Source organism: Cricetulus griseus, chromosome 5 (assembly GCF_003668045.3).
Source record: "Cricetulus griseus strain 17A/GY chromosome 5, alternate assembly CriGri-PICRH-1.0, whole genome shotgun sequence".
Classification (NCBI taxonomy): domain Eukaryota; kingdom Metazoa; phylum Chordata; class Mammalia; order Rodentia; family Cricetidae; genus Cricetulus; species Cricetulus griseus.
In genome coordinates this window covers 100,464,864-100,526,158 of record NC_048598.1, presented here as the reverse complement: position 1 = coordinate 100,526,158, position 61,295 = coordinate 100,464,864, and the positions used below count along the sequence as shown (strand labels likewise).

At 52.9% G+C, this 61,295-nt stretch overlaps 5 protein-coding genes across 10 annotated transcripts; all 5 read right to left on the bottom strand.

Annotated features, from left to right (window-relative positions):
• Positions 1-3,663: 3,663 nt before the first annotated feature.
• On the bottom strand, positions 3,664-11,020 carry Bsg (basigin (Ok blood group)). Its single transcript, XM_027419456.2, has 7 exons — positions 10,865-11,020; positions 5,806-5,962; positions 5,633-5,715; positions 5,409-5,548; positions 4,860-5,136; positions 4,421-4,445; positions 3,664-4,176 (listed from the first exon to the last, which is right to left on the bottom strand). Exons 1-7 carry the CDS (start codon positions 10,998-11,000, stop codon positions 4,113-4,115), a joined length of 882 nt encoding a protein of 293 aa, XP_027275257.2. The 5' UTR covers positions 11,001-11,020; the 3' UTR covers positions 3,664-4,112.
• An 8,548-nt stretch (positions 11,021-19,568) lies between these two features.
• Gzmm (granzyme M) lies at positions 19,569-26,145 on the bottom strand. 4 transcript variants are annotated; one of them, XM_027419458.2, is made up of 5 exons: positions 24,515-26,145; positions 21,680-21,839; positions 20,526-20,664; positions 20,183-20,449; positions 19,569-19,836 (listed from the first exon to the last, which is right to left on the bottom strand). In XM_027419458.2, the coding sequence occupies exons 1-5, from the start codon at positions 24,567-24,569 to the stop codon at positions 19,684-19,686; spliced, it is 774 nt and encodes a 257-aa protein (XP_027275259.1). In that variant the 5' UTR covers positions 24,570-26,145; the 3' UTR covers positions 19,569-19,683. The 4 variants fall into 4 exon arrangements, with proteins under 4 accessions (XP_027275259.1, XP_027275260.1, XP_027275261.1 ...); XM_027419459.2 differs by having other exon boundaries at positions 21,680-21,836; XM_027419460.2 differs by lacking the exon at positions 24,515-26,145 and adding an exon at positions 22,041-22,158.
• A 142-nt stretch (positions 26,146-26,287) lies between these two features.
• Positions 26,288-32,731, bottom strand: Cdc34 (cell division cycle 34, ubiqiutin conjugating enzyme). 3 transcript variants are annotated; one of them, XM_035445451.1, is made up of 5 exons: positions 32,346-32,731; positions 29,951-30,037; positions 29,736-29,833; positions 29,473-29,646; positions 26,288-26,797 (listed from the first exon to the last, which is right to left on the bottom strand). In XM_035445451.1, exons 1-5 carry the CDS (start codon positions 32,520-32,522, stop codon positions 26,587-26,589), a joined length of 747 nt encoding a protein of 248 aa, XP_035301342.1. In that variant the 5' UTR covers positions 32,523-32,731; the 3' UTR covers positions 26,288-26,586. The 3 variants fall into 3 exon arrangements, with proteins under 3 accessions (XP_035301342.1, XP_027275263.1, XP_027275264.1); XM_027419462.2 differs by having other exon boundaries at positions 29,473-29,607; positions 32,346-32,721; XM_027419463.2 differs by having other exon boundaries at positions 26,608-26,793; positions 29,473-29,607; positions 32,346-32,724.
• Positions 32,732-42,577: 9,846 nt separating this feature from the next.
• On the bottom strand, positions 42,578-50,116 carry Tpgs1 (tubulin polyglutamylase complex subunit 1). The gene is made up of 2 exons (XM_027419465.2): positions 49,243-50,116; positions 42,578-43,321 (listed from the first exon to the last, which is right to left on the bottom strand). The coding sequence occupies exons 1-2, from the start codon at positions 49,614-49,616 to the stop codon at positions 42,784-42,786; spliced, it is 912 nt and encodes a 303-aa protein (XP_027275266.1). The 5' UTR covers positions 49,617-50,116; the 3' UTR covers positions 42,578-42,783.
• Positions 50,117-50,585: 469 nt separating this feature from the next.
• On the bottom strand, positions 50,586-54,101 carry Madcam1 (mucosal vascular addressin cell adhesion molecule 1). The gene is made up of 5 exons (XM_027419464.2): positions 53,814-54,101; positions 53,297-53,563; positions 52,733-53,059; positions 51,496-51,933; positions 50,586-50,789 (listed from the first exon to the last, which is right to left on the bottom strand). Exons 1-5 carry the CDS (start codon positions 53,872-53,874, stop codon positions 50,659-50,661), a joined length of 1,224 nt encoding a protein of 407 aa, XP_027275265.1. The 5' UTR covers positions 53,875-54,101; the 3' UTR covers positions 50,586-50,658.
• Between the last annotated feature and the right edge of the window lie 7,194 nt (positions 54,102-61,295).

The window sequence follows — 61,295 nt, the reverse complement described above, 5'->3', positions numbered from 1 at the left end:
CTAAGCTGTTGCTTGAGCCTATGGGCCAGGTGACAGGAGATCTGGCTGTAGATGCCCACCCATCTTCACAGAGTTGGAAGGATTTTTATGACAGGAGGGTGAGGGAGAGGCGGCAACACAGGGAAAGCTCAGCTGGGAATTGGTGGGAAGACAGTTCTTAGCTGCAGACTCTTCTGGACACTGTAGATCCCTCTGCCTTGCCCCCATTCCGTTTCCCTTGACCCACCTAAGTTCACCTTTAAGCCCCCTGGCCCCTCTTAGGCTCTCCTGATGCTTCTGCCCCCACCCCCACTCCCCTAGGTCTTCCTATGTTCTCCTGAACCCTCTGGCCCTTCATGGGTCCTCAAGGTGCCTCCAGCCTTCACCATTTCTGGCCTAAATGTCACAGGATGAAGATACTGCTTGTGGCTGCTCCCAGTATGTGTTGTGTGGTGTCAGGAGTGCGCCCTGCCAGCTGTGTGCTCTCATCTGACACAGATGGGCTGCCCTGACCCTGGGGACTCCAGAGACACCCCTGCCACCCCTCTGGTCTCCACTTTTGAACATCAGAGTTGACAGTGCCAGGCTGTGGCCCGCCTCAGGGCACATGCCTGTTCCAGATGAAGGGGGATCTTTTATCTTCACCCTGGGAAGATGTCAGTCAGGCAGGTCGCCAGAGCCCCAGGGCTTGTGGCTGAATGCAGGGGAGGACAAAGCCCAGCTGCAGGCTGTTAGAGAACCTGACATGCTAGCAGACTGCTCTGCCAGCCCAGGGGTCAGAGCATGCTAGGACTCAGGGATCTTGGCTTGTATCTGCCCTTGCAAGGTTGTCTTGATGCTCTACTGTGGGTTAGGTGTCTGCAATGAATATGAACTGGATCCGGCTGCTGGCTCTCCCCACACATAGTCTCATGCCAGCCCCAGTGTTTTTGCAATATTTGATACGTATCTGGCTTAGGGGCTGCAGTCTCAGATGGGGCTGTGTGTGTGTGTGCGTGTGTAAACAGGAGGTCAGTCTTGGGTGCCATTCCTCAGGAGCTGACCACCTTATTTAGTTTTTTGTTTTAAAATATATTTATCTTATTTTATGTGCATCATGGCCCTGAATGAAGCCAGAGGAGGATGTTGGATCCCCTGGAGCTGGAGTTACTTGGAACTATGGATTGTTTGCCACCATGTGGGTACTGGGAACCAAATCCAGGGTCCCTGCAAGAGCAATAAATGCTGTTAAAACACTCAGCCCTCTTCACTCTAGTTTTTTTTTTTCTTCCAGTTTTATGCCAGGTATAGTGGCCCCTGCTTTTAATCCCAGCCCTTGAGAGGCAAAGGCGAGCAGGTCTCTCAATTTGAGGCCAGCCTGATCTACATAGTGAATTGCAGACCAACTGGAGCTACTTAGTGAGACGCTGCCAATCAATGGCTGAGTGCAGTAGGGCACACCTTTAATTTCAGGTCAGCCCTGTAAACCGCCCCCCCCCACACACACAGAATCTCATCATTTTTAGAAAAACAAACCAATGACCCTAGGGACCAAATTGCTTGCTCCAAGGGTCTCCTTTAGTCTTCTCTGATCTTTCTCACCCCCAATCCCTCTGCCCACCCTCCAAGCACTAACCAGTCATTTCATATCCAGGATTCCGGGTGTTTTGAATGGAGGCAGAAACTAGGCCAGGAAAGGGGTGGACCAGTAGGGAAGCTGGCCCAACAGCATCCAGCAAATGGAAGTTGAATTCCTTGGCTGACAGGATCTGAACTGTGGGTTTCCTGGCCTGAAGGGCAAGACTTAGGAAGGGGGTTGACTCCTCAGGTTCTGAGCCCCACACAGCCTACGTGTCCACTGCACATCTCTCTGGGGTCTCAATTTCGCTAGAATCTGCACATTAAGCAGGGAGTGTGTGTGTGTGGCCTCTGTGTTTTACTTTTGTCTACATACTTTGCTCAGTAGGAAGTTGAGGGTGACCTTGAACTCCTGATCCTGCTGAGATGATAGGTGTGCATAACACCAGCCTGTTGACCGAAGGCTTGCCAAGGTGCTCCTCCTGCAGGCCCCAGTGGGGATATGGAGCATCTGATTCATAGTGAGCACTCTTTCTCTGGGGGACTGTAATAGCCTTTACAAACCTCAGCTCTGCTACCTTCATTGGCTTTCCTGGCTGTTCCTTCCCAGGCCCTTGGCATCCTCCATAGCTGCAGGATGGAGGGGTCCAGGCAAGACAGCCTGGCCCTCCTGCTCACCAGCATACCATTCTTATGGGCTAGGATAGGGCAGAGGTGGACCAGGAACTAGAGGAAAGACTTGGCAGCCTTGTCTGCCTGGAGCAGAAGTAATCAGCCAGCTACTGGATCCCCATGGGGTCCAGCTCCATCAATGAGCCTTTGTTTTACCAAGGCCCTGTCTCTGCCTGCCAGCTGTGGGCTGGGATTCCTGAAATCCTATGGTTCCCAGGGAGGACCCCATAGGCTGTTTGTTCTAAATGTTTTGACAAAGATGAGCCTGAGCCCATCTCATCTCTAGAACTGAGCAAGCTACAGGACAGGGTGAACATTAACTCCTGTACTGTCCTGAGGCAGCCAATACTGCTAAGCTTTGGTTGGTTGGACAAGAACCTTCCCCCTGCCCTGTCCTTTCTGGATGTAACACCCACAGGCTTAGAGCCTCGGTGAGCACTTTGGAGCCCCAGAGGAAGAGCCTGAGGACTGGGGCTGGACCTGAAGTTGTGTGTGCATGGGGGTTGCTTCATGACCAGAAGTCCAGGTACACCATAGGCAGAAACGCCGGGAGAGGACATTTGTATAGGCAGGACTTGCTCTGCCTCAGGGAAGCTGTATCCTGCTCTCCTAAGGGTGGAGTGCCCAGGCATGCCCAATTGCAGGTGTGCCGCCTGATATCCTAGCCATTTGCTTGGTTCTGCGGGACTCAAGTACACCACCATCTGGTGGCCAGAAGGCAGAGCTTCCTTTTCCCTTTGGCCCTCCAAAACCTCCCCTGATCATCTCTGAGATGTACTCTGATGGAACCAAAGCTGGCTGCAGGGTCCCATCCATCTGGAGCCACAAACTGTAATAACACCCCACATGCACACCTGTTCCAACTCCTGCTCAAAACTTAAGCATGAAAACCAGCTCGGCTTGAAGCTGTCAATCCTGTGGCCCCCAGGTGGCGTCCATTTCCCACAACCGAGCACACTAGGCCAGAGGGCAGCACAGGACACCAGCGGTGGTCAACAGTGCCCTCAAGAGGCCAACTTTGCTCAGACATACTCGGCCAGTGTGGCTCTCAGCTCCTTTGCGTGTCAAAGGATACTTTCACAGGGTTGCATTCGTATATCTACATTATGATTCCTTAACAGTAGTAAAATCAGTTATGAAGTGGCAGTGAATATAACTTTATGGTGGGGTGGTAGCATTCACCTTTAATCCCAGCACTCAGGAGGTAGTGGCAGTGGCAGTGGCAGTGGCAGGCCAGCCTAGTCTACAAGTTCCAGGACAGCCAGGGCTACACAGAGAAACCCTATCTTGAAAAACCAACCAACAAACAAATAAATCTTAATGAATTATGGTTGGTTGGAAGGGTCATTGCATCAGGAAGGTTGAGAACTACTGCCCACATCTCAAGCCGTCCCTGATCTCAACGCTCACTATCCCATAAAGATGGGCTTTGGGAAACCACAGTGAACACACACATGGTGGGGTAGGTCTTTATTTGTGGAGTCCCAGCAGACCCAGCCCATGTTGCCCATGGTGGGGATGGGCAGTCCCATACAGAGGAGTAGGTGGTGGAGCCGGGAGGTTGGCCTGGCCTCATGGACAAGGACAAGGCCCCACTCCCCCACTCTACAGGGCAGTAGTGACACTACTAAAAAGGGAGGGAAAAATCGAAAACAACAGAAACCCCTAATGAACGAATTCTCTGTATAGAAACCTCGTTTAAACTAGAAACGGGTGTTGCGGGTGGCTTGCTTCTTCCAGGTGGGCTTACTCTGCAAGGCGAGGCTCTGTCTTCACCCAGGTTGGGATAGGAGGTTGGGGTGGATAGATACGGGTTAGGACAGGATAGGACAGTATGGGAGTGGAGGTAGATGCTGGGCTGGGGTTAGGCGCCCAGATTACCCCCACCCCGCCTACTCTGCCACTCAAGTGGCGTTCCTCTGGCGTACATTCTTGTCCTTGTCGTTCATGTGATGACCACTGCCCTTCCTGAGGATACAGAAAAGGGTTCAGCACTCTGAGGCTCAGGGCTGGCCTCAACCACCACCACCAACGCCCCCCCCCCCCCCCCCAGCCAGAGTCTGCAAGCTGCCTTTTGTTCCAATAGGAGCCATCTACCTTCCCTGAATCCACTGAGGCCATGAAAGATGGATGCACTCTATTGGACACCCCCTCCCCCGTTCCTACAGGACAATAGCAGCTCCCCCGAGGGCTCGCAGTGAGCTGGACTTACAGTGGGGCGGCACCAGGGTCATCCTCTGCGATGATGAGCAACCACATGAGAGAGGGGGGGGGAGGGAGACAGGTGTCAGTACCCACTAAGGTTCTTCCAGCAGCGGTCCCTCCCTCAGTCGGGCTTGCTTGAACCTTGCCCTGCATTGCCACCCTCAAGGTGATGCACAGGTGTCATGCATTTGGTGATCAGCACATGGCGGGGCCAACACATCCCAAACCCCACGCTCGCTGTGCAGCCCACCGCTGGAGGCACCCATAGCTCGAAGCCCCACACAGCTGCTGTCTGAGCCACTGGGGAGAGCTCACCACAGAGGAGACTAGCTTGTGGCCAAGTGGAGGAGGAGAAAGGACGATGAGCCAGGAGCAGATCACGTTTCTCCCCCAGGTGGACACAATGAGGGTGTCCCACCCACTCACCCAGACCCAGGGATGCTCACCGTCCAGGGTCTGGTCCGGCTTCCGTCGCTTCTCATAAATGAAGATGATAGTGACCAACACCAGGACCTCAGCCACGATGCCCAGGAAGGGCCAGAGGGCTGCTAGGCGGCTTCGCACACGCAGTGTCATTATCTCCTGGACACTGCCCTGGGTGTTGGTGGCGTTACACATGTAGGTACCAGGGTCACTATTTATGTCAAGGTTGCTGATGGTCAGCTCTGATCTGTCAGCTGTGGATATCACGACGTACTTGCTCTCAGAGCTGTTGGTGATCAGCTGGGGAAGAGGGGCTCGTCATGTTCTACCATAGCCCTTCCTTCACTCTTCCAAGAGCCCCACAATACCCCTCCATGAACCCTTTTTGTCAGTCATCCCTGAAGCCTCATGTCCCATAACAGCCCCGCGTCTCCCCACCCCCTTTCATCCCTAAGTACTGTGTCCACCACAGCCCTCCACTGTCTCTCATTACAACTCTCCCTTTCCTAGAGCCCTGGACCCCCTTCTGCTGCGCCACTGCCAGAACCCCATGTTCCCACCACAGCTCTCACCTGGTCCCCAGAGTCAGAGGTCTTAAACCAGGACCACTCAGTGACAGGGGGGTGAGATGACTCAGACTTGCAGATCAGCCTCACATTTTCTCCCTCACTGGAATGTTCTGACTTCTTCCCGACCTTGATCCTGGGTGGCCCTGGGATGAGGGGAGAGCCTGGTGCCCAAGCCTGCAAATTGCTTCGGCCCCGCGCCCCAACCACACCCTAGCTACCCAGGTTACCCTCCACAACGATGTTGCTCCTGCCCACGGGCTCAGGAAGGAAGATGCAGGCATAGTCCCCAGAGCGGTCATCTATGTCCACCCTGCAGGGAACAGAGTGGTAAAGGTTGCAAGTCCTGGTGGCCACCTCCCCATGCAGGTGTGGGATGGCACCCTAAGAAGCATTGACTCACGTGTACTGCGTCTGCAGGTCAGGCAGTGTGTCCTCCTGCAGTATCTTGCCACCTCTCATCCAGCGGTGGCCAATGATGTCGACACCACTGCTGTTCAAAGAGCAGGTAAGGTGTGTCTTGGAGCCGACGTCATTGATGGAGGTTACGACGGTGCCCGCTGAGAGGCCACAGGGACAGAGTCAGCTCAGGGTCTAAGGGGCTCAGCCCTCCAGTGCCCCACACCCCCAACAAAGGCTGATTTTGGAATCAGAGTGGCTGACAGTCTGCAGCCCCAGACTTCTAAGGCAAGCTGATATCCCACTAGAAGTCCATTTCTAAGGTAAGACACTCAGCTGCCCAAGCCCTGTCTGCTACTCCCACAGCCATCGTTTCAAGGGGAGTACCAGGCCCAACTCCCCACATAACAAAACCATGTGGGCGGGTGCCTTGCATTTCCTTCGCTCAGAACTGGAAACTAAGCCGCAGATCTGCGGAGCCTGCCACCTGGCTGGGCCTCTTAGGCTTGCAGTAGACAGTCAGAGCAGAGGCTTGGGCAGCAGACCCCAACCAGACACACACACACAGGGGAGGCCGAGAGCCAGGAGGGCAGATGCAGAGAGATCAGGATGGGAGGTCAGGGTGGAATACAGGATATGAGCCAAGGACCCACCTGGGCTGGCCTGTATCCAGCAAGATAACACGGAGGAGTGTCTAGCCTACCCATATCCCCAGGTAGGCAATGGGTGGTAGGGCACAGCAGCATCTGGTTCTACCAAGTGGGAGCCAGGGTTGGGTGGCACAAGAGGTGAACAGAGAACAGGTGGTCTGGCCACTCACGTTCAAGGACCACCACGCTTGCTTGGGCACGGACCCACTTGACCCTGGGTGGCCTGGTCAGGTGGTTTCGGTCCGGGTCACTGCTGGCCCGGCACTCGTAGGTGCCTGTGTCCTCTACGGTGAGCCCATCCACAGAGAGTGTGCTGGCCGCATGCTGGCGGTAGGTGGCGTGGATGTGCACTCGGTCCAGCCAGGCACCATCCCAGAGCTGGGAGCAACTGTCGTTTGGACTGTTCCCTTCAAACCACCACTGGATCTCAGGGATGGGGCTGCCCACGGCCTCACAGTGCAGGACCACACTGCCACCCGCCCACTGCTCCTGTGACAGTGGTGCCTTGAGGAAGCCGGCTATGGGAGAGGGTTAGTGCCCGTTACTTCGAGAGAGGGAAGATTGGTAGGACGAATAACCACCAGGGCCTGCCACATGGCCCCATCTGGAGCAAACGCAACAAAATCCATTTCTTTTGTGCTCATGGGAGAAGCAGGAAGTGGAAAAAAAACAAAACACAAAGGGCCAGGAAAAGGTTGCCACCAAGACTAAAGTCCTGAGTTCTATCCTAAAGACCCACACAGTAGAAGGACCTGTGTGCCACACACACACAATGTACTTTAAAAAAGAAAGAAAAACAGAACAGGACTCAGGTGCTACTCGGGAGGTGTAAGCAGGGGTACCGTGTGGTCAAAGTCATCTCCAAAATGAAAAAGACAGGGACTTTCAGGATACTCAGACGTGTATGCTCTCCTCAAACACATGTCCCAGGGGAAGGCAGGTCCTTGCATGACTACAAGATGTGTCTGTGTCTGAAGGTACAAGTATATGGGTTTGGGCCCTGAGGCCCTGTATTGGGGGTAGGGACCACACAGCAGCTTTGGTGGATATGTCTTCCTAATAACCTACATTCCAGAGTTGAGATCTCCCAGACTGGCCAACCTGCAGCTCTGGGCGGGTGTGACTAGTCAGGGCAGGAGAGGTCACAGTCTGGCCCTTACCCTTTCCCTGTCAACTGCTCCAGAATGTCAGTATCAACACCACTTTACCTAGGCCTGTCAGTCAGGAAAGGCAGGTGCCCCCAGGACCCCAGCCAGGTATCCAAAGAGACACCATGGGTATCATCCATCTGGGGCATGGATGCCACATGCCAGGCTGTTAGGACCCGCTAGGTGGACCCTGACCTATTCTCAGGCATGCAGGGTGCACTGTGGTACTCCTTGGCATCTGTCACCGACATCCCCACACAGTGCCTAGATACTACTGGGGTGTAGCCCTCTGGAAAGGTACTGTCTACCATTCTAGGTAGGGTGACCAGGGTGACCAATAACCCTGACCCCAACCTCAGGAGCCTCCACAAGGGCCTTTGAGAAATCAAGCTGGGAGTCTGGCCACGTGACCTGCAGCCCACAGCTTCCAGCCATCACCTCGGTCTAAAAACAGCGCCCTCCTCCCTGCCCACTCACAGCCGGGTGGGAACAGGGCCAGACTGGGCTATGGGTAAACAAGCCAGTACCACAGGGTGCAGGGTGGGGGCACCGATCTGGAGGGCAGTCCACAGCCAGCCTCCTGTTACCCGGCACCTGACCCAGGCTGTAGGCTTACCACCTCTCCTACCATGTAATTCTGTCAGACTTGGATGGCCACTGGGAAAGCAACTGCACTCTAGGCTGTGAGAAACCGGGTGTGGAATGCTCACACCAGCCTGTAAGAGACCCTAGTGTTAAACCCCAGCCTCACACACCAGGAAAACAAAACAGAAATGTCCGCGCCACACAGGCCCTCTGAGCAGAGCACCCCGCCACTGTGCAGCGGACAGTGAAAATGGAACATTGCAGGCTGACCTGAGCCCTGCCCAGGCTGTTTGGCTCTTGGGCTGTTCCCAGGAAGGGCTGGGACCTGCCTGCAAGCTACACTTTGTGCTTGGCTCCCGGGCACGGCAAAGTTCTACTTAACCCCAGGCAGGAAGCCACTGGGCCTGTGCCCAGGCAGGGTGGGGAACTGTAGCCTGTACAGGGAGTTTATCAGTGGCATCCACCTTGCCGGAGGGGGCAGTTATCTGCACCCAAGAGCCAGTCACATGGGGGCACCTCAAGATGTTTGGATGAGGAAGAGGGACTAGGGAAAAGTGGGTCAGGATTAACCCGGACACTGCTGCCAGGCACAGCCCCCTCCCAAATCCACTGCTGATGGGGGTGGCAGCCATGTGCCCTGCTTCTTCAGTAGAGCTCAGGTTCTGCCCTTTGCCTGCTCTGTCTGGAGTAGGCAAGAGGGCAGCCATGTGTTCAGGCCTGCTACACTGCCTTCTAAACTCAACCTTGCCATGACCTTGAACACCAGCCTTCCCCACCTTGGCCTCAGTTTCTCTTTTGAGCCCCAATCAGGCAAAAACCCAAAGCTAGAATGGGCCAGACTCCAGGGTGGGGACAAGCTGAGAGTGTTGGGCCTCAGCCACTAGAAATCTCATCAAGAATGATAATCCAACAAGTCCCTGGGACTGTGACCCAGGGCCATTCGCAGGCACTCACTCCAGGGGAGTCCTAAATCAGAGGAGCAACCTAGAGCTTTGATTCCAGCCCAGAGGGGACATCTATCTCCTTCTCCCAGGAGCAAGGACACTGGCCATTGCCAAGGACCAGGGATGACCAATATAGCCCCTGTGGACTATGGCAAGCCCGGGATGTCACTCCAACGAGGACAGGGACAGCTGGGGACATCTGATGATCTAATTGGGACTCTTCCAAACTTAGGGATGGGAAGGAACTGCCACTCTCAGAACTCCCCACCCGACCTCCAGGTAACACCATCAGGACAACAGACTCAATTCAACCCCAGTCCCTCAAGCCTGGGATACATCATCCCCGGGAACCTCTGAACTCCATATCCTCCAGACTCGAGGACATTACTTACAGGCAATGCTGCCCCATCCCATGGCCAACTTACTCTCATTCTTCCAGGCTCCCCAAACAGTGCTGTAGTCCTCCACTCACTAAGTAGAAACATCAATGTGGCACCTTTCCCCACCCCATCCCCTACAGCAGGGCCACCCCCCTCAAGTTGTCTCTCAATGTTTTCCTCTGAGTGGACATACCAAATTATTGGTGGTTTGTTTTTCATTATCACAACCTCAAGGTAGATCCTTACACTCTAGTCTCCCAGTTCCCCCAAACGTTTCAGGAAAGGCTGCCTCTCATCCATCCATAGCCTCCCCAAATTAGGGATTGTCACTCTCTCTCTCTCTTTTTTTTTTTTTGGTTTTTCAAGACAGGGTTTCTCTGTGGCTTTGGAGTCTGTCCTGGAACTCGCTCTTGTAGACCAGGCTGGTCTCGAACTCACATAGATCCGCTTGCCTCTGCCTCCCGAGTGCTGGGATTAAAGGCAAGTGTCACCACGGCCCGGCAGGGATTGTCACTCTTATCCTGTTCCTTGAGCAGGGACACCTTGGGGTTATTTCCTGACATGTTCCCTAGGCTGGGAATCTTCCCACAATGGCAGCTTCCTCAGCCCCTAGGTCTCCCCAAATCTGAAGGAAGCCACCTGCAGCACTGCTGTCCCGCACCCGAAAATGCTACAAATCTCTCCCAGATGTCCTGGGATTCCCTCCTGGCCATGATCCTCCGGCCCCCACCCCACGCCCCGTGCCGTCCCTAAACCAGGAGGCGGTCAATCTCCAGGGTCACCTCCCAGTCCTGACATCCAGGTGTTAACGACATAGTAGCTCCGTCCATGACCACTCAACCTTAGGAGTGTTGTCCCAGCCTCAGGGTCACCTCCACCCACACCCTCTCCAACTCCCCCAAACCGAGGCCAAATATAGTCGCTACTGTACCCCAAACCCCAGGGTCACTTCCCAGCCCTGTTCCGGGAGTGGGGACAGTAAGGCAGCGAGTCCCTCCAATCCGCAGCTGTCCCAAGTCTGGGGTCATTTCCGCTCGTTCTCTCTGGACTGCTTTCCAGCCCATGCCCAGGTGGGGACTACCGCAGGTGATGGCTTCCTCCATCCCGGCCCCCCAACCTTGGAGTATCTCCCCAGAGCCCCGCGGACCCCTAACCTTTTATTTGTCTCTCCAGGGCCGCATCCCCAGGATCACCTCCCTCCACCCTGTCGCCTAGCCCAGGTCGGGGGTCAACTCGAGGGTCACTCGCAGCCAGTTATTCCTCCCCGAGTAGGGAACCAAAGCTGTGGCTCCCTCTACCTGTGGGTCCCCCAGATCTGGATTCAACCTAGGTCCATGCCCCAGCCCCAGGTCTTACCCGCCGCGCAGGCGCCTTGGCCGCACAGGAGCGCGAAGCCGAGGGCCAGCAGCAGCGCCGCCGCCATGTCGCCTCGTCCAAGCGCGGCCCCGCTGCGGCGCTCTATAAGGAGGGAGGGAGGGAGGGGCGCACGCATGCGCGCAAGCACGCACGCACGTACGCGGCGTCGCGGGGCGGGGCGGGGCGTACGGCGCACAACGAATAGGCACGTACTCAGCATCCGCCGCTCGGGTTCGTCCGGTGGATGCCGAAAGCGCGGGGGTGGGGGTGGGGGGGGGAAGCGCTGGCACGTGACCACACAGGCCACACCCACAGCGCGCTGGGATCTGGATCCTCCACCTCCCCTGGTGGTTTCAAGTTTTTTTTATTTCTTTCTTTCTTTTTTTTTTCTTTTGGTTATTGGTGGTGTTTTGGAGACAGGGTTTCTCTGTGTAGCTTTGGAGCCTATCCTGGCACTCACGCTGTAGACCAGGCTGGTCTCGAACTCACAGAGATCCACCTGCCTCTGCAGGTGGATTAAAGGCGAGTGCATCACCACGCTAGACTCTCCTTTTCGTTAAGAGAAAACAAAAATCGGCGGGTGGTGGTGGCGCACTTCTTTAATCCCAGCACTTGGAGGCAGAGGCAGGCTGATCTACAGAGACAAGCTCCAAGACAGCCAGGGACGTCTGGCAGAAAACCGATCTCAAAGAAACCTCCAAAACAAAACAAAACAAAACCCTTCTGTGGGTGTTACCTGCTCTGAAGTCTGAGGCCAGAGGATCGCTTACACTGGAGTGAACATCAGCTTAGCAATATAGACCCAGTTCTCCACCAAAAATAAAAGTGGGAGGTGGGAGTAACCAGGGGTTCGGCAGCAGCCTCGGGGGTCAGCAGCTCATTTGAGGGTATTCACGCCCTCAAATGAGGATCAAGCCTGGCGTCAGAGGGACCACGACAACGTGGTAAATCACTATGGGCCTCGTGACCCACTTACACTCAGCCGCGAGTGCCTCTCAGAGGCTTGGGGGCCTCTGAACTGTCCAGAATCCCCAAAGCCTTCTTGGAGAGGCCAAGCTACGTGCAGAAGAGGGCCAGGGCAGGGGAGCTGCCAGCTGGCCTCAAAGGGCCTTAGGGTCAAAACAAACAAAACTGGGCCGAGTGAGGAATTCCTAACCCCCTGCTTGTTCTGGCCTCTGGGATCCTTCAGGTTGTCCAGGAAGCCCCAGCCCCCTCCCAGGCCGGCCCCTCCCTGACCCAACATGACCTGTAGCCTCCTGAAGTCCTTTTGCCTGACTCTGTCCTGGCCAAGAGCAGCCTGGATTAGCAGATAAAAGTGTGGAAAGCCGTCAGGAATGCTGGTGCATACCTGCCATTCCAGCACCTGGATAGAAGCCAGAAGAATCAGGAGTTCAGGGGGTCTTGGCTACACAGTTTGAGGGCACCCTGTCAAAAACAAAAATCAAACCAACAAAAACAAAAAACACATGCCAAAGAAAAGGAAAGGGAGGCTGGTGAGATGGTTCAGCTGTTTAATAGTGCTTACTGCTCTTCCAGAAGACACAGGTTTTATCTCCAACACCCACATGGTGGCCTACAGACATCTGTAACTTCAGTTCCAAGGGATCTCATGTCTACTTCTGACCTCCTCAGACACAGCCACACAACTAGTGCACAAACATGCACGCAGGCAAAACACCTGTACACACAAAATTAAATGAAAGAAGAAAATAAGCACAAACCAATCCATAAAGTTTGAATGGCATTATTTTAAACCTTAGATTTTTTTTGGGGGGGGTCTTTTTCACCCAGTGTTTGCATCTTGATGTTATGGTGGAAGTTCCACCCAAGCCCCCACCCCCCTATCTCCCTCAGAAAGCCTGCCAAATGATGGCCCCTCCTCCAGAGATGCTCAGGACCACTCCCCCCAGAAGACAGACTGTCCCCCAGAAGACAGACTGTGGTTTTCCGCTCACTTTTGCGACTCTCTGGGGGGCTGGAAGGCCATCAGGGAGTGTTGTATCTTTTAAACGTGGGCTTTTCTAATTCGGTTTGATTTGGTTCTGATTTGGATTGCTGCATCGGTGGAGAGAGGCTTATGGGGGTGTAGAAACTTTTCACTTGCATATATTGAGAACTATCTGTTGTGTATTTAAAACTCAGGATTTGGTGTTATTGATTTGTTTTTGTTTTACAACACAGGGTTTTTCTATGTAGCCCTGATTGTCCTGGAACTCTCTCTGTAGACCAGGTTAGCCTTGAACTCACCAAGATCTCTGCCTGGGATTAAAAGTGTGGATCACCAACACCTAGCTAAGACTCAGGATTTTCTTTCTTTCTTTTTTTTTGGAGGGGATGGGGGTTTCGAGACAGGGTTTCTCTGTGGCTTTGGAGGCTGTCCTGGAACGCTCTGTAGACCAGGCTGTGTGCGCCACCACCGCCCAGCCGGCTGTTTCTGTCTGTCTCTCTTTCTTGCTATGCTGGAGATGGAAGATGGAATCCACACACTCACATGCTAGCCAAGAGCTTAACCCCTGAGCCCTCGGTCCCCTCACTGGAGGAATTCTAGGTAGGAGCTATACACACACACACACACACACACACACACACACACACACACACACACACGCACGCGCGCCAGCCACTCAACCCCAGACCCGGGACTAGGTCTCTGTAACTGACAAAGAGACACACAGCAGAATTCAGGTAAAGGCAGAGAAAGAAACTGCAGTAGCTGGGTGGGTGGTGGTGGCGCACGCCTTTAATCCCAGCACTGGGGAGGCAGAGACCAGCTTGAGGCAGAGACCACTGGTGAGTTTGAGACCAGCCTGGTCTACAAGAGCTAGTTCCGGGACAGGCTCCAAAGCTACAGAGAAACCCTGTCTCGAAAAACCAAAAAAAAAAAAAAAAAAGAAGCTGCAGTAATGAGACCTCAGGTCCCTGGAGAGCCAGCAGTCCTGAGTCAGGGAGAGGAAGGAAGGGTCCTCCCAGGCACCATCTTCATAGACCAGAGTCTGTAACTCTGGCTTCAGATGAGAGAGCACAGCCAGGTCTTTAGACTTGCCCACCTGGGGAGGTCTCTTTTGAGGAGCAGATGGGAAGTGGGAGTGCCAGGAGCCAGCCCACAGGAAGGTTTCCCACTTGCATATGCGCTGGGTGGGGGTGGCTCTTTGGCTCTCCCAGCCCCCTTAATCTACTGAGATTATAGCTGTAAAATATAATTTGTTGTTTTGTTCAACTGCTTTTATTTTTAACTTTTATAAGAATGTTTTAAAATTTTTTTGAAGTTTTTGTTTTTGTTTTTTTGAGGCAGAGTTTCTCTGTGTAGCCCTGGCTGTCCTGGAACTCCCTCTGTAGACCAGGCTGGCCTTGAAATCACAGAGCTCTGCTTGCTTCTGCCTCTCAAGTGTTTGGATTGAAGACATGCATTACCACATCAATTTATTTTAGATTCTAATTTTTATTTTTTGGTTTTTCGATACAGGGTTTCTCTGTGGCTTTGGAGGCTGTCCTGGAACTAGCTCTTCTAGACCAGGCTGGTCTCAAACTCACAGAGATCCGCCTGCCTCTGCCTCCTGAGTGCCTGAAATAAAGGCGTGCACCACCACTGCCCGGCTAGATTCTAATTTTGAAATTATTTTTATTTGTGTGTATTCATGTATAAAGTTTTATTAGTTTATTTAGTTTTATTTATTTTATTTATGTGTATGTGTGTTTGTCTACATGTATCTATGTGCCCCATGTGGGTGCAGTTCCCAGCATGGACAGAAGAGGGCACTATATCTCCTGAAACTGAAGTTACAGAGGGTTGTCAGCCTTTTGTGGGTGGTGGGAATAGAACCTGGGTCCTGTGTGAGAACAGCAAGAGCTCTCAACCACTGAGTCATCTCTCCAGATTTTCTCTTTTCTTTATGATTCAGGTTCCTTCTTTGTTTTCATGCTGGCCTAAAACTCAGGACCCTCCTATCAAATGCAGGGGTGAGGTGTGGTGGTTTTACTGACATGCCCCCATATTCATGCTGCCCCACCATGGTGGAGGCTAGCCCTCTGGACCTGTAAGCCCAAATAAACTTTCTTCCATGAGTTCCCTTGGTCTTGATGTTTTATCCCAGCAACAGAGAAATAGCTAACATGGACACCTTGCCAGCTCCACAGGAGGTCCAAATCTTGAGGGCTAGGCCTTCTGTGTCCTGTGATCAGTGCTCACAGCCTGTGTGTGGCTTTGGGACAGCCACTAGCTGTGGCACGGTGTCTTCCACTTGTGTCTTCACAGTGTGATGTTTCTGGAACCCTGTGGTACTTCCCAGGCCTGGTTCCAGCCACCTCAGCCTGGCTGCTCCCACCTCCACTGTATGTGGGGAATCAGTGAGGGGCTGAGTATGGTGTCCAGCACAGGCAGCCAGAGCTGTCCTCGGGAGAAACCGGGTGTGCTGGTACATGCTTGACATCTTAACACTCAGGAAGCTGAAGCAGGAGAGTCACTTCAAGTTCAAGGGCAGACTAGACAACAGAACAAGAGGTGCAGGGAGGGAGGGAGAGAGGAGAGAAACCCACATAGGTCTCCACTGCCCTGGTGGGGCGAGCACCTCCAGCCTTCACATCCTTCCTTGTCTGCACAGGGTTTCCCGGCTCTTTGTAAACCCCTGGCCTTCTATTCTTCATGGGGTTGTGGGGGGCTGGTTCAAGGCAAAGGAATAGTTAAGAGAAAGCTTGGACAGCAGCAGTAAACATCTTGCCTGCCACTATAGGCCGGTCCCCTCTGATCTGTGTCCAGTTGGAGCCGCCCCAGAACCCTGCTAAGGGGCTGAGAGCTGAGAGGAAGTGCAACCGGCTGAGAGCATTCAGGCTGATGGCTGAGGCCCAGCTGGCCTCTTCCTTCTTTAGGTTTTGCCAATCTTGTTAGAGGGACAGTCAGGGACAGAGGCCACCACATCCATTGGAAGGGGTCATGAATGAGTGTTGGCAGGTTTATGGGTAAAAGCGTCAATTTTTTTTTAAGTTTTTTGTTTGTTTGTTTGTTTGTTTGTTTTCTCAAGACAGGGTTTCTCTATGGCTTTGGAGGCTGTCCTGGAACTAGCTCTTGTAGACCAGGCTGGTCTCGAACTCACAGAGATCCACCTGCCTCTGCCTCCCGAGTGCACCACCATCGCCTGGCTGAATTTCTTTCTTTCTTTCTTTCTTTCTTTCTTTCTTTCTTTCTTTCTTTCTTTCTTTCTTTTTAAGATTTATTTATTTATTATGTATACAGTGTTCTGTCTGCATAACACTGCGGGCCAGAAGAGGACACCAGATCTGATTACGGATGGTTGTGAGCCACCATGTGGTTGCTGGGAATTGAACTCAGGACCTCTGGAAGAGCAGCCAGTGCTCTTAACTTCTGAGCCATCTCTCCAGCCCCTAAAGTTTTTCAAGGCAAGGTTTTTCTGTGTAACCACCATGGCTCTCCCGGAAACTGACTCTGCAGACCAGGCTACCTCAAACTCACAGAGATCTGCCTGCCTCTGCCTCCCGAGTGCTGGGATTAAGAGAGTGTGCCCTACCTCCAGGCTCAGTCTCACAGATGTTAACCAGCAGAAAAAAACCTAGAGTGAGCTGGGGAAACTGGATTGGTAAAATGCCTGTTACATAAACATAAGGATCTGAGTTCAGATCTGCAGAGGAAGCCTGAAGTGGTGTGGAGGGCTTGATGTAACCCAGTGCTGGAGGGGAGGGACAGGCAGAACTTTGGGAATTGCTGGACAGCCATACTAACTAATTCAGTGAGTCCTAGGTCCCAGCTAGAGACCCTGTCTGAAACAAACCGAACAAGCTGGGTATGGAGGCACAAACCTTTAATCCCAACACCCTGGAACCAGAGGCAGGCAGATCTCTGAGTTCAAGATCGCTCAGCCTGGTCCACAGCCAGGGTTACATAGAGAAACTGTCTCAAAAAGCAAAACAACAAAACTAAAACAACCTTTGTTGATGCCCAAGATTAACTTGCACGCATAAAATCCAAGGTTTCAGGTGCTTGTGAAGGGCCAGAGGTAACACAAATGTCTGTGGAAGATGAAGCCAGCCAGGCTTGGTGGTCCACACTTGTGACTCCCTATGCTCTGAAGGCTGAGGCACAGGATTACCGAGAGTTTTCAAGGCCAGCCTGGGATAGAGTAAGACATTGTCTCAAAAATGACAGAGTTGGTATGGTGGCATGTTCCTATAACTTAGGCACTGGGGAGTCAGAGGCAGAGGCAGGAAATATTTCTGTGAGTTTGAAGCCAACCTGATCTACATAGGGCATTACAGGATCACCAGGGCTACAGAGATCCTGTTGCAAAAATAAACAAATAAAGAGGCAAATAAACAAAAAGAGAAAGGCAATGGGAGTGATTAGTCTAGTGCTGCCGTCCCCTGGGCTTTCCTAGTGTGGAAACAGGTGGCATGTACCTGTACTGGGGAGGTGGAGTCAGGATGACAGGGTCTCGTGTAGCTCAGGCTGGCCTCAAGTCCTTAAGCAGCAGGGAAGAATCTTGAATTTCTGAGCCTCATGCTTCCACCTCCCTCTTCTTCTAATATTTGTTTTTATTTTGAGGAGGGGGCTTCAGAGACTAGAAGGAGGTGTCTGAGCCCCTGGACCCTAAATCACAGGTGGTCGTGAGCCATCATGTGGGTGTTGGGTTTCAAACCCAGGTCCTCCGAAAGAGCAATCAGTGCACTAAATCTCTGAGCCATCTTTCCAGCCCCCATTTTTTTGTTTGTTTGTTTTATGAGACAGGGTTTCTCTGTGTATCCCTGGCTGTCCTGGAACTCACTCTGCAGACCAAGCTGGCCTTGGACTCACAGAGATCTGCCTGCCTCTGGCTCCCTAGTCCTGGGATCAAAGGTGTTCACCACCACTGCCCTGCAAGCCCCCGTTGTTTTTGTTTGGTTTGTTTGAGCCTGGATCTGGCTCTATAGCTCAGGATGACCTGGATTCTTGCCCTGACCACTCCAGCCTCCAAGGGCTGGAATCCCAGGTGTACCCACCACTCCCAGCTTTGTTTTTCCCAGGCCCTTCTCTGTCTATAAAACCAAGTTAATCTGCTGATACCTTTGAAACCTATTTTATGGAGCCAGGGCCACCCAGAGTCCAGAAGCCAGGCAGAATGTTCCCTGGGGCATGGCAAAGAATAAGGTTGAGCCAACCCAGCATTCTGGGACAAAGTGCAGGATGGAAAATAAGCCGGCCAAAAGCATTTAAGCTTTGGTCGCTGTAATTCCACCCTGTGACTTCTGGCTGGCCTTTCTCAGACTTCCTGTTCTTTCGAGGCTGTTTTGTGAAAGAAATGAGAATAGCTAAGAGCATGCCCCTCTAGCACTGGGTTCAAAAGGGCGTGTGCAGTGTGCCTGTCACCCCAGCACCCAGGAGGGGAAGTAGGCACACCAGGGTCTTAAGATTATTCTCAGCTACATTAGACATAGGAGTTTGAGGCCAGCTCTCTCTCTCTCTTTCTCTTTCTCTTTCTCATTCTCTCTCTCTCTCTCTCTCTCTCTCCCTGTTTTTGGAGACAGGGTTTCTCTGTGTAGCTTTCACTGTCCTGGAACTAGGTCTATAGACCAGGCTGGCCTCAAACTCACAGAGATTTTTCTAGCTCTGCCTCCTAGGTGCTGGGATTAAAGGCGTGCGCCTCCACCATCCGGCATGGAACTCTATCTCAAGGGGAGACTTCTCTGGGAGAAGTCTGTAAATAGATAGGTTACCCCTGCTCTTGAGACAGGGTGTCATGTAGTTCAGGTTGACTTTGAAATGGAGGCAATCCTCCTACCTCAGCCTCCCAACTGCAGAGATCACAGGCAAGGAGTGAGTGCCATGGTTTCTTTGTTTTTATTTTTTGTTTTATTTTTTTCGAGACAGGGTTTCTCTGTGTAGTCCTGGCTGTCCTGGAACTCGCTCTGTAGACCAGGCTGGCCTCAAACTCACAGAGACCCACCTGCCTCTGACTCCCAAGTGCTGGGATTAAAGGCGTGAACCACCATCGCCTGGCTTGCAAAGAGTCTTTTATTGTTTAATGAGTTAACTGCCTTAACTTGGTTCCCTCATCTGTCCAACACAGTGGTTGGCCTGAGAAGGACCTGGAGAAACTGCAAGGCGGGAGGGGGGGTCGGATTTATTGGGGTGTGCAAGGGGCATGTCTAGGGGTATGCAATAGTCTCAGGATTGGTGCATTTCTGGGCTTGGGCAACCTGACCTATGTTGATTGGTCAACTGGTTGCTACGTCCTAAAGGCCCTCCCAGGGCGGTTGCTATGCTCTGCATGTCACTGGTCACTGTTACACAACTTTTACTGTAAAGCCCAGAGCCCACCAGCCCACCAGCAAACTTCCTTGCCACAAGGAGGGTATCTGACCGCCTAGTGATTAGGGTAGCTCCTGCAAGGTCAGACATCTTAACGGGTCTTTTTTTGCAGCTAAAGCAGGTGCCTTGGTGAGGATCTGGTCCCTTCAGAATGACACTGTAGCAGCTTGTGTTGAGGTGTCAGTTAAGCAGAAGTTGGGGATGTTCTGTGGGGAGCCTCCCATCTCCTCACCTCATATGATAGAGCCACAGAGGGCAGCTGGTGCCCCCTGCTGGCCAAGATGTTGCCATTGCTCTTGCCTTGGCTCCCAGCAGGCCCATGTCCATTCCATGTCCTAGGGTTGTACTGACAGCCACTGGGAAGGGACACCTTCATCTTAGAGGCTCACACAGGCCAGAGGCAGACAGGGCTGGGTGAAACAGACTCATCATGATTTATTGGTCCCCAGAGGCACGTCTAACCCTTTCCCACCCAGGCCGGTAAGTGTTGAGGTCATCTGGAACATCAGGCCCAAGGCTGGTGTGGTCAGCGATGGATGACCTTCCTGATCCAGGGACTGTAGGGGGCCACAGCGGTGGCCACAGGGGGCTTGAAGATGTCTGTGCAGTTTTTAGAGCTGAAAGACAGGATTCCATCCACCTGGCCTTTGCCACATACCAGAGGCCCTCCAGAGTCACCCTGTGGGAAGTGAGGAACACAGGTCAGCTTCTGTGCCTGTCTCAGGGACCAGGGGCCACAAGTGCACCCTTGTCTTCCTTTCCATTTTCTCCCTCTCCTTTCTCCCCTAGGGCCTTTGCTCTGGGCCCAGATGACTAGTCTGTGGTGCTAAATTTCAAACACAAATCTGTCTTCCTGACCTCCAACCTAGACTGTTTACTCTCCTAGGGCCTTGGTTTCTGCATCTGACAAATGAGATGAATGCTAGCTCCACCCTCCTTCCACCCCAGCCCCACCCAGAAGAGACTAGGTGTTACAAGCCAGTTAGGGCTGCTGAGGAGACCAGGCCTCCCAGTCCCCCTTTCACCTTGCAGGGTGCCTGGCTCTTGGCTGCAGCCTTCAAGCACAGCATGTCTTCCTCGAGGGCACCGTTCCAGAAGCGGCTGTTGTTACACATTCGGGTGTTCAGCACACGCAGATCCAACTCCTGCAGGGCCCGTGCCAGGTGCCCACCTTGGTGGGTAATCCCCCAGCCAGCGGTGCTGCACCGAGCGCCTTCTGCTGGCCTGGCTCGGCTCTTTCTTGGCAGAGCCAGCGGTTTGACATTCCTGCTGGGCCGCACCTGCCCATCCAGCTGTGGGGACAGGAGGGCCAGTGAGTGGCTGAGGGAAACCAGGCCACGGCAGCCCCTCAGCCCCTCCATCCTGCACCTTTAGCAGCGCCAGGTCATTTTCAAGGTTGCGGTTGTAACCAGGGTGCTTGATGGCTGCCTTGATGTGGAAGGTGAGGCCTGGGTCTCGAAGGTCTTGGAGGTGGTGCAGGCCGAGCACCAGCTTTAGCTGCTGTAGCCTGCAATGCAGAACCCCACTTGTCCATAGCCACCCGCAGCCCGAGAATGGCCATTCCTCTCTTCCCATGAACCCACAGCATCATCCGCAGTCCACTCCTGGCAGGTCATCTTCTATCTTCACAGTCCCTCCCTCCCCTAACTATAATCTTTCTTCTGTGATTTGTTCTGGGGTCCTCTTGTATTGACTTCCTACATCCACAGGACTCAGGGTCCCATGCTCAGGGGCCACACATGCAGCCATGTAAGAGACACTCATACCTGAAGCCTAGACTTCTGGAATACTTTGGTTTTTTGTTTTATTTTGTTTGTACAATAAGATCTCACGCCGGGCAGGTGGTGGCGCACAGCTTTAATCCCAGCACTGGGGAGGCATTGGCAGGTGGATCTCTGTGAGTTCTAGACTAGCCTGGTCTACAAGAGCTAGTTCCAGGACAGCCTCCAAAGTCACAGAGAAACCCTGTCTCGGGGGTGTGGGGGGGTGGGGAAGAAAAGATAAGATCTCACTATATGACCCTGGGTGGCCTGGAATTATGTAGCTCCACCTGCCTTTGCCTCCTTAAGGGCTGGGATTAAAGGCGAGTGCCAGCACACTTAAGGGCTGCTTCTTCTTGCTCAGGATTTTTTTCTTTAGTGTTGAGGATGGGGCTGGCATTAGGCAGGCACTTCTACTAGGATGTATGCCTACATGTCAAAAGGGGGCGCCAAATCTCATTTTAGATAGTTGTGAGCCTCCATGAGAATTGAACTCAGGTCCTCTGGAAGAGCAGACAGTGCTCTTAACCTTTGTCTTGATGGCAATTCTTCCTCCACAAGCTCCATCTCACTGGCAGGCCAGCTTCCACAGATTTCTGGGTGTTACAGCTGAAGGGTCAAAAGGAGACACCCTTTCCTATACTATGTGACCCACTGGACCAGAACCAACAGCCTATCTAGCCAAGAGAGGGTTGGCCTGAGTCCTTCAGTACCTTAAGCCAGGGAGTGTTTGGAGGTGCTGGGGAGGGGTGGGATACTCACGACTCAGGCAGGCAGTGGGCAGCAGTCAACACCCACTTTGGATGCACGAGGACCCCCCCACACACATGGGATCCGGCTTTCTGTAAAGAGGCCATGTATGGGCGGGAATGTGGGGCTGCCTCTCGACCCCCAATGATGTGGGTCTCCGATGTGTTGCCTGCTGAGAAGTGAGACAGAGAGGGAAGGTTAGGGGATGTACACCCGGCCTTCCACTGAGCCTGGAGGCCCTGAATCTGGCATATCGACTGTCTGAAATCCCCACTGATCCCTCTCCTGGACCCCACAGGACCCCACTCCCCAGATGCTCCTCTGCTGTCAGATGCCAGGCTCAAATGTGAATGAAGGGCTGGAGAGGGCTCACAGGGTAGGAGAGCCACTGGTTGCAGAGTATAAATTCAGTTTCCAGTTCCCACTCCAGGCGACCGACTCATACACAGCTGCCTGTAAGGCCAGCTCCAGGGGAATCTGATGCCCCCTTCTGGCCTCCGAGGGCACTGCATGCACCATTACCCGTAGATGGAAGTTGACTGGTGTCGACAGCGGAGAACATGTCTGTATGAGGGACTGACTCACTCTGCTCATGTTCTGGGCAGGAGTGGCGTTCTGACACATGCGATAACAATGGAAGGGCCTTGATGACACAGTGCTCAGGGGGAAAATCAGACACAAAAGGCCACAAGGTAAAACCTCACAACAGGAAGTGGATTTGTGGGTGTCAGGGTGTAGGGGTAAGTGTTCTCAGGGGATGTGAGGGATACATATACGTTTTTAAAATTAAAAAAAAAATTAGTTTTTTGAGACAGGATTTCACTGTGTTGTGTAGCCCTGGCTTTTCTGGAACTCTGTAGACCAGGCTGGCCTTGAACTCACAGACATTGGCCTGCCTCTGCCTCCTGAGTGCTGGGATTAAAGGCATGTGCCATCACTCCCTGGCTGGTGCCTATAATCTTGTGTGGTTTCTGAGCTTCAGTGAGCTGAGCAACGTGTGAATTATTTCTCAGCAAACTTCACTGTTGATGCAGTGCACCTGGCTGGGCTCAGTGAGTGGAGCACTTGCCTCCTGCACATGAAGTGCTGGGTTCTAGTCCCCCCACACCACAGAAACAAGGTCTAGTGGTGCATGCTTGTTATCCCAGCCCTGGAAAGGTGGAAGCAGGATCAGGATTATGAATTTAAAATAAACTGGGTGGTAGTGTACAACTTTGATGCCAGCACTCAAGAAGCAGAGGCAGGCAGATCTCTGAGTCTGAGGCCCTGCCTCGTCTACAAGGCAAGTTCCAGGACAGCCAGGGCTACATAGAGAAACTCTGTTTCAAAACAAGACAAAATTTAAAATAAACATTGCCAACTCAAAATCTTCCCATCATGCCTTAAAGACCCTGCTTTACCTCGAGCCACATGGCCAGTCCACACCTACTCCAGGCAGCCTTTGAGCCCCGCCACTATCTCCTTGGGGCTGCTTCCCATCCCAGGGATTTAACACATGGAAGAAGAGCTGAGTTCTCTTTTCTGTATGATTCTTGAAGTTTTACTTGACAGGGTTTCTCTGTGTAGGCCTGGAACTCACTCTGTAGACAAGGCTGGCCTGTAACTCACAGAGATCCGCCAGCCTCTGCCTCCCGAGGGCTGGGATCAGATCAAGGCGTGAGCCACCACTGCCCAGCTCCTTTCTTTGGAGAAGGGTGCACACCTCTAATCCCAGTACTTGGGAGGCAGAGGCAAACAGATCTCTGTGAGTTCCAGGTCAGCCAGGACTACAATAGTGAGACCTTGTCTAAAACAGAAATGTGTGTGTGAGTACATTCGTATGTACTCATATATATATGGAGGTCAGAGATCAAGTCTCTCACTGAGCTCAATGATTTCAGCCTGTCTTGAGCCCCAGGGATTCTTTGTCTCCTGCCCTCATGCTTGGATTCTAAGTATGAGGCATACCTATTGTTTTTTCCCCTGGAGATAGTCTCACTATGTAGTAAAGGAACTCACTCTGCAGACTGACCAGGCTGGCCTCGAACTCAGAGATCTGCCTGCCTCTGCCTCCTGAGGGCTGGGACAAAAGGCGTGCACCACCAAAGCCCTTTTCCTTCTCCACTTCTTCCTCTTTCTCCTACTCCTCCCTCCCCTTTCCCCTCCTCCTTCTATTCTTTATCTTCCTTTTCACATTCTAAGGAACGTCCTTTAGTTTACATGCATTTACGATGAACAACAGCACTTTTCACATTCTAAGGAACGTTCTTTAATTTATTTTGCATGCATTCAGGATGAACAACAGCACTTTGAGGCTTTCTTTCTTTCCTTCTCTCAGGGTGTCACCCTGTAGCTCTGGCTGGCCCGGAACTCACCTGCCTCTGAGTTCTGGGAGTAAAGGCACATGCTACTATGCCGCACCCCCCCCCCCTTTTTTTTCTTTCCAAAGCAGGGTCTCACAAGGCCCAGATGGCCTTAAACTCACTAGAGCTGAGGGTGGCTTTGAACTTCTGATCCTCTGGTTTTCACCTCCGGGATTGGAGGTTTATGCAGAATGGAACCCAGGCTTGGGGTATGCAGGCACATGGCTCACCAACTTAAGCTATATCCTAAACCCATTTTTGTTTTTTGAGATGCAGTTTCACTCTAACTGAACCCATGGCAATCCTCCTGCCTCACTCAAATCCAAGCTCACAGGCCTGTCACCAGGCAGAACTCAGGGCTTAGCTTTGCTTACCATGTGCTTTTTGTAGACGCCATTCCTTGGTGAGCTGAAGAATGATCTACTTTCCTGGTACACAAACCCACCTCTCCCATCCACAGACCCCTCAAGACTGGGCTCTAGGCCTGTTTCCCATTCATGCTCACCTGCCCACAGTGTATCCAGGGCCAGCAAGAGCAGCAGGGACTGGTGGACCTCCATCCTGGTGCAAGACTTATGGTTCCTGGAGGGTGGGGGCCTCCCCACTTTCTCTTCCTGTGAGGACAGGTGGCCTTCCGAGTCCCGCCCATCTAGCACAAGCACCAGCTCCTCCCCTGCTCTGGGTGGTTTCCATTGTCTCTGAAGTCAGACACCACCACCCTGTCTCTGGGGGCAGCAACTGGAGCCCAGCGATCAAATCCCCAGTGCTCCTTTCCTGGTCTTAACAATTTTTTTCTTTAGCACTGCAATGAACCCATGGTCTTGCAGGGGTCAGGTCTCTCCTTCCACCACTCGGGGCCTGGAATGAACTCCCATGCCTGAGCTTGGCCAGGTGCTTCAGGTCGTATGTAACAGAGGATGGCCTGAAGAGCAGGGTTCACTATGTAGCCTTAGGTGCTCTGAGCTCAGGGATTAAAGACATGTGCTATGCCACCCCCACTCCTTTTTCTTCTTGTGAGCAGGGTCTCACAAGGCCCAGATGGCCTGAAGCTCATTACAGCTGAGGGTGGCTTTGAACTTCTGATCCTCTGGTTCTCACCTCCGGGACTGAGAGGTCACTTTGTAGACCAAGCTGGGCTTGAACTCACCAAAATTAGCCTGCCTCTGCCTCAGAGTGCTGGGACTAGAGACCACCACATCTTGCACTCGCAGTTATCTTTTTTTTCTTTTTTTGTTTTTGGAGACAGGGTTTCTGTGTAGTCCTTGCTATCCTGGAACTCGCTCTGTAGACCAGGCTGGCCTAGAACTCACGGAGCTCCACCTGCCTCTACCTCCAAGTTCTGGAATTAAAGGCGTGCAACCACCACCACCCAGCCACTCTTACCATCTTAGTAACAGTGGCAAGAAGTGCATTGTAATGGCTGGGCAACAGTCCCTATCCTGTCCCCAACTCCCCAGCCTCCTTCCTTTACAAACTGCTTGTCTTTTATGACTGGTTAAGACTGGCAGGGAACCCTTTAAGTGCAGTTCAAGAGCATATGGCTTTGTTTCAGATAATAGAAATCTAGACATAACAGGCCTGCTTATGGGGAAGTGACATCAAGTTTTTTTTTTTTTTTTTGGGGGGGGGTGTCCTCTATGTAATCATACTGGCTGTGCTGGAACTCACTGAGGAATTCAGAGACCTGGCTGCCTCTACCTCCCAAGTGCTAGGATTAAAGGAGTGCACCACCATTGCCTGGCCTTCTTTTCTTTTCAAGCCCAGTGGTTTGAAGTCTGGGTTCCACCCCTAGCACATTGTAAGCAGCAGAGCAGGTATGCCATCTCAGCAATGGGTCACTGTCACTTTTGTCTGTAAAGTAAGACTCACCCTGCCCTTCTCTTGGGGAGCCACCAGGCTGTAACTCAATCCTCTGGCCACAGGGCCTCCTCAGGCAGGCGCTGGGGTTTCCAGGACTGAGGAAGTGCCTAGACCACAAGGACTGCTGGGATTAGGGGTCCCCCACACACCTTAGGACCCAAGACTTTCCAGAGACACAAATCCCAGGCCCAGCCTCCTGACTACAGGCTTGATATGGATGCAGGTTGATGGAGCCGCCGTGCAGTGCCTGACGCAGGCGAGCCCGATCTGCAGGCAATCAGGAGCTGCTTCTGGGCCGGGGCCCTCAGACCACTGAGCCCGATGAACAGACAATTTTCAATCAGTGCTTCCTCCTGCCCATCCCACGGCCCTGGCCGAGCTGCCCACTGCCACTGGCGTCCTGGCTGCTTCTCCCAGCTTCTCAGAAAGCCATTTTATTTGGATTTCACACACACCAAAGCAGAGAGGAGGTGACTGTGGGGCTGGCCCTGCTAGGTCTGGGATGGAGTCTCTGCCTCCCCACCAGGCGGTCCCCAGCCTCCCAGGCTTGTCACCATCTGTGAGCTGAGTGGGGTGTCTGTCAGGCACCACGGGGTAAGAGGACCTAAGGGTCACGGGACGGGAGCCCACATGGAACCTCAGTGAGGTAGTCTATCGCCTGAGGCCCACACGGGTCCTGCTGAGGTAAAATTTGTAAGTTTATTTCAGGGACGCGGGTCAGGACTCCTCGGTGCCAGAGTCGTCCTCTTCGTCCCCAAAGCAGCTGTCGGCCTCCTCCACTTCGCCGTCCTCATAGTAGTCATCGTAGAAGAGGTCTGAGCCCTCGTCGGGCGCCGGCGCCTTGGTCTTCACACAGTACTCAGCCAGCGTGGTGGGCACCTTCACGCCATCACGCTCTGCGTCCACCTTGGTCCCCAGGACCTGCTTCCTAGGGAGACAGGGGAGGTGAGGCCGTGGCCCAGGCAGGATTCCAAAGACAATGGATAGAGGGTGAGAGGGTGGAAGGAAGGGGCTAGGAGACAATGGGTGACTCAGTGACCAGCTTCCAGGCAGGAAAGTAACCACAGCCAAGTGCAGGACACAGGCCTATCGCCTGGCACTTGGAGGCTGAGGCCGGAAGCTGCTGTGAGTCTGGGGCCAGCCTGGGCCACTGCAGGGCCAGAGAGGATGCAGTAAGAGCACGTGTTGTGCAAGCACAGGACCCACGCTCAGTTCCTAGTACCCACACTGGCTGCATGGCAGCTCTGGGCCTGCAATTCCAGGCAGACAGTGACAGAGCAGGACACCAGACTTTGTCCCTTGGTTTCTTATGTATGCACCCACTCACACACCACACCGACACCAAACAAACTCCCAAATTGCAGGCCTAGCCGAGGCACTGTGAAGGCCAGTGCCGGAGGCCTACGGTTGGGCCTGGGGGAAGTGACAGGGACACCAGTCTGGCTTGGCTTCACTCTGAAGCAATAATCTGCAAGAGCTTCCCTGCACAAGGGCAGCAATTAACTAAAGAAATCAGGCCTGGGCTAGAGCCTCAGGTGCCCTGAGGGGCCAGGCTGTCCTCAGGGTGCAGGTCCTGATGGGAAAGGTGAAGAGTAGGGCAGACGCCGGTCTTAGCTTCCCATGGAGAAGGGAGTGTGAGACATTGTTGGAGGGGCATCTACCACAATGCATCATAACAGCCTAGACCTGTCTCAAGGCTCTTCCCACAGGCTTCCAGCTGGCGTGTCGCTGTGTCTAGACACTGGCTCTTAGGCTGAGTTCCAGGAGTAGTACAGGGCCTCCTCATGGTCATAGCAAGTGGCTCCTGGAGTCAGAATGGTAAAAATAGCCTGGGGCTTCTGCTCTGGGACAGGGACACAGCAAGGAAGCAGCAAGGAACTGGATCAAAGGCTGCCAGGAGGCAGGGGATCCAGACCCAAAGCTTTCACTGGTGCCACACCCAATGGTGCCCTGTGCACAGCAGAGTCCAAGGCAGCCTGTCAGACACCATTATGTCCCAACTGTCAGGCTGACAGGAAGTGGGTGGTGGAAAGGGCTCAGTGTAGCCATGGCAAACTCAAAGCTTAAAACATTTACTTACAAATGACAGACAAAACAGCCAACAACAACAAAAGGCCATAACTAAGCCACATGGTGGTGGCACTTGCCTTTAACCCTAGCACTCAGGAGGCAGAGGCAGGTGGGTCTCCGAGTTTGAGGCCAGCTTGGTCTACATGGCTAGTTCCAGGACAGCTAGGGCTACATATTAAGACTTTGTCTCAAAAAACTAAGAAAAGAAACCCCATAGGACATCTTGCCTTCTTCCCACCTGGGGATGGGCAGGACAGCTGAGCAGAGGACAGAGGAACAGGGCTGCTCAACACTCAGACATTCCCAAATAACTAATACCTCCACACAGGACCACGGCAGCTACACAGTAGAGGGGAGGCCTAGGCACATCTTATTCTGAGGCCAGAGACCCTGGTCCAGGGTCTTGCTGTTCCAGCACTGATCACCAAGCTGCAGTCTGTGTCAATTCTGAGAAGTCAGGCCTGGCTTCTGCAGGACAAGGCCCAGGGGCCCCTGCAGTCCATGGCTGCAGGCTGACATGTGTGGCTTGCTCAGCATGCCTGCTGATGGGCCCAGGCCACTGCCAGTGTGGGAACAATACAGGCCTGTGTGTTTGGGTCACCGTGTGTGGACAAGCACCTGTCCTCCTGCGTCAGTGCTGAGGCAGGGGACTGCTGGTTGTGAGGTGTTATGTCACCCTGGCACCAGGAGGGAACTTGAGAGGAGGAGGATATGGGGTTACAGGAAAGCCTGTCTCAGAAAACAGAGAGAGAAGTCAAGTGACCAGGCCTGGGAATGTGGGAACCGGCATGGACATTTAGCAGGGCTGAGAGGCTGTGGGGCTTGACATTTGCCTAGAATCCTGCAAGTGCAATCTCACACCCTGCTTTAGGGGTATAAGGGAGACCACCTGACCCCCAAACAAGCCAGGAACCCCTGCTGAAAAGTGATGATGGATATGGAGATTGTCATATTGGCTCCTGAGGACAGGTCACAGTAGGCTGTGACCTTCCTCCTTTGCAAAAAGGCTCTAAGTTTCGGAACCACAAATACAAGCAATGCTTACAGAGGCAGTTGAGGATGTGGCCTATAAGTGCCCCAGTCACCCATGAAGACAAGCCAAAGAAAGGCTCTTGGCCATCTTGGGTGGTCTACTTGGTGCTCTGGGCACACAGTCCTGTTCTTTCCCTCTCCAAGCTCAGGATGCATGATTGGAAACACAACAGTTGCCACCCCAGGGAGCAGCTGTGCTATAGGGGAACAGAGAAGAGCTGACATGGGAAGGGGTTTGTGTTGTGCTCTGTGGTGTGTACCCCCCGCACCGTGATTTCGAGACAGGGTTTCTCTGTGTAGCTTTTGGAGGCTGTCCTGGCACTCGCTCTGTACACCAGCCTGGTATCAAACTCACAGAGATCCACCTGTCTTTGCCTCCCGAGTGCTGGGATTAAAGGCATGCGCTACCACCGCCCGGCAACACAGATGACTCTTACAGCAAACAGTTATCTATTACAAAGAGGCCCTGCGGCAGCGCTGTCCGGCATGACCGGCACTCACCGGATGATGTCTGTGTACTCGCGGTCCTTCCCCTTGCTCTCCTTCCACTTTCTGTACATCACTGAGGCGTCCACATTGGCGGGCGAGAAGGTGTTGGGCTCATTCAGCAGGGAGATCACACTCAGGAGGATGGTCCTGTGGGGCCGTGAGTGCAAGCTCAGCTCCCTACAGACCCTGGGGACCCCAGACAGGTGGAGCAATAAAGGAGGGACAGGGGCAGGGTGTTTTGGAGTTCCCTTGGTGTGAGGACACATGCAGCTCACCTGACATTCTGCGTGGGGTTCCACCGCTCTGAGGGCAGCTCCCCACTCTGTGGGTCGTCAACTGGGGGATGGAGGATGGAGATGCACACGTCCCCTGTCTGCAAGAATGAAGGGCTAAGATGAGGTGTGGGGCATGTACGAGGGAGGCATAAAGTGTTTGTGTGGTGGGGCGTGCCTGAGGCAGGTATCTCCACTGTTGATAGCAACTCATTTACCTCATAGATGTTTGGGTGCCACATCTTGGTGAGGAACCGGAAGGCTGGTGGGGAATATGGGTAGTCGATGGGGAACTTGAGGCGAGCCTGTAGGTGGCAGAAAGTGGGGTGATTCAATAGCAGCCCACTGAGCACTGGTGTTAGGAGCTGTACCCAGAGGGGATGAAGAGTAGTGTCCAAGACAGGCTGCCTGTCATCTGTTCAGGCATCCGAGGCCAACACCAGTCTATGTGCAATCCAGGCACCACCTCTGTGACCTGGCACACAGGTGAGGAAAGGCTGAGTGACAGTGCCACTTGCTGTGGGCCAGCCACGGGGATGAGTCATCAGGTCTTCCACCAGCACCACCCAGGCTTGGGGACCCAGGCCAAAGGTTGCCATCAGAGGCAAGCTGGAGCCACCTGCCTGGCCTCAGCAGCTGCTTGTGGCTGAGGCTCACTCTGCCCACTGTCCTGCAAACTTTGGACTGGTAGAGGAGGAAGGCCTGAGGTTTGCCATAGTCTTGTGGATCCCTAAGGGCATCCTCTAGAGTGTCCTCTGGGTAAGAATACTTAGAAGTATTCTTCTCCAGGGACATGCTTGGTCGAGTGCAGAGCCACCCAGGAATTCAAGCTGGAGGCTCTGCCCACTGGACATATAGAAACCTAGTACAGAGTTTCTAACCTTGACCTCCTCTGGACAGCCGAGGGGGGAATGTGACCTTGCTGGAACAAGACCTGTCACTTCTGTGGCTCCATGCCTTGGGAAGGCCCCTACCCCTTCCCGGACAGCTCCATTCAGAGCTAGACAGGCTGGCCACTCAGAGGAAGCTAACAGCTCCCCTTGGGAGGGGCTCCATGTCTCGGCCACCCACACCACATAGAAGGTAACATGCGGGCAGATTTGACAGACCTTCTGCAGGGCCTCCTCCCAAGCTGTCCCTAGAATAACGTGAGCCTAGGAGACTCTTCTCACAATCCTTTACAGATGGGGAGCAGCTCAGGTGTTCATGCTTGTCCTCCTAGCAGCCCCCACTCACCCCAGGACACACGGTATTAATAGCATCTGGACAGCCCTGAGGCTTCTTAGTTCAGACCACATTCCAGGGTGGGAGGCAGAGGTGTCCACTTGTGTCTCTCAGTGTTGGTATGTTGTACCTGGGAATCCTAACTCTAGAATTACCCTGGCAGAGTAGACTGCGGCTGTCCTAGTCATTGACCAAGAAGGGTAAGGATATCTGCCACAAATGAAGACACAGGACAAACATCTATCATGGGCCTACACCTGGGTCCCAGACTGGCTGGGATCTGTGCATCTACCTAATTCTCACTCTGTCCCTCCTGGCCCTAAAACAAGACTCTGACTCTTCTAGGAGTTCTAGTCCACAGCAGACAGGATGATGCCACTGCGCTGACATAGATCCCTATATTGGTCAATATCGGGTCTGCCCAAGACTCCCTGCTCTCAACCACAAAACACCTGGTGCATTGTGCCTTAAGCCACTAGAGGGCAGATGACATCGTCTGGAAGGCAAAATCAGGCCTTCAAGAAGCCATCTGCTCAGTGGAACTTGAGAAAGGGTGCCTGGGACAGTTTCCACAGAGAGCTCTGGGGGCTAGGGGCCAGGGTGCTTGGCAGGAACCCAGGGTGTGACTGAGGATGAGGGTGGACAGCCGGGCCCCTGCCTACACTGTCCCCTTGGAATGTATTACATAAAGCCTGACTAGGGCTAAAGGTGGCTGTTGTCCAAGTAGGCAAGGCAGCCAAAGCCCTGTCAGGGCCTCTGCTGGAATTGGAGCAGGTGGCTGTCCAGGCTTCACATCCCTTCCCTGGGGACACACCGGAAAGCAACTACCCCTGGTCCTGTGTCCTAGAGTGGGGAACAGTCTGAGGACATGCCAGCCAGCAGCTGACTCTGAGAGTTTGTGTTCCAGAGTGGAGAACAGCCTGGGGATGCCAGCCAGAAGCTGCCCCTGGTCCTTTATGTCCTGGGATAGGGGACAACCTGGGAGAACCTTCCCCAGGGACATACTAGTGAGATGGGGCAGCCCGAGAACATGCTTGCCAGCAGGGGGTTCCGAAGGCTCCTGTGTCTTGTGAGGGGGCTGCCTGGGGGCAAGAAGGCCAGCAGCTGCCCCTGCGGACAACCTGGGGAGATCCTTCTCCAGGGACATGCTTGGTCGAGTGCAGCCTGGGAACAAGCTAGCCAGAAGCAGCCTCTGGAGGCCTCTGTGTCTTGTGGTGGAGGACTGCTAGGGGACACACCAGTTATTAGCTGCCCCTGGTCCTCTGTGGAAAACCAGTCCCCCGGGGTTAGATCAGCACGTGCCCTACACAAAAGGGAGAGGCCGCCTTGCACGCAGGGCCTGAGCCAACCTGGGGGGAGGTACAGAGGGGAAACTGAGGCCCGTCTCACCTTGAAGTAGCCTCCCTCGTAGTAGGTGTTGGGGGGCCCGAAGATGGCCACCTCCCAGTTGTACAGGTCGCCCTCGTCCACCAGCGTCACCCGGAAGCCCTCCACCGGTTCCTCCTGCAGCCCCTTCAGTTCCAGCAGCAGCGCCTTCTGCGAGCTGGGCACTAGTGGCCGGGCCATGGCGGTGGCGGCGGCGGCGGCGGAGGGGCCCGGGGCCGGGGCCGGGCCGGGCCGCGGGACCGGCGCGAGCTCGCGGGACGGACCGGGTCGCGCGCCGGCAGGGGGAGAGCCGCCGCCTTCCTCCTCTGCACCGCCGCCGCCGCCACCCGGGGACCCCGAAGGCTCCACTCGCTCTGGCGCCGCTGCCCGCCCGGCGCTCGCTTCGGCCCGGCCCGGCCCGCGCCGAATGCGCCTGCGCGCCGCAGCCACCAGGCCTCGAATGCGCCTGCGCACCGGCTCCGGGCCCCGAAAGCGCCTGCGTGCCTCCTTCGGTCCCCGAATGCGCCTGCGTGCCACACCCGGACCTCGAATGCGCCTGCGCGCCGCTGCCGCCGGGCCGGAAATGCGCCTGCGCGCCACTGCCGGGTCTGGAATGCGCCTGTGCGACGCCTCCACCGGGTCCGGAATGTATCTGCGCACCCGCCCGCGGGGCACGCCGGGAATTGTAGTCTTCTTTCCCCGCCCTGCCGCGCAGGCGCCTTGCGTTTCCGAAGCCCCGGAGGCCGCCGTCGCCTCCGGCCGGAAGCGCTCCGCGGCTGCCTGTGTGCGGAGTGGCGGGCAGGGCAGGGCTGCGCGGTGCGGCTCGGCAGCTGCGGCTTTGGGGGCCTTTTTTGTGACGTCCAGGGGTGTGGTTGTGGGCGGGGGATTGGGCGTGGCTTGAGCGGGGCGGAGCAGAATCCGCCTTGTTTTCCCAATGTGCAAATGTGGTAGTCCCCTTTTGGAGTCTGCCCGCTTACTTAGAAGGGCAGACAGAATCGTCAACTTGGGGTCCGCAGGAATGACTCCCAGGAGGTGGAATCTTAATCCCGGCGCTGGACCCTCATGTCAGGCTGATCTTTGACCACACTGCTTAAACAGACCAGAAAGCAGTGGAGAAGCATCCCGGGAGGTTATAGGAGCGGGAACAGACGTGCAAAGTCCCTGAGGTTGTCCAGTGCAGACACCCACACTCCATGCTTGGACTTTTGATCATGAGAGTTGGGGTGGCAACATGGTTAAACCTTGCAGGAGGGTGCGTGAGGTGTCCTTGTGACCTCGGGGGATGCGTGGCTCTGGCCCTGGTTTGTGCTGGTGACTGACGCTGCCCGTGTGCATTCTGGAGGGTTACCGCTGCATCAGATCTGGGGCTGGGAAAGGGCAGCTCCCTACCTACAACAGCACCTGCACCTCCATCGCCCTGTCCTGGTTTGGGGCAGGGAAACAGCGACAAAGGTGGGGCTGGTTGATGCCGCCAGGGAACAGCCTCACGTGCAGCAGAGTCAGGCCTTGGCTGTCCTCCCCCTGGGGCCTCCGGGGTCCTTCGAGTCAACACTTGGGCTAGAAGACTTACTGGCCATGCTTTTGCCAGGCTGTGTTCTCTGCTCCTCTTATAATGTCACCTAGCTGTCAGGACATAGCAAATAGCCCAGGCCTTCCTCTCAGTGTGCCTGGGATTACCACTCCCACAGCCTACACCTAGAATGCTCTCTACCTCCATCCATGCCTGCATCTGGGCTCGTAGACATCCTGAATGCTGGGTGTTGAACACCTGGGAAGTGCACTAGTTTGGCTTCTGTTGACTGGGGTCTTCTCACTGCTAGCCTGCTGTGTTCACACATGGATGTCATGACACCAGGTCCCCAATATCACAGACTGGTCGTCTGATCGGGATAGGCTAGGCTTCCTCAAAGCAAGGTGCTGTCCCTACCCCAAGGTGCAGGAGCTCGGCTTATGATGAGCCTTAGTCCTGGGCATTTTCTAGGAGCAGGACTGGGAGCTCTGAGGCAGGGATTCTGCGACTATTTCTTTCCCATTCTGGAAAGCTGAGACCAGTAACTGGGAGATAGAAACACGCTGATAATAGTGCAACTGGGATATTTGTCTTTGTTTTTTGAGACAGTTTCTCTGTGTAGTCCGGACTGTCCTGGAGCTCAGTTTGTAGTCCAGGCTCCTGGAGCTCAGAGACTGACTGCCTCCCAAGTGTTGGGATTAAAGGCATGCGCCATCATCACTCAGTGCACTTGTTTACTTTTGAGACAGGGTTTCTCAACATTGGGTATATTGACTTTTAACTCACTCTGTAGCCTGGATTGGTTTAGAATGTGTGATCCTGTTGCCCCAGCCTCTTTAAGTTCCTGAGATGCCAAGTGCATACCATCATGCCCCATTTCTATTAGTGTTCCTGGATCCAGCCATACCTGACTTCCCCTGGATGGGAACCTGTGGATTCTTTGCTTTATTGAGCCATTTGAGTTGGGCCTTTTGTCACCTGCCAAGTTTAGGTTCACGGTAACCTTGGATATGACCCTTCAAAACCAGGTTTTTGTTTATCTGTAAGAAGCAAGGGATGAAAGCCTGGCGGTGGTGGTGAACACTTAGGAGGCAGAGGCAGACAGATCTCTGTCAGTTTGAGGTCAGCCTGGTCTATGGAGCAAATTCCAGGACAGTCATGGATACACAGAGAAATCCTGTCTCAAACAAAACAAAACAAATACAAGAAACAAAAAAAGGAGTGAGTCATGGGGCCACGGAGATGGCTCAACATGAGAACCTGAGTTTGGATGCCCGCATCAGAGAAGACACAGGTGAGGTGGTGCAGGTCGGTAACCCCAGCATTGGGGATGGAAAGGCAGTAGGATTCCTGGGACTCACTGACCAGCCAGCCTAGTGTAATTGAGAATACCTATGTCAGAAAATAGGGGGAGGAGCCATTGAGCTAAACCACCATGCACACATGACAAAGCACACTAGTCATAGTGTTGAGTCGGTCCCATACTGTCTAACTCAGCTTGATCCGGTCTGGTGTCAGCTTCTTCATGTTTGGAGACATTGTTTCTCTGTCTCAAGTAGCCCAGGCTGGCCTTGAACTTGCTGTGTAGCTGAGGATGACCTGATCCTCCTTCCTCCACATGCAGATGCTGGGATGACAATTGTACTCCACTACTTGTTCACACTTTGGTGGTGGTGAGGGGATGCTGGGCCCTGTGCATGCCAGGTGAGTGCTCTGCCTCCTGAGCCACAGCCTGACCTCCATGAACATGGCTTCCCCAGGGACACACAACAGTGTCCACATTATCAAAAGCCCCCTCTCCCACCTCGGTTGATTTCTGTCATGCAGAAAAGAACATAAAACCAACTCAGTCATTCATTTCACTGTGCAAAAAGCCATATTTGAGGGAATAATCCCAGAGGACAGGCTGCTGCTCCCCTGTGGGTCCTGTGTAGCTGAGCAAAGGGAGAGAAAGGAACCAGGGTTAGGTACGAGGCTGGACTGGGGAGCAGTGGGCTGCACTGGGGAGGGGTGGAATGGGGCTCAGTTGTGAGAGTGCCTGTCACTAGTAGAGCTGACCCAGCATGGATGGAGCCCCAGATTCCATCCCCAGCACCACATAAATCAAGCGCGGTGGCTCACACCTGTCCTCTCATCACTTGGGAGGTGGAGGCAAGATGATGGGGGACGGTGGTTCAAGGTTATCCTCAACTACATAATAAATTAGCTAACCAGTCTGTGTGGGCATTTTTCATTGGACTGCCAGCTCTCTCTCTCTCTCTCTCACACACACATACACACACACACACACACACACACACACACACACACACACACACACAGAAAGTTTGGCCTATAGCTTAGGCTTGTCCCACTAGCTTGTATTGTTAGACCTCCGGAAAACTCAGGCCTCGGGGTCTTAGCCTAGGACCGAGGTCACCCCAATCACCAGGTGGATTTGAAAACTTGCTGCAAACTGCATGAGGCTTTATTGTTGTTTAATGAGCTAACCCCATGTTAGCTCGGGTCTTTCAACCACCCGCCATGGCCGATGGCTAGCAAGGACAGCTAGAACCGGCTGCCGAGAGATCTTGTAGGGCAGCGTAAGGGGAGTGTCTAGGGGTACGCACAGGCTCAGGATTGGTGTGCCTCCAGGCTTGGAGGGCTTGCCCTGTGTTGATTGGCCAATTGGTTATGGCCCATAGGCCCTCCCAGGGTGGTTGCTATGCTCTGCTCGTCATTGCCGTGCACTTGTCCATAAAGCACACCCAGAGCCATAAAGCATACCACCACCAGCTAACTTCTGATTGGTTCCTTGCCACGAGTCAGGCATCTGACCTCTTAGTGACCAAGGCAAGGTCATGGCGAGCACGTGTTACTGTCATGGCTGCCGAAAGGGGCAGCTGGTCCCTTCATTATAACTTAAATTAATCAATTTCCCCCCTTTTTTTCCCCTGCCCCCTAATCCATATTTAGGGGGCAGAATCAATCCATGTTCTTTTACATGGCTCAGTCACCTTTACTCTGTTCACCCCCGTCCTGCTGCTTCTCCATCTGCTGGTGTCTCTGCCCTTCTTCCCAGCATCCTCTGTGCCTAGAAATCCTGCCTAGCTATTGACTGTTCAGCGTTTTGTTTATTTGTTTTTGAGACAGGGTTTCTTTGTGTACCTTTGGAGGCTATCCTGGAACTGGCTCTGTAGACCAGTGTCTCACTGTTATAAGATGTTATTATAGCATTTTAAATGCCATAGAGACAGGCAGATCTCTGTGAATTCAAGGCCACCCTGGTCTACAGAGCCAGTGCCAGGATAGGCTCCAAAGCTAAACAGAGAAACCCTGTCTCGAAAAACAAACAAAAAAAAAAAACAAAAAAACAAAAAAAAACAAACAAACAAACAAAAAAGTTTAAGGTACAATACCTTAAACAAGAAATAGAAACAATACAAAAATAAACTTAGGCCAGGCATTGGTGGCCCATGCCTTTAACCCCAGAGGCATTGGCAGGCGGATTTCTGTGAGTTCTAGACCAGCCTGGTCTACAAGAGCTAGTTCCAGGACAGCCTCCAAAGCCACAGAGAAACCCTGTCTCGAACCTCCTCCCACCCCCAAAAAGTAGCCTTAAATTTGTATTAATATACAAAAGTCCATATCAATGTAAAATATTTGAGACTACTGGTTGTTCAAACGTAGACTCACTGGGTGATGATGATGAATACCTTTAATCCCAGCGCTTGGGAAGCAGAGGTAGGAGGATCTCAGTGAGTTCAAGGCCAGCCTGAACTCTACAGAATGAGTTCCAGGACAGCCAGGGATACACAGGGAAATGCTATCTCCAAAAACCAAAAAGAAAAAAAAATAGACTCAACAATCTACCCTTTTATCCCATCATTTTAATAGTATATCACCCCCTTTCCCTTCAGAAAGACATCCTTGAATCTAATATCCTCTGTTCAGCTTTCTTTCTGACCATGTCCAATAACAACTTGTAACCAACCCACTTAAACCATGACAGATATCCATAACCCACCGAATGACCAAAAGCCGTCCATCTCACCTCTTGGGAATATGGACATTGTATTCTCTAGATTGCTTCCTGTTGTCTGGGGGGGGGGTCACTGGAATCTTTGAGGTACCCTGATATAATTGAGATAATGGTTAAATCTCAGGAGAGCTAGCTGTTGTCTAGTCTTGGTGTGATGGGAAAATGTGGGGCTTATCTGAAGTCTGGCTGAAGTAGTCTGTGAGCCTGGACCATCTCAGCCAGCAGCCTTGAAGCTGTTCTGGATGTAGAACTCTGAGGAAACTGCAACAGAGGCGCTGAGAAGCTGGATAACTTGGGCCACTTGTTTTCATCAGTGTCTGGTCTCCTGCTCTGAGAACACACAAGCTTTTAAAGGTAACACACATATCTGCATTAACACAAGTATGGACTGTGTGGTGTGCACAAGTCATCTAAAGATGAGATTTTTATGTTTGAGCAAGTAAAATATACGTCACCTGTCTTGTAGGATTTTTTTTTTTTTGGTTTATTTATGTCTATAGCCAGGATTTTCAGGGGTTCTCCCCTGATCAAAACTGATCCTCCTTAACCTTGAACAAATCCACAGCCTTTGTTTTCAGTGGAAATAAAAGCATAACCTCTTCTCTAAAGCAATGCATTTTTTAATTTCAATTTTAAAGTTAAGGCATTCCTTAAGTATCTAGGTTGGTTTAATTCCATAATCCAATGTCTCTCAGCAGCTGTCATTCTCTGTTCATTAGAAATTTCAGAATCAACACAATACCATATAGGATCCAGACTCTGTATTTTCCATCTTTATGTGACTTATCTTTTTTATATTTTATTCTCTCTTTTTTTTGGGGGGGGTGTTTCAAGACAGGGTTTCCTGTAGCTTTGGAGCCTCTCCTGGAAGTTGCTCTGTAGAACAGAATGCTAGGATTAAAGATATAGACCACCACTGCCCAGCTATCTTATTCTCTCTTTAAAGACTTTATCTTAGCTGGGTGGTAGTGGCACATGTCTTTAATCCCAGCACTTGTGAGGCAGAGGCAGGTGGATCTCTGTGAGTTCAAGGCCAGCCTGGTCTACAAAGCAAGTTCCAGGACAGCCAGGGTTGTTACACAGGGAACACCCACCCCCTGCAAAAAAGACTTTATCTTATTATTTATAAACTATTTTTCTGTGACTGTTATGCTCATTTTCTTTTTCTTTTTTCTTTTTGGTTTTTTGAGAGAGGGTTTCTCTATATTGTTTTGGAGCCTGTCCTCGAACTCCCTCTGTAGACCAGGCTGGTCTCGAACTCACAGAGTTTCTGCCTGCTTCTGCCTTCCGAGTGCTGGGACTAAAGGCGTGGGCCACCAATGTCCAGCCTTATACTCATTTTCTTTTCTCTTTTAATCCTATGAGCATTTTTTTTAACACAGGGTAAATCTGTTTAGAGGTTTTTCCATCTGGATCCGTCTTTACTGAGCACCAGCATGCTCTCTGATCCTGTGAAACAAACTGCCCTGGCAGCCATTGGTGTGGCTCGGCTTGGTGTGTCAGCGTGGTGCTGGTGCGTGGTCTGGTGGATGGCTCCAGCCCGCAGGTAGCAGCTGTGCAGCTGTGCCTTTCTCTGTAGGCTGCCAAGCTCCAGCCCACCTGAGAGACTGTACCACTAGGGAGTTACATCTGCCAGAACTTTTTTTTTTTTTTTGCTTTCTCAAAAAAAGAATAACAGGGATAGTGTCACCTCCATGGACTTGGCCAGAGGAAGCTGCAGATAGGTTTAAGTGTGGTGTCTAGAGTTGGAGACTGTCTTAGGGTCCTTAGAGGGAGGCAGGGGCATGAGAGGAAATGGAGACTGGAAGACAATGTTTTGTAGGCACTGAAGAGGAGGAAGGGGCCACTGTCCCTGAGCCCTTCAATGGTGGGATGGACCATGTAAAGGGGTTGTGGCTGAATTAAGTCTATGGTAAATGTAATGGAGTGACAGGGATTGACATTGCCTTAATGACTTCCACTCACAAGGAATTCACTTTTTTTCTCCCTCCTTCCCTCTCAAATGCAAGCGGAGGTTCTGGGAACCAGAATGACATTTCAGTCCCTGAACCTGGGGCTGAAGGGAGTACAGCAGAGAAACGGCTTACACAGATAAATTTGCTGTGGCAGCTGGGCATTGGTGGTGCCCGCCTTTAACCCCGGCACTTGGGAGGCAGAGGTAGGGGGATCTCTCTGAATTTGAGGCCAGCCTGGTCTACAGAGGGAGTTCTAGGACAGCCAGAGCTGTTATACAAAGAAACCCTGTTTGGCAAAACCAAATAATAAATAAATGCACTATTTGTGGTAACTAATTCCAGAAGTCAGAGAACAGGAGGCCATGAAGATCACTGTGGACAGGAGAGCCATTTCTGAGGGGGTGACATGAATTGACAGATGACAGATGATGATCTGAGCTCTGAGGAACAGTGTCACAGGGACCTGGAACAGCACATGGAAAGGCCCTGACGTGGAGGGCAGCCAAGCTAGCCAGAGGCCAATGGTCTGGACATTAAAACAAAAGAAAAAGCCAGGTTACCTCTCAGCTCAGTCTGGCATGCCAACTCTATTTACAGGCTTTGTGGTGACAAGGTAGCTGCAGAATTCAGCTTAGGGCCTCCCAGTCAAGCACCCCTGATTGTCTGCAGAGGTTAGGCCACAACTTACAGGACAGTTGTGGGCACAGAGGTCCTTGTACTCAGAGAAGCACCAAGAGAACTAGGAATGTTAACACCCAGAGGTGTCTTCTCAGTGGAGGAGACAAATGACTGGGTACCATCCAGAGAGCTGAGAGTAGAGGCTGTTAGTGACCCGGTGACCTGGTTCTATCTATGGAGACAGACCCCACCCACCTTTCACTATAGAGGCAGACCTCACCCAAATTCCCCTGAGTGATTATTCCAGATTCTTCCCTCCCTAGACCATTACCCATCCCTAGGGGAGATGTCACGTGTGCTCTCTGACCTGCTGACCTCTGCTATCCCGGTCAGAGACTACACTAGATTCTAGGCTTGTTAGCTCTTGGTCACATGTGCTTTATCAGAGTTTCTATTTCTATGTAGTCACAGCCTAAGCTTTATTGTGCACCTGGAATTGGACTGATTGAACCGACTGTGCCCTGGGCCTCTTCTCTCAAATCACACTATGTTTTATGTTTGCTGGCAATGAACCTGAACTGCCTGGAATTTGACTGCTGAAGTCAATCTATACAAGGTTTTCATTCTCATCTCTCTGACAGGTTTGCTTCTCTGTTTGACACCTACAGAGACACCCTCAGATAGCTGGGGTCATGGGGTGTTGAGGACATCCCGGTGACCTGTGACTGGTGCAGTACCAGGAGGTGGAGAAGGGGGTAGGGTCTTGCTAAGGAAGCTATGGGTTTGGATGTATGGGGCTCTGCTCATTGCTAGCCACACCCCAACCCCCACCCTATCTCCACCCCTGACATCCCTGCTCTTCTCAGTGTACTCCTCCCCCAACCCCAGGGGCTTCATCACAGTAGTCCCCAAGCCCTGCAGGATGGCTGTTCTGAGTTAGTAGAGGACATAAGGTTGTCACTCCTGTCACTCTGGTGTCCTGGCCAAGGCAAGAAGGCACCAGTTCTCCCTCTTACCTGCCTGGTGAGGTCCCAGGGGAGTGGAGCTAGGGCACTGAGGAAGTTTCTAGAAATCTCTCCTCTAGTCAGTGTTGATGGCTCATATCCCAGAAATGCTGAGATGGGACAAGTCCAGCCTGTCTCTAGTCAATCGTTAGATTTAGAAAGTATCAATGCAGCTGGGCTTGGTGGCTCCCACTGTCACTCAAGCTGATGGGAAGGTGAGGTAGGAGGGCCAAGAGTACAAACTGCCTAGGCAAATTTGTGAGATGCTGTCAAGGTGAGTGACATGGCTCGCTGGTGAAGGTGCTTGCCACCAGGACTGACTGGAGATCAGTTGGTGGAAGGACAGACCTGATTCCTACAAGCTGTCCCCTGACTACCACACACAAAATTACAAAAAAAAAAAGTTTAATAAAACTCCAAGAAGGCTGAGGGGCTAAGGAATAGAGCCCTGCCTAGAATTCCCCAGTGATGGGCTGGGGGCGTGGCCAGGGGTGGAGCCCCGCCTAGAATCCCCTAGTGAGGACCTTAGGGGTGGAATCCTTGTTGTGGAATAGAATATTTGTTTAACTATGTAAAGATATGTTGCATCTGTTTGTGTTACAGAATAATTGCTTAACTATGTAAAGATGTATTGCATTATGTAAAGGTGTGTTTCTTTTGTTTATGCTACATTTGTTTAGCTATGTAAAGATGTGTTGCTGTTTTATCTTGCCTGCCTAAGGCACCCGATTTAATAAAAAGCTGAATGGCAGATAGGCGGAGCTGGTGGGTAGAGAGAAAAAGGGGGCCAGCCAGCAGAAGCTTGAGAGCTGGATGGATAGTAGTAGATGGGGGGTAGACGAGCCTCAGCGCCGCACACAGATTAATAGAAATGGTTAATTTAAGTTAAAGGAAAAAAAAAAGCTAGCCAGAAACAAGCCTAAGCTAAGGACCAGCATTCCTAACTAATAAGTCTCCATGTCATGATTTGGGGGGCTGGTGGTCCAAGAAAGCCTGCTACAAGTCTGGCCATCAGCAGATGTGTTGTCAGTCCTTGGGAAGATCCTCCCAATGTCCCCTCACTTTTGGTGGTGAGGGGTGAGGGGCCCGGGGCGGGGACCTGCAGTTCGTGGCAATGGGCGAGGAGCTGCACACAGGCGACCAGCAAGGCCAGGTCTTTTCAAATTTTATTTCTGTGAGTAGGGATGGCAGGCCAGTACAGAGGGGTCTGAGCTGCAGGTGCTGGTCCTGCAGGGTCTACGCGGGTCCCCTTCCTTGGGTGAGGGCCCCGTGCAGGGTGCCGGGACACTGGTTTGAAGGTCCCAAAGTCCAGTCCGAACCTTCCCAGGTGACTGGGCGAGCCTGCGTCGTGGGCTCAGCCCACCGGCTTGACCTTGGCGATGAAGAGGGCGGCAGCCTTCTCCAGGAACTCCTCGCGGGCCATGGGCGCGCTGGGCCGCCGTCCGGTGGCCGCCCGGTCCAGGGCACGTGCCAGGCTGTCAGGGCCCAAGCGGGAACCGGCCTCTAGGTAGTGTGTGGGCGCCGCCGCCAGATCTCCCGCGCCTAGCGCGCCCTCTAGCGTGTCCAGCACAGCCTGGCCCACGCGCCGATCGGCCACCGCCAGGCCTGGGTCCTCCAGCAGCTGGAAGAGGGCGCTGGCCCGTGCCACGAACTCCAGCAGCACGAAGCACGACAGCATGCCTGCCCGGAAGATGCCCAGCGGCACCGCCTCGTGGTCCCGGCACTGGATTTTGCGCAGAAGAGGCGCCACCACCTCCTCGGGTGCCCCGCCATCCCTGCACACGCGCTTCAGCAGCTCACTGTATGTGCGCCCGTCCAGCCCCGGCTTCTTCTTGCGGCCACTGGCGCTCAGACACTCGTAGGCCACGCTCACATTGTTGTTGAAGGCCGTCCTGTGGGGATGGATAGCGGGGTGTCATTTCCACCACCACCCGGGCCTTTCCAGACCTCCCCAGCATTCCAGCTCATTTGTCTGCCCTCCCCTCGGAGCACCAGGCATCAAGAAAACCCCGATATTTGCTTTCTTAAAATGTATTTAGGGGGCTTGCAGAGATTGTTTGGTCAGTAGGCCTGCACTTGCAGAGGACCTGGGCTCATTCCCAGCACCACATGGCGGCTCACAACCATCTGTAACTCAAGTTGCAGGGGATCTGATGTCCTCTTCTGGCCTCCCAGGCACCAGGCCTCGATGCAGGCAAAACACCCATACATATAAAATTAAATTTAAAAGAATACTTAAAGCCTGGTGGTGGTGGTGCACGCCTTTGATCCCAGCACTCGGGAGGCAGAAGCAGGAGGATCTCTGTGAGTTTGAGACCAGCCTGGTCTACAAGAGTGAATTCCAGGACAACCTCCAAAGCCACAGAGAAACCCTGTCTCAAAAATAAATAAATAAATAAATAAATAAATAAATAAAAATAAAAAAATGAAAGTGGTAGAGCAATCCCAGCACCTAGGAGGCAGAGGAAGGAGGATCTCTGTGAGTTTGAAGCCAGCCTGGTCTACAGAGTGAGACCTTATCGCAAAACCAATTACACACATACACACATGCGCATACATGTGTATATGAATGTGTATGTACATGTGATGTCTGTGCGGGTGGCCAGAGGATGACCCTTTGGAGTTGAGTCTCCTCTGTCTTTACATGGCTTCCAGCAACTGGATGGATTCAGGTTGTCAGAATTCAGCAAGTACCTTTACTGGGCGAGCTTTGGAGGTTTCTATCTGAGGCTGGGTGTCATGTAGCCCAGACTGATCTTGAATTCCTGATCCTCCTGAGTGAACCATGTCCAGTTTATGTAGTGCTGGAACCAGTGGTTTGGGCCTGCTAAGGGAGAACTCTGCCAACTGAGTCCCACACCAGCACACAGTATGCACTGATCAGTGCCCATTCAACCAACCAGCAGACGTGTTGGGTGTTGGGGCATCTATAAAGGAATCATTCACTGCACCCTTGGGAAACGGCTGGAAGGCTGGGGGAGGGGGGCTGTGCAGAGACAAGGCCAGTCCTCACTGCTATCCTAAGCCTTCCTGTGATGTCTTCATGCAGCCGTCCTGTGGCAAGCAGGGTCTCTGAGTAGTTGAGGCTTGAACTTAAACCCATGATGTCTGTGCCTCAGCACCATGGCTGCCTTGTAAATTTTTTTTTTTTTTTTGAGACAGGGTTTCTCTGTGGCTTTGGAGTATGTCCTGGCACTAGCTCTTGTAGACCAGGCTGGTCTTGAACTCACAGAGATCCACCTGCCTCTGCCTCCCGAGTGCTGGGATTAAAGGCATGCGCCACCAACGCCTGGGAGACACAAAGTGGCCAGTTCTGACATGGATCTCTCAACTAAGAGCTAGTGAGCAAAGAAAGGGCGTGCTGTGTCAGGCTGCTCCTTTCCTTACCCCAGGGTGGGGTCCCTCTTGGTAGACCACAGTGGTGACCATGAACACAACTTTGTGGAAATCGAGATTCTGAGGAGTCTGTTAGTCTGACTGCAGGATCCTGAGAATAAGTGCCTGACAGTGGACCTTACTCTGGTCCTTGTGTGGCTCAGCTTCACAATGAGGGTAGTCTGTTCTACCCTGGCCTCCTGGGACCGCTTCAGATGCTTTACCCTCTAGAGACCTTGGTGTAGTAGGTACTGAATAAATCCTAGCCAGCTGCAGCAGATGCCCAGAGAACAGACTGTGTGTCTTTTGTGAAAATCTCTCAGCAGGGCCCCAGCTGTGTTAAGAGTTGGAGATTCTGGGGCTGTTTGTTATAGCAGCACAACACGGCTCTTCCTGACTGGTTGATACACACCCACTAGCTCTCTTGTCCTGATTCTACCTTCTCTGGCAGTGACCTCCAAGGGTACAAGGCCTGGGCCCTTGCTTGGTTCCTGGAGCAGATCCAGACCTGCCTCCCAGGGTCATTGGCTTCCTCACACTGCCGCCTCTGTGAGCCTTGCTCTGCTTCCTTGAGGAATGCAAACCCCAATTCTGCACCTACAGATTCCAGGGAGGATGGACAACATGATCTTGTGCCTTTGGGGGGAGGGCTCTACCCACCTTGCCCTTGGCTGTTTACAATCACAGAACAGGTAATTATGGCCTGGTACAAGGGCACCCACCTCTCAGGTGGCTCACATCCTCTCCTGGGGATCCCCAATGAGTCACTGACAGGTGAGGGGGGCAGAGACAAGGTGGTGAGCTCCAGCCTCAGGAGAAAATGGGCTATGGCTCCACTTTGCACAGTTCTGAGTGCTCAGCACTGTGTGCAGGCAGTGGGAGCCCCTTCTTCCTTCTGTCAGTGGCTTTCCCTGGGGCAGGGTGGAGGCAAGGATGCTCTTCAGTACCCTGCAGGATCTGGGGTGCCTCAGGGAGAATGCTGTGGTTGAGGGGCAGCTTAGACTGATCATCCTTCAATGTGACCAGCTAGCACATTAGTGGGTTTTTTTTGTTTTTTTTGTTTTTTGAGACAGGGTTTCTCTGTGGCTTTGGAGGCTGTCCTGGAACTAGCTTTTATAGACCAGGCTGGTCTTGAACTCACAGAGATTCGCCCGCCTCTGCCTCCCAAGTGCTGGGATCAAAGGTGTGGGCCACCACAGTCCGGCTACCTCAGTGATATTTAATCATTAAGTTGTATTTGATAAAAAGAGCCCTAAGAGAGTCACAAAAATGACTCCCTAACAGCTTAGGGATAGATGGCCAGTGTCCTTGCAGCATGGTAGCCAGGAAGGTTTGCAGGGGTTTTGTCCCATGGGCCTGACTCCTGGTTTGGCCCCTGGTGGCCAAGGGTTCAGCCATCTTCTGGGGTGAACAGTGATTTTAAGTAGCTCTCATGGGTTTGCAGGGAGGTGACAAATGGGGACACCATGGCCATGGCCTATAGAGGCCTGGGAGGGACTTGAGAAACACAGCCTCTTAATTCCAAGAAATGACTCTGCTGACAGTGGCAGGGTTTCCATGTGTGGTGGTTCATGCTGAGCACTGCACAAGGGCCTGCTCTCTACACAGACACCACTCACACTCTACACACAGACACCACTCACACTCTACACACAGACACCACTCACACTCTACACACAGACACCACTCACACTCTACACACAGACACCACTCACACTCTACACACAGATACCACTCACACTCTACACACAGACACCACTCACACTCTACACACAGACACCACTCACACTGTTCTACATCGACACCAATCATGGGCTCTGAAGTGGGGAGCAGTGACTGGGGCTTTCCTGGGGGAGGAAGAGGCCTAGTTCTGTGACAGCAGATGGACACGTTGGTGGCTTCTGGGTTCATTCTTGGCTTCATCTCTGGGACCCTATCTGCTTGCTGGCTCCTTCCCATGTCCCCTGCTGTTCTGAGCTGCCAACAGTTAGCGGTATAACACTAGGTCCTGGGGTGAGCAGTTGTGTTACATTTGTTTATGCTGTGGAACATTTGTTTCGTGATGCAAAGATGTGTGGAATTCTTTTATGTTCCATTTGTTTAACTCTGTGAGGCTGTGTTTGCTTTGCCTGCTTAAAACACCTGATTGGTCTAATAAAGAAGTAAATGGCCAATAGCAAGGCAGAAGAAAGGATAGGTGGGAGTGGCAGGCAGAGAGAATAAACGGGAGAAAAAGAAAGATCTAGGAACAAGAGAAGGATTGAGAAAAGAAGGGGCCAGATACCCAGCCAACCACAGAGTAAGAGTGAAAGTAAGATTACAGAAGTAAGAAAAGGAAAAAGCCCAGAGGCAAAAGGTAGATGGGATAATTTAAGAAAATCTGCAAACAAACAAGCAAAGCTAAGGCCAGGCATTCACAATTAAGAATAAGGCTCCAGTGTGAGGTATATTTGGGAGTTGGGTGGCAGGCCCCTGGAGAACCAAAGAGTACAACAAGCAACAAACAGTGGTCCTAAGTTCATGTCCACACGGAACTCAGAATGTGCTAAACAGTTTTCGCGGTTTCAGCTGGTTAAGATGAGGCCATGTCAGAGGAGAGCAGATATGGACCTAGGGGCTGGCAGGATTAGGATGGTGGCACAGAGACCATGCACGTGGTGAAAGACACAGAGACCTAGTGACATGGTCACAACCCCTGCCCCAGATCCTCAGGTGAGGCTGTGACTTCAACTCACAGACAATGTTTCTATGTTAAATCACTAAGTTCATGCTTTTCATCCATGGGAGACTCTCTTGCAGACAGATGCCCCAGGAAGCCGTTTGTTCCTGGTCCTTCCCTCCCTCCCTCCCTGGGGCACCTCAAGGGTGTAGACCTGTGTGCTCTGCTGATGTGCTGTGGAATATTACTTTAACTAGGCAAAGATGTGTTTCATTGGTATCTACTGCATTTGTTTAATGATGTAAAATGTGTTGCTCTGCCTGCCTAAGGCACCTGATTGGTCTAATAAAGCTGAATGGCCAATAGCTAGGCAACAGAGGGACTGGTGGGTCTGGCGGGCAGAGAGAGTAAGTAGGAGAAATCTAGGAACAAAAGAACGAGAGAACTAGGGAGAAAGAGAGGGAAATGCCTGCCAGAAGCCAGGCAGCCGCCAGCCAGACACAGAGGAAACAGGAAAGTAAGATGTACAGAGTGAAAGAAAGGTAAAAAGCTCTGAAGAGAAACAGGGTAAGTTATAAGAGCTATCAAAAAGCGTGCCTAAGCTAGAGTCAGGCATTCATAACTAATAAATAAGTCTCTGTGTCATGCTTTGGAAGCTGGTTGGTGGCCCGAAAGGAAGCCTGCCACACTGATATCTTCACCGCTCACACCCACAGCAGTCTCAGCTGCAGACTCTGTCCACCTTCTTGCTTGGGTTCCTCACCAAGTGACCAGCAGTCTTCCAGAATCACTGGTCTCCCAGCCTCTGTGCCTGTGTCCCTCCCACCGTCTGTGTGTAAACCCTCTCTCCTGCTACATCAGCCCATCATGCCCCATCCTTCCCTTCCCGGCCATCATCTGGGGACACTGAGCCCTCTCCCCCTGGTATAGAGATGTCTGTTTTGCTCAGACCCACCCCTACTCTGTCCCACTCTTTCCAGCTTCTCTGGCACTCCGGGAGGGAACCAGCAGGAATGGATGATCTCTGGCCTTTGCCTCCCCTGGGCAAAGCCGGGATCACTGCTACCCAGCATCTTCTGAGTCTTCCTCCATACACCCTTTGTAAAGCCACTTCCATGCTGAGACGCCAGACACCAGCTCACTCAGTCATCAGCTGGTTGATGACACCTACTGATCAGATTCCCCTATCCACTATGGAAGAGCGTCCCTGAGTCATCTTCTACATGGGGGACTGTTCCCACTGGGGCACAGAAGCGATTCCAACTGCCGAGCCACAGGCCTTCCTGCAGGTTCACACCTGGCTCTAGACACCTGGCTCTAGACCAGCCTGTGCTCTGCGGGTGCCATGTCAGGACTGCGCTCAGGGTGGAGCTTCAGTACACAGGCTGCCCATATCCTAGACAAGCACCGCAGCTATTTATGCTCTGACTGCAGGTCGTCGCTGGGCTTCTTGACCTCCAAAACCCTGGGCAGGGCTCAAAAGTAAAAACCCCTTAGGCCATAATCATCTGGAAGCGCCAGCAATAGATGGACTACAACTCCCAACACTTCCTACCAGGACCACAATTCCCAGTACACCCCGCGCTCACAGCTGCCGAAATCTACGCGAAGCATGCCGGGAACTGCAATTCGGATGCCACACAACTCTAAGCGGACCAGGCCCCGGGAAAGAGGACAGACTACTACTCCCGGATATGCCCCGCGCCAGCGGTAGGTTGAGCCCGCGCGGGGCCTGTCGGGAGCTGTAGTCCGGGCACCCCGCCCGCCATCAGTCCGCACCTCTGCGAGTGGTGAGCCAGGCGAAGGTGCCACAGCGCGCGGCCCAGGCGCTGCTGCTGCAGGAGGAGCTGGCCTGGGGGCTCCCCGGCGCCGCCGTTGGCTGGCGAGCGTAGGCCCATGTTCTCGAAGTAGTGCGCCAAGAAGGCGATGGGCTCCTCGGGCCGTGTCTCCAGCACCTTCAGTAGGGCCGCGCGCAGCATCTCCGTCACGCCGACCTGCCGTAGGAAGTCCTCCTCGCTCTCGGCCGCCGCCGCCGCCTGAGACACCGTCGTCCGGCCGCTGTCCGCGAAACTGGCCGCTGGTGTTACTGCCAGTCGCCGCTTCTCCACTGCCGCCATCTTTGCTGAGGGCAGCGGGACCGGAAGCGCTGCCATAGTTCACGGCGCGACCAGGCGCTCTCCTTGAGCGGCCATTTTTGTTAAGGGTAGAGGCAGCCGTGTCCTCTGAGAGAGTCTTGTCAGTGACAGGCACAGGCTACCTTTCCCTCCGTGCCTTAACTGGCATTCTCTGTTTGCATCTCTTCTAGCACTCCGAGACTGAATCTCTTGGCTTCGGTCCGGAATCGTGAGCTTGCCAGACTTCAAAATGGTCCCCCAGGAAGGGCTTGGTTTGTGGCTTGAAGCGCGATCGCTCGCCATCTTGGTGGTGGACAGGTCTTCATAAGCATGGTCTCCTAGCAACGAGGCTCCCTGGGTACCAGAGAAACCCAGCGGAGCGTGTGTGGGCCTTCGTTCTCTGGGAATCTAGGACTGATAGCGGGGTTCAGACCCTTTTCTGACTCGGCTTGGGCTCTGCCGGGATTTTGGCCTCACTTCGTCTCCTTCTGAAAGGTTTAGCTCTCCTCGAGCGAGCCTTCACCGGATTGCCCTTCCTCCCAAGGCTGTTAGTTACCCTTCCTGTCCACCAGGGGGTTTGCTCTTGCAGTAACTGAACTGCTGTGTCTCTGTAGTACCCTCGCACTCGCGTCCCTCTTCTGTTACCTCCCTCCCCTTGCCCCCCTCACACTCCACTTTCGTGTTTGCCCAGGCTACTCCTCACCCCCCCCCCCCCCAGTACTTTTTTTTCAGGCCTCTGGGCATCTCCTTAGTTACTCTTGTGAAGCACAGGCATTTCCCAGCCTACCATCCTCTTGCCTCCTTCCTGCTTGGGCCTACCAAGATGGACTGGGATATACATGCCTGTCTCCAGGGACCCTGGTTGTAGGTCTGAGAGATGCTCAAAGCTTCTCTATTTTCACAGTATGACAGGACACAGCAGTGGCCAGATATGGGACCTTTATTCTGCTCTGGGCCAGCAGCTGGAAGGAGCTTGTAGGTGTGCTGACAACCAAGAAAAGGGGCCACTCTCTGCCATCTTACTGGCCCAAACCCAGCAGCTGGTCATTCTCCGACCCCCTTCGTCTGGCACCATCTGGCATCATAGGCGTGTGCACGAGGCAGCATCTGAGGGAAGACTTGGTCGGTAGCGTTTCCATAGGTGGTAGGCAAGGAAGGCCAGTGCCAGCAGTCCCAACGCCAAGCTGCCAATCCAGAGGGTGACGATGGAGGCTGAGAGAGTAGGAGAGAGGTGGTCATGAGACCCGGTGCCTGCAGGCCTCACTGAGGGAACTGTACATAGGCCCTTATGGTTTAAAAGTGGACTCCGAACTAATTAATGTTTTAAAATCCAACCATTAAAACAGGTGTAGTGGAGCACCCCTGTTACCCCAGCACTGGCTGAGGCAAGAGGATCAGGGTCACCTTCATCTACACAGTTTGAGGCCAGCCTGGGACATGTGAAACAAACATTAAAAAACTTTTTTTTTTTTTTTAAATTCTCTTTACCTTTTGTTTCACAGGATCTGCAAGGTGCTCGAAGGCTAAGTGGACTAGCAGCCAGGAAAGCATATTGAACTTAGCAGGAAACTGGCATGGCACAGAAACCCAACTAGTGTTTTGTTGTTTGATTTTTCTCTCTTTCTTTCTTTCTTTCTTTCTTTCTTTCTTTCTTTCTTTCTTTCTTTCTTTCCTCTCTCTCTCTCTCTCTCTCTCTCTCTCTCTCTCTCTCTCTCTCTCTCTCTCTCTGAGGCAGGGTTTCTCTGTGTAGCCCTGGCTGTCCTGGAACTAGTTCTGTAGTCCAGGCTGGCCTCGAACTCAGAGATCTGCCTGCCTCTGCCTCTTGAGTGCTGGGATTCAAGGTGTGCACCACCACCTACTGGCCCCAACTAGCATATTAGTCCCATATTTCCATCCCTCCCAGGTCCCCAGCACTTACAGGGTTTTGAGAATACCTGGCCGGAGACATACAGACTGGCTACCTGCCCCCCAGGATCCAGGCGGCACTGGAACCAGCCCTCAGGAATGGGACCTGGGGGTGGTATGCTTAGCCATGCCTGGGCCCCGGCCTCCCTCTTGTGGTATGCTGCCAGGTTGCCAGGAGCCAGGGTCCAGTGCACAGTCACTCCAGGGCCACAGGGGGCCTTGCAGAGTAGCTTCCAGCCAGCCGACTCCTGGTCCTGATGGATTTCAGGACGGCAAGTTGCAGCGTAGCTCAGCGTCGTAGGGCTAAGCGTGGAATGAGGAGGGGTAGACAGCAGGGTTGTGCAGTTGGGGAGCCCAGTGGAGCTGGCCTCAGTAGTGTGGGGTGAAGTCAGGATGTAGGGCTTGGCAGAGGTGGTGGTGGGGGGCTCTGGTGAGGTCCGGCTCTGTAGGACTGCAAACAGAAGGTTCTTCCTGTGGCCTTGGGCCCCTCTCCTGCCTCAGTTTCATCATCTGCAGCCCAGTATTGGGACAAAACCTGCCACCCTCCACTCACCTTCCCACCCTTATCACTTAAGTGACACAGGGCATCATAGTAGCTAGGGCTAGGAGATGATGACACAGGCAGAAAATTTATTGCGTCCTATGTAAGTCTACTAGGCTGCTGCTTATTTTATTCATTTTGATTTTTTTTTTTTCTTTTTGAGACAGGGTTTCTCTGTGTAGCCCTGGCTGTTCTGGAACTCACTCTGTAATCAGGCTGGCCTCAAATTCAGAGATCCACCTGCTTCTCTCCCCCAACTGCCGAGATTAAAGGTTAGGCCACTGTTTATAAAGTACCTACTGGGTGCAAGTTCGAGTCTACTTGGTCAGTGTTTATAAGGCACCTATGGTGTGCCAAATCCTATGAATCTGCTCAACCAGCATTTGTAGAACACCTACTGTATGCTGGGACCTGCCTTGAGTCTACTTGACAATGTTTATAAGACACCTACTGAGTGCTGGCCCCCATCTTAGTCTTTCAGGATAGTCTGACCTTGGCAAAGCAAAGAATTTGGGAACAGAAAATGATGGAGATATCATTTTGGAGCTGGAACAGAGTAGGCCCTCATCTTTTGAATTAGTCTTTTCTCTGCCTCATCGGGCAGATACTCTGACCGATTCTGATGGGAATGTCCAGGTGGGGACAAGCAATCCTGGCCCAAGCTCCAGAGCAGCTGAGCCTAGAGGCAGGTGGAACCCAGAGGACTTACCTGGGAGCTCCCTTTTGCGGGTCAGCACCAGGTCGAGTATCTTCATGGTGGCCTGGCAGTAAAGGACAGGAGGGGCAGGGGTCTCCAGGGAGGGTAACAGCCAGCGCTGTGTCATTCGGAACAGCGTTGTCACCTCGGCTCCCTGTGTCTCCTCCTCTTGCTCGGGTTCCAGGGCCTGGGCACCCTCCAGGCTCTGTTCTCCCAGTAACAGGGCAAAGGAGAGGATGTCCGGGCCGGGAGGAAAGATGTTGTGGGCTGTGCAGGATACTTCTTGGTCCTCTCCAGGTACAAGGAACTTTGGGGACACCACCAGCTGGTCTGGGAAGGCTGTGGATGAAAGGTGGGGCCCAGGGCTGAGTTTAGAGATCAGGGCTGGGCCAGGCAGAGAAGGTAGGGTTTGGGGTGATGGTGCAACTATGTGCCTTAGGTGCCCAGGACAGGAAGGGTGGATATATCAGCCTGTGGGTCTGGGGTGTGGGGACCTGGTGGGTGATGGCATTGGTGTGGTGCAAGGTTCTGATACCCCTGGGTAGGTGGCACTTAGAAGGGCAGAGTGGGCCTCACCATACACAAGGATCTTCACGTAGTGCTGGAAGCTTTGGCCCCCACAGGAGCCCACACACACGCGCGTGCCCGTGTCTGTCAACATGCCTTGTATAGTGAGGATGCTGCTGCCGGGGAGGGTCTGCACATTGGCCAAGTTAGTGTCCAGACCATGCCACTGCACCCGGGCTACATCCTTGTCACAGGACATGCTGCAGGTGAGCTGGAGGGATGTGCCATTGGCCACAGCCACCTCAGGCTCAGGGGGATCCACATGGAGGGACTGGCCTGGGGGAAACAGCATTAAATCCATGTTGGGGTGACTGGGTCCCAGATTTCAGTCTTGACCCTTGACCCTAGGTTGAGACCCCAGGGATCTAGACATCTGCCCCAGGTCCCTGACCTTGATTAGAGAGTGACTAGAGCCCCACTCCCCCAGAGCAGCCTCTCAAAGTTCTGTTTCACAGCACTTCCAAAGCCCTTCCCTTATAGGAACTCATCTGTCAAAGCCCCCAACCCTCCTCACATCCCTGCTCACCACTGCCAAGCTGGAAGGGCACCGTGGCCAGGGCCAGCAGGAGGGCCAGGCTGGACTTCATGTTGTCCCTTCTGTCTTGTGATTGCCAGGGGAAGCGGTTTAAATAGCAGTGGGCTGGCGGCTTCCCGCTGTCTCGAGACCCTGCCTCTCCTCCCCCTCCTCTGTACTCTGTGGGAGTTTCCCTGGGGGCTTTCCCAGGCCGACCCCCACTCCGCAGAAGGCAGAGAGATGAGGGCAGAGGTGAGGCAGGGACCCGGGAACACAGTCGGAACGAACAGGCAGGGAAGGTTTGGGAAGGTTCCAGACCCCAGTTCTATGGACGGGAAGGCTAAGGCTAGAAGCTGGGGTCACCATGGTGGGTCAAGTGCATGGAATCCAGCCAGTCCTAGACTGCTCCGCCCCCGCTGACTCGAGCCCTGTCTTCATTTCCATAGGTGGCCACATGAGAGTGGCAGAGGGGCCTGGCCCCATTCTGGACGGAGGGCATCCCCTGTGGCCATGTGCACCAGTGTGGGGTGGGGGTGGGGGTCTCCTGGAACTGAGTTCTACCTGATGTGTCAGTGTCTGGGACAAGTCACCAGTTGTCCCCGAGTCTGTGCCCTTTCATTGCATAAGACTTTGCAGGCCTGACAGAGCCTGGGGTCTGGGGCTGGCTTGTTTTTGATGTGTTTGTGGTAAATCCTGGGCCTTACTGCTGCGTTCTGAGAATCTCTTTCATATACTCCCTTGAGTTCTCTCCCACTTTCCTTCAAGTGTCCATACTGTCCCTCCCATGCTTCCCTCCTGGCCCAGACCCTTTTTGAGAACACACCTCTTTAAATCAACACCCAGAGAAGGAAGGCTAGAGTCATGTGCCCGTCCTGCCTTTGCACCATTGCTCTGTTCTCTCCAGTTTCCAAGACACCTCCTCCTGCCCCACCACCTTCCTGAGGCTCCCATGGAGGTCAAGTCTGCAGATACTTGAAGTTTGTCTCCACTCAACATGGGGCATGAGCTGGCTGAGGGTTTGGTGACTTGACATAAGGGTTTGGGAAGAAAAAACTTCAGTTGAGAAAACTGCCCCCACTAGATTGGTGTGTAGGCAAACCTTTGGGGACATTTTTTTGTTTTTGTTTTGTTTTTTGAGACAGGGTTTCTCTGTTTTGGAACTTGCTTTGTAGACCAGGCTGGTCTCAAACTCACAGAGATCACCTGCCTCTGCCTCTGCCTCCCAATTTCTGGGCTTAAAAGTATTTGTCACCACCTCCTGGCTGGATGGTGGGAGTGTATTTTTGATTAATGATTGATGTGGGCAGGCACATATAAGAAAGCAGGTTGAGCAAGCCATGGGGAGCAAGCCATTAAGTAGCACCCTCCATGGCCTGTGTATTAGCTCCTGCCTCCAGGGTCCTGACTTGGCTTCCCTTCCTGAAGGACAATGATCTGAAAGTGTAAGCTGAAATAAATACTTTCCCCCCTAATTTGCTTTTGGTCATGGTATTTTCTCACAACAGAAACCTTAACAGACAGGGTGAGACCTTGTCTGCTCCTGCCATGACCACCATATGCAGAATGCAGACTGTCAGGCTCTTCTTAGACACGGAGGCACCTGTGGCAGGGTGTGTGAGGGAGGGTGTCACAATGGGGAAACTGAGGCACAAAGAGTAGTGAACACGAGGCTCAGGTGTGTGGACTCAGGACTGGTTGCCTAGGACCCATCCCCCCTTCCTCCACCCAGCATGGGCAAGGGCCCGGAAGCTGTGCAGGAAGGTGACTCCAAGACATAGGCCCTTCCCGGGAAGCTGGGCCCTTAACCCGGGTGGGGGGCAGCGGGCCTGGTGAATGGGTTGCTTCCCAGCCCCTGACCTGGCTTCCTGCTATACCAAGGCCAGGTGGGGAGGGGTCAGCAGGGGCCTGGCACTGTGGGCTGCAGGCGTGGTCCCTGCTTTCCTTGAAGGTCTCTTAAGGGACACTCTTCTCAGCTCTGACTCCACCTGCAAAGACAGTAAGGCATATCCTGTTCATGGAGGGGAAGAGAGAGTGGGGCCAGGGACACAGTGTAGAGGGGACAAGCTGTGGGAAGGAGGGAGGGGGGACTGAGAGAAACAGGGGGGACAGAGGAGAGAGGGACAGAGACATGACAGAGAGAGAGAGAGAGAGGGACAGAGACATGACACAGAGAGACAGAGAGAGGGACAGAGACATGACACAGAGAGATACAGAGAGAGGGACAGAGACATGACACAGAGAGAGAGAGGGACAGAGACATGACACAGAGAGATACAGAGAGAGGGACAGAGACATGACACAGAGAGACAAGAGAGGGACAGAGACATGACACAGAGAGACAGAGAGAGGGACAGAGACATGACACAGAGAGATACAGAGAGAGGGACAGAGACATGACACAGAGAGACACAGAGAGGGACAGAGACATGACACACACAGAGAGAGGGTCAGAGACATGACACAGAGAGACACAGAGAGAGAGGGACAGAGACATGACACAGAGCTAGAGAGAGAGGGACAGAGACAGAAAGGGACAGAGGCATGACAGAGAGACACATGACAGAGAGGGTCAGAGACATGACACAAGACAGAGAAGGACAGAGGACAGACAGGGATGGAGACAGAGAAAGATGAAGATCAGAGAGACAGTCTAAGAGACCGACACATAGAGACACAGAGACAAAAACAGGGTCAGAGACACAGACACAGGTGGAGACAGTAAGGGCACAGGGTCCTGGAACACTGGTGCCCCAGGGGCTGTCTGTCCCCAGCAAGGCCAAAGGCCAGCCAGATTCTGTTGTGTTCTCTGTGGCACTTGGGGCACCTCCTGTCCTCACTCCGACCCCTCTTCCCCCCATTGTCCTATAAGAAGGAAGTCCTCCTGGCGCAGCAGGAAGCCCCCCTCTCCACAAAGGTTCAACCTTCTCAGGAGACCTGACATCCTGGCTCCCTTGCCTACAGCATGAGGAAGGTTCCAGAAGGTAGCCTTACCCCAGCAGTGGCCCTTCTGCTCACCCTCTTGCACTTGACAATTTTGCATGTTCACTGTTCCTGGCTCTGTCAGAGTGTGGTTCCCAGGGGCCAGGGTGGCAAGAGACTGGCTGGGATCCCCGACCCTGGGGTGGTCTGGCCCTGTGGAGCTTGAGGAGGTGGGGGCCAACTGGAGGTTGGACTTTGAGGGAACAGTATGGGGGGCTTCAGAGATGGCTCAGTGGTTAAGAGCACTGACTGCTTTTCAAAGTCCCAAGCATGTGGGTCAGGTAGTTCTGAAAATCCAGTTTCAGGGAGCTCTAATGTTCTCTTCTGGCCTCCGAGGTCACTTGAACACCCCCCTCCCCCCCCATACACATAGACACAGGGCTGGCAGGGCCGTGGTGGCACATGCCTTTAAGCCCAGCACCGGGGAAGCAGAGGTAGGAGCATCTCTGAATTCAAAGCCAGCCTGGTCTACAGAGTGAGTTCCAGGACAGCCAGGACTATGTAGAGAGGCCCTAACTAAAAATCCAAAATTAAATATTAGACAGTTTAAAAAGAAAAACCAAATAAGAGCTAGAGAGATAGGGGCTTAGCAGTTAAGAGCACTGACTGCTCTTCCAGAGGACTGGGGTTCAATTCCCAGTAACCACATGGTGGCTCACAACTGTCTGTAACTGTTTCTCAAAGGATCTGATGCCCTCTTCTGGCCTCCATGGCACTGCATGTATGTGGCACATAAACAAATTCTGGCAAAATACCCACATATAGAAAAATTAAACAAGGGACTGGGCGGGTGGATCTCTGTGAGTTCAAGGCCAGCCTGGTCTAAAGAGCGAGTGCCAGGACAGCCAAGGCTACACAGAGAAATCCTGTCTCAAAGGGGGGGGGCATTGCTGGAGAAATCGTTCATAGGTTAAGAACACTGGCTGCTCCTCCAGAGGACATTTGTTCTGTAACTCTTGTTCTAGGGGATCAGACACCCTCACACAGACATACATGCAAGCAAAATACCAATGTATATTAAAAATAAAAAGGGAGGGGCTGGAGAGATGGCTCAGCGGTTGGGATCATTGGCTGCTCTTCCAGAGGTCCTGAGTTCAATTCCCAGCAACCACATGGTGGCTCACAGCCATTTATAATGAGATCTGGTGCCCTCTTCTGGCCTGCAGGCACAAATGCAGGCAGAACACTGTATACATAATAAATAAAATAAATCTTAAAAAAACCAATAAAGATAAAAAGGGAGGCCAGGAAGTGGTGGCACACACCTGTATTCCCAGCACTCAGGAGGCAGAGGCAGGCAGAGAGCTCTGTGAGTTCCAGGCCAGCCTGGTCTACAGAGCGAGTGCCAGGACAGAGAAACCCTGTCTCAAAAAAGCAAAACCAAACAAAACAAGAAAAGGGATCATCAAAAATATAAGTAAAAGAGCTGGGTGTTGGTGGTGCACACCTTTAATCCCAGCACTCGGGAGGCAGAGGCAGACAGATCTCTGTGAATTCAAGCCCAGCCTGGTCTCTAGATCGAGTACCAGGATAGGCTCCAAAGCTACACAGAGAAACCCTGTCTCAAAAATCTATATAATATATATATTATATATTCATATTATTCACATATATGTATGAATAAAATAATTTCAAAAGAACTTTAAAAACAAGCACATCCTAGTACACTGTGGAGACACACAGACACACTCCCTCCTATGGTGGTAGGGCTAGACCTGGCTACCCAGTTCATGGTGTAACACCCGACTCCAATCCACATGGCCCCCAAGTTCCTGAAGTCTCCTGTTTGAGCTGTGCTGGGCCTGAAGGGAGGCCCTGGGGCGGGAGGGCCCAGGACCCAAAGTCAATAAGCCACGAGCAATGGCTAGCAAAGAGGTTTGCTCTGCCTGTCTTCATCATCTGCAGAACGATGGGGTGGGAAGAGGTAGCGGGTGGGAGAAGCTGTCTTAGGGCCTGCCAGCCTGAGGGACTTCACCCTGCCTTCTATCTGGAGGGCAGGAGTAGGTTCACCTGCCTGGCCCTGTATTGCCTGAACTTGGAGATGTCAGCAGTTACAGAGGCTTGGGAAGCTGAATTCTGGCGTTGAGAATTCCATGGATGCCTGCTTGGGTGGGTCTGGGTGGCTGAGTACATCACAGGTTCCTGGTTAGACTGATAGCGACACCTGCTGGCCAGGGATGGGTGGGCTGGCCAGGGCCTCCACAGATATAAAACCTTCCCTCTCTCCTCACCCTGGACTGGTTATTCCTTCGTCAGGGGTCTGTCCCAGCTGTGGGTGAATGGTTGGTTGTCTCAGGCTGTACTGGTCTGTGGAGTCCCATGACATCTTGATATCCAAGACAGAACACATTCCCTGCGAAATTGCTGGGGACAGTGACCACTGAGGGCAAACCTGGACGGAGAGGCTGGGAGCCCAAGGAACCTTCTGGTGGCCCTGCTAGAGGACCAGAATGCCATGTTGCACTGATAATTGTTTGGTGGCTTCTGGCTGTGCCCAGGCAGGCCTGGGTAGGGTGTCACAGGTGGACTGGGGGCCCCTGGGCAGCACCTGACAGGGTTTGGCTTCTAGAACTGCCCATCATTTGATTGAACAACCTGAAGCCCTGACCTTTCCTATCCATTGTTTCATGCCTGTGGATGCAATGCTGGCCCCTCACTTGAGGCCACCCTCCAGTAATGGCCCTGGATGGACCAGTACTTTGGGGACCTCTCAGAACTCATATGGCTGATGGTTGGATGCAGGAATGATAAGGGTTACCAGGACCTGGGAGTACAAAACAAGAACCATCAGGCATTTAGTCCTGATGCTCACCCTAACCTTCTACCCCAATCCCAACTCTATCCTTACCTCAACTCCAAGGCCACCCCAATTCCACTCCAACCTAAGCCTTACACAGGAGTAGAGTCTGGATTCCAGCCACACCTGTGACAGTTCCTGGCCACCAACTCCTCTGAGCCCTCCCCTCCAAATCCTGCCCACCAGCACTGGCCTTTACCCCAGCCTTTGACCTACCTACTCAAGGCCACCCTTATGGACTCCACCCCCCACCCATGAGAGAGTAGCTTTCTCTAGCCCTCCCCACCCACCAAGGACACACCTATGGGCTCAGCAACACTCCCTCTGCCTCTCCATGCTTGGCCCTACCCACACAAATTTAGCCCTTCCCTGTGGTTCAGTCAAGTCCATAGTTCTCTGGAGTACCATGCCACCACTGTGACTGAATTCCAATTCTTCGGGCCAAATATGTGGTCCACAAAAATATGGAAGCCTGGCACTTGAGCGCTCAGTCTTCAGCACTCTCAACAGAGGATGCAAGGGGCCTTTGGAGCTGATTCTCACTTCCTTGTCAATCACAAATCTCACTTGGGGGCTTTGGCCAGTGCCAGGGTGCAGGCTCTAGAGACCAAGGATGCACTCATAGTCTCTCTGTGCCAGGGATATGTGTTACCACCTCAGGAGTTGACTCTGTTGGCTGGGACCATATTGATAAGCTGGGATGATGTTGCTAGGGGCTGAGACCATGTTGCTAGGCTGGGATTCTGTTGCTAGGGGTTGGGACTGTGTTGCCAAGGGTAGAGGCTTGCTGCTAAGCCCGAGGTCCTGTTGCTAGGGGCTGGCTGAATGTTGATAGGCCTGGGGTCCTGTTTCTAGGGAGATGGGTTCAATTTCCTTGCTGGGTTCTGTTACCAAAGTTACTGCCCTATTACTAGGGGGCTGAGATTATGGTGACAAGGTTGCTAAGCAGCAGTCCTTGTCGTCAGGATGGAGTCAAGTGCCTCACTTCCTTACCTGGGGTGAAGATGCTGGGAAAATCTGATGTTTTATTTATTTAATTTTCATAACCCAGGCTGGCCAAGAACTCACGATGTAGCTCAGGCTGTTCTTGAACTCAGTTCTGTCTCAGCCTCCTGACTCCTTGGGTACATGTGTACACCATGGCATGCTGTTGCACTGTTTTGTTTAAGCTTGCAGGATGTGTCTGGAACAGACACGATGGTACACCAGGGTCCTGTTTGATAAAGACAGATTTTGGCAGAGTCCTGAGATCCTGGAGTATGAGAGCAGTTACTAGGATAAGGGACAGCTAGTAACTCAGGATGAGTTTATTAAGTGATGCTCTATAATAAGTGTTATTCTAAGTACCACAGAGACTCCTGACTGGAGAAGCTTATGTTCTGTGCCTTACATGGCAGAGAGGGAGCTGGGGAGTAACTAAGGGCATCTGTGTGTTAGGGAAGAATGGGGCTATCATCACACACACCCCTCTCTAGAGGATTTTAATCAGGGATTCCACCCCTAACCACACCCCACTCCTCACTGGGGATTCTAAGCGGGCTCTACCCAGACCACACCCCCAGCCCCTCACTGGGGCTTCTAGGTAGGGCCCCACCCATGACCACACCCCAAGCCCCTCTCTGGGGCTTCTAGGCTTCTACCCCTACTTCTGGAGCTTTGGTCCTAGGGGGAGGAGTCTGAGCCCTGAGTAGCCCATTTTCCCTTATTGGAAGACCTGG

Bases quoted from the DNA above. Each gene is read 5' to 3' on its own strand.
- Tpgs1 (XM_027419465.2), bottom strand. From the start codon at position 49,616: ATGGCAGCGCTTCCGGTCCCGCTGCCCTCAGCAAAGATGGCGGCAGTG. The intron at 43,322-49,242 runs GTGCGGACTGAT...CCATCCCCACAG, and splicing joins CTGGCTCACCACTCGCAGAG to GACGGCCTTCAACAACAATG.
- Madcam1 (XM_027419464.2), bottom strand. From the start codon at position 53,874: ATGAAGTCCAGCCTGGCCCTCCTGCTGGCCCTGGCCACGGTGCCCTTC. The intron at 53,060-53,296 runs GTGAGGCCCACT...TTTCATCCACAG, and splicing joins CGTGAAGATCCTTGTGTATG to CCTTCCCAGACCAGCTGGTG. The intron at 51,934-52,732 runs GTAAGTCCTCTG...TTCTGTTTGCAG, and splicing joins CCGCAAAAGGGAGCTCCCAG to TCCTACAGAGCCGGACCTCA.
- Gzmm (XM_027419458.2), bottom strand. From the start codon at position 24,569: ATGGAGGTCCACCAGTCCCTGCTGCTCTTGCTGGCCCTGGATACACTG. The intron at 20,450-20,525 runs GTGCAGGATGGA...CTGTCCCCACAG, and splicing joins ATGACCTGGCGCTGCTAAAG to CTGGATGGGCAGGTGCGGCC. The intron at 19,837-20,182 runs GTGAAAGGGGGA...CACTTCCCACAG, and splicing joins AGAGCCAGGCACCCTGCAAG to GGTGACTCTGGAGGGCCTCT.
- Cdc34 (XM_035445451.1), bottom strand. From the start codon at position 32,522: ATGGCCCGGCCACTAGTGCCCAGCTCGCAGAAGGCGCTGCTGCTGGAA. The intron at 29,647-29,735 runs GTGAGCTGCATG...TGGGGTCCCCAG, and splicing joins AACCCCACGCAGAATGTCAG to GGTCTGTAGGGAGCTGAGCT. The intron at 26,798-29,472 runs GTGAGTGCCGGT...CTGTCTCCCTAG, and splicing joins GAGTACACAGACATCATCCG to GAAGCAGGTCCTGGGGACCA.
- Bsg (XM_027419456.2), bottom strand. From the start codon at position 11,000: ATGCGTGCGCCCCTCCCTCCCTCCCTCCTTATAGAGCGCCGCAGCGGG. The intron at 5,963-10,864 runs GTAAGACCTGGG...GTGGCCTCTCAG, and splicing joins CCAAGGCGCCTGCGCGGCGG to CGGGCACCGTCGTAACCTCC. The intron at 5,137-5,408 runs GTGAGAGCTGTG...CCTCTTCCCCAG, and splicing joins CCTCTGACTCTGGGGACCAG to CTGATCACCAACAGCTCTGA.